The 72,089-nt window shown below is 37.5% G+C and overlaps 3 protein-coding genes across 5 annotated transcripts in view; 1 reads left to right on the plus strand and 2 right to left on the minus strand.

Moving 5' to 3' along the window:
• Positions 1–1,506: 1,506 nt before the first annotated feature.
• On the plus strand, positions 1,507–28,862 carry LOC145785774 (chondroitin sulfate synthase 3-like). 2 transcript variants are annotated; one of them, XM_082597483.1, is made up of 7 exons: positions 1,507–1,875; positions 19,775–20,007; positions 20,682–20,890; positions 21,355–21,564; positions 22,268–22,493; positions 23,798–24,490; positions 25,316–28,862. In XM_082597483.1, exons 1-7 carry the CDS (start codon positions 1,682–1,684, stop codon positions 25,936–25,938), a joined length of 2,388 nt encoding a protein of 795 aa, XP_082453609.1. In that variant the 5' UTR covers positions 1,507–1,681; the 3' UTR covers positions 25,939–28,862. The 2 variants fall into 2 exon arrangements, with proteins under 2 accessions (XP_082453609.1, XP_082453610.1); XM_082597484.1 differs by lacking the exon at positions 1,507–1,875 and adding an exon at positions 17,378–17,553.
• Positions 28,863–43,035: 14,173 nt separating this feature from the next.
• Positions 43,036–49,865, minus strand: LOC145785537 (large ribosomal subunit protein eL33-like). Of its 2 annotated transcripts, none has more exons than XM_082597197.1 (5): positions 49,787–49,865; positions 45,499–45,532; positions 43,980–44,132; positions 43,733–43,877; positions 43,036–43,100 (listed from the first exon to the last, which is right to left on the minus strand). In XM_082597197.1, exons 2-5 carry the CDS (start codon positions 45,507–45,509, stop codon positions 43,077–43,079), a joined length of 333 nt encoding a protein of 110 aa, XP_082453323.1. In that variant the 5' UTR covers positions 45,510–45,532; positions 49,787–49,865; the 3' UTR covers positions 43,036–43,076. The 2 variants fall into 2 exon arrangements, with proteins under 2 accessions (XP_082453323.1, XP_082453322.1); XM_082597196.1 differs by lacking the exon at positions 49,787–49,865 and adding an exon at positions 49,390–49,549.
• Positions 49,866–66,644: 16,779 nt separating this feature from the next.
• The window catches only part of LOC145785861 (uncharacterized), a 12,852-nt gene continuing 7,407 nt past the window's right edge, over positions 66,645–72,089 (minus strand). Inside the window, exon 3 of the mRNA XM_082597570.1 lies at positions 66,645–72,089. This exon is cut by the window's right edge and continues 525 nt beyond it. The gene's annotated coding sequence lies outside the window, so the exon portion shown is untranslated.

Below are 72,089 nucleotides of genomic sequence, written 5' to 3' on the forward strand. Positions count from 1 at the left end.
CAGATTTATATAAATTCATATTTTGTAGTTGCCCAAATCAAGATGATGCATTTATTGATATTATGAAAAAAATTAAAGACTTTGTAAATGTTGATGCCGAGGCAACTGCATCATGCCAATTTGGGCAGTTTTATAAATAGACTATGATCAGATACTGCAATTTCATATTTTTTTGTTGCCCAAATCTAAACAATATAGTTATGTAAATGGGAAAATTAATGAATTTGTTCATTTTGGGGAAACTGCCTCACGCTAATTTGGGCAGTTGCATAAACAGACTAATCAGTTTCATCAAATAATTTTATGTTTTCAGCTGCCCAAATCAACACGATGTATTTGTGAAAATTAATAAAATTAGCTATATAGCAAATTTGCGTTTTGATTTGGGCAGTTTCACAAAAGTATTAGAGACATATTTTGGTGGTTGCCCAAATTGGCATGATGCAGTTGGTTAAATGCATTTCGTACTGCAGTTTGATTACCATGCAATACAATATATCAATATGGGTGTGCCAAATGAAAATTTTGCGGCACATTTTTTGTGCAAATAAGAGGCTGTACTTAGTTTGATAGGTAAAAGATATTAATTTATAGTTTTTCTTAATTTATGCAGTTTTGTAGCGCTTTTTATAGCAATTTTTGCCCTAATAATTTCAAGATTTTGCCTGAATTCGCGATGTTTTGAAACAACAGGGGGGGCGGCTGCCCCCCTGGATCGTATGGCTATGCGTATATGTAACAAATGCACAAACTTTTGTTTTAATAGACATAGTGTGTGTAGGGTAGGTACAAAGCAAAATGCACTATTTAGAGTATTGAAAATGACGTAGCAAAAGACCACAAAGACGTGAAGTTGTTCTTTACTCGCTGCTGTGATTTTCTTATTAAAGCAGTGAAGCAAATTTTAACAAGATGTGCTAGTGTAAACGAGTTTTCTTTTCTTTCATGCTTATTGCTTAATGCTTATCTCCCACTGTTGCATTATCTTCTGTTAAGTATGCAAGGAATTTTATGAAAGTAATCCATCTGAACTAAACATCTTCAGAGGTAACGTTAAAAAACAAATAGAGAACTGGATTAGGGGAACTAAAGTGATCAAAAATGCCAATGCGTCTGATCATGCAGGGACACACGTCCATGCGCTGTACTGCCTGTGTGCTTTTGTTACCAGTACACCATGTTTGTTTTGTATATATATTACTGGTATAGTCTGCTATTTCGTTTGATCAAGATAATTAAGGCATACGATAATTGCCGCCGCAATCCAAGGTTTGATGATTTGGCAACGGCAATGTTTGTTTTTGCCGTTGTAGATGGAAGCTAATTTCGAGGGCTGAATTAATAAATATGCAGCAGGTAGCCTACTATAGTATACATATATATACCGGTATATATTTTTTAATTTCTGTAAGGAATTTTTTGCTGTTGGGAATGGGATTAATGTTAAAGAGATTTTGTGTATCACACTCTACTAACATCTTTTTTTTACAAGGGCATAGTGGCTAACTTTATTAAATAACTGCATTTCACAACTACCGGTACTAGAAAAAATAGAGATCTAGTGGCATCCAGTTCTTTCCACACCAATCACGTGGAGATTTTATAGTGACTTTTTCAAGTCAACACTATTAATGGCATGCCTCTCCCATTTTTTTGTTTATAACTTTTCCCGTTCAAAATCATGTCGCTATTTGCTGTACACATCTCTTGGTTTTATGATGGGAATGTTGTTCCATGCCACCATCATGTTCATGTTTACAACACCTTGCACACATCATACCTCTTTAACAAGCCATTCCTCTTTAAAGAATGGAGTATCTGGCAAAGGACCAAGACATTCCAAGTTATCTCCACCATCTGCAAACATCTATTTGGGTTGGTATATTTATCATTATCTAGAGTCTAGACCTACTTACTTATATTGCTTTGGATATTATTATGTAGCAATTTTTAGACTAGACTTCTGATTGTGTAAAAAGTAATCCACAGTAGTAAAATTATCTAACAGGCAATTGTGTAAAACATTGAAATATGAAAGAAGGACACCGGCTGGCGGCCAATGTGATTACTAAAGACAAGGGTTTTTGTAGCTGATTGATTACTGGTGCAACCTAATTCGTACCCTGCAAAGATCGAGAGAAAAAATAGCACAAAGCCAAAGTCGCTGATCGCAACAAAGCCGAAGTTGCTAATTGGAGTTTCTGCAAAAATTTTAAAGTTAGGGTTAGTGTTAAGCGGAAACTCCGATCCATGTGCTATTTTGGCTTTTTTTGAATTTTCTTTAATTTTTTAGGGTACGAATAGTTCAGGGTACGAATTAGGTTGTATCCATTGATTACCTAAACCAGGAATGTGCAAATCATGTCCAAAGAGATACCGGTATTCTCCTTTTGTTTACCAGTAAATGTCTATTTCATGACTTATTGTCTTTTTTCAGTTGTTTATAAACATAGACAATGATACAATTAAATATATAAATGAAGTATGCAAACGATAAGCAAATGGTGATTACACTTATCCGATATAGCCTATTCCTTTAAGTGGGGTAAAGTGAACCAATAGTTTTACTTGACATTAGATAGGATTTGGTTTGGGATTTCATGTTTTGATACAATAAAGCGATTGATGCGTTTAAGCAGTACATACATGTGCTTACTCGGTTTTGTTTGTATATGATTGTTAAATGATAACAAAGCCAAAAAAATTGATGTGGGAGGTGTTTCAACGGTTTTGGGGTATTTTTGTGGCACTGAATCCGATTATCCGAATATGGCATTAGTTTTTTTGAACTGGCTCTACTTTTTGAGATATCCATGTTTCAATTTCACAAATATTGGTGCCATGTGGTATAACGAATTAACTGCATAGTATATATACATATATATAGCATATGAAGTGGCGTAACTAGGGGGCGCACCGCCCCGGGCGGCACGCCTGGAGGCGGCAATTTCATACAGGACTTTTTTTTTTGATAATGCAAAAGTATACGAAAAATAAAAGCAAACAGAATGGCAACGTTCAAAACATAGAATAATTCCATGTTAAGTCAATTAAGAAAATGAAATTATCTATTGCAAATGTTTTGAAACTACAAGGTTCTTTTATTGCAAACTGGCTAAATAACTTAGTTTCTATAATAGTTTCATGACCCCATTGACGCCATGTCAAGTCTGTGTCACATTCATTGTTTTTCTTCGCCTGTGGAATTTATAAATTTAGCATCATCGAGTGCGTGTTTGTTTTTATTTGCTACCGTCGTTTGTCGCGGGAGCAAGTCTTTTAGGCGCAGACACTACACTTACACTTAGGCGCCGGTCAAATAGGCGCGCACACTGTGGCGTCCAGATATTTAGGTGTGGATCACTGTGGCGCCCGTTCATTTAGGTGCTATTCCTAGTAAAGTCTGCAGATTGTATGTATCAGCTTGGCAGGTAGGGTAATGCTTTTCACACAAAATATTATATTGAACAGAAAAATATGTTGTTTTGTTAATGCGCGTGCTAGGGTGGTCCAAAAAAAACTTTTTTTGTAAATGTTAATGTCTCACCCTAAAATATTGTTACCATTGATGAGAAAATGATATATGTGAATTTTCATAAAGATTGGTTGATATTTAGGGGTTGCTACCGGGGTTCAAAGTTTTGTCGTTTGCCCCCATTTTAACGTTTCGAGAGGATATGATACGGTACAGTAAAAAATACGGTACAGTGCCATTGTATATTGCAATAAAAATACAGTTTAATAATTACTCTATGGTCTGTTTATAAACTCATGTGTCTGTATTACGAATTATACTAACTGGTGTACATGTACGAAATGTGCGACTTTGTATAAGGTAAAGGTGAGTCCCATACTTGAATACAAGCATCGAGGGATGAGGTTCTCATTATACTAAGCCTTCGGCACTAACGAGAGTAGGGTGGCCAGTTCCTTTCTCTCGGCCGCCTTTACTTCAGCAACTACGCCCACCCAATATATTATACCCTGGGTAGAGGTGGGCGTGGGCGGTGTTTGTCAACAACCAGTATAAGCCGGGAGTCAAACCAGGATTGCATAATTGGAAAGCGAGCGCGTCACTGCTGCGACTTTGTATACTTGTGTTTAAAATTCAGAGACTAAATTGGACATTCATTAACAGCTTTAGAATACAACAAATAAACTACATACAGGAATTATTGCGCGAGGGTCTTTCTACTGCAGTCTGGATATCGCTGACGGTGATCGGCGACGACACGCAAAAGATACTGTTTTTGTTCTTCGTCACATGTGTGTAATGTGTTGTATTCCGTGATCAACGCCACTCCACGCTCGGCAATGTCCCAACCGGGGTGCCAATTGCAATGCTCAAGGGTGCCGCCAGATATTTTAACTTTAACCCGTTAAGTGTGGAATTTATTTATTTATTTTAACTCTAATCCACAATAAGCCTTTGTTTTCTCGCCCAGGAATAACAGCGTGAAAGAGATTTTGAATCGTTGCTGTTTTTTCCATAAAAACGTTTGAAACGCATCATTATTGCCAGGTTTCATGATTTTATTTTGCGTTTCACGGCGCACAAAGTCAAATTGCAGTGATGGATTATCGGATTGTGTGACCCAGCACGATTATAAAATTGCACGATTGTTTGCGAACCACTATAAAATAGAAACTTTTGCATGGGGGATACCATACCTGCGCATACAAACATGATAGCCTACATAGCTAATCGAGAAAAGGCTAAGTTATAATTGATTTATTCTTTATACCAGTGCTCCGCAACCTTTATTTACTCACGGCACACTTAAAAACTCTTTAAAATTTTGCGGCACAATTCGGCCGACACATTTTCAAAATGTAAAAAATAACTATCATCTTTTTAATGAGATATTTGCACTTGTTTCTTGCTTTAATAAAGTTAACAATTTGGATACAGTCATTCATTGTTTCTGTCAGCTCCCTTGTAAAATGTTTGATCATCAAGGCTTCCCTGTGTAAGCAGCAATACATAAGTTGAATGGCTGGATTTTGACGTTTTACCCATGCAGCTAAACTTCTTCCTTCGCCCACCATTGCTGAAGCACCATCTGTGCAAACGTTGATGCAGTTATTCCAATGGATACCATGGGTTATGAAAAACTCGTTGGTCACTCTAAAAATTTCCTGGCCAGTCGTTCGTTCCTGGCTGGAAGTTCTTTGCAAAATAATTAGGCTACTCGTTTGTTATGGACTCGCCATTGACAAAACGTTGGCTACTACACTTAATAGCTGTGCTTTCAATATTACGAAATATTTCATTTAAACACTGCTAACTGATAATTCAAAATGACCTAGCCTGACTTCTAAAAACGCACTACCACGTTAACCAGCCTTTTTTAAAACTAGGGCAGCCTTCCCATTGCGAAAACTTCAATGTGAGGCAAAAAAATCATAAATGCACTGTGGGAAGTCTAGCTAGAGTTTGAGTTGTCTTGCAGTGGTAAAGCGAGAATTTTTAAAACATAAAAACTCCTTTCTTTTCAAAAAGTATGTTCTGATGATAGTTATCCCGCGGCACACCGGTTGCGGAGCACTGCTTTATACTTATATGAATATATTTTGTGAATTGCTTTGCGATTACAATTGGGTCTCCAAATTAGTGGATTTTCCGTACAAACGAACATTAAAACTAAAAAAACGAGAACGACTGCTTATAGTCGAGGAAGAAATGTGGGTGGCTTTGTCGAATGTGCCTCGAGATATTAAGGGACTTGTGCAAGAAGTCAAGCCCAAATTTCACACTAAATTTTGAATAAATACATTTATTTATGCGCGCTATACTGTACAACTCATTCTGTGCTATTTCATACAGTTACTTGAAATACAGAAATCTCATAAAATTGACCCAGTTTTGCCAGGATGCCGCAAACTATTTATCTCTTCGATAGGGTGCCGCAAGGTCAAAAAGGTTGGGAACCACTGCTCTAAACCCTTGACAGCCTGTTTTAACCTAAAAGGAGGACTTTCTGATGATTACCCTTTTAGGGTGAAACAGGCTGTCAAGGGTTTAGACAGTGGTTCTCAACCTTTTCTGAGTCATGGCCCCCCAGACTGTGGCTCTAAAAGACCATGGCCCCCTTGAGCAAAATAAAAATGTATTTGTTTAAAGAACAATGAAACGAAATCAATAAAAACAGTTAACGAATGATTTAATGCTTTCTTTTTCGTAATAGACTACGCTAGTAAATCAAGCGTATCCTTAATTGTTACGTTACAATCACAAAAGATGATGCAACATGCAGTGAGATAGAACATATGATGAAAAAACATGCTTTTAGCTAGCTTTACGATACTAACACCTACATGAGTGTTTTTTGTGTCACAATTCTGTTATAATTCATCAATACATGTTATAATTTATTAATGAAGCTTTTTATCGTGGCTCCCCTGAGAACGCTCTGTGGTCCCCTTGGGGGGCCGAAGGCCACGGTTGAGAACCCCTGGTTTAGAGGGTAATAACTATGTATAATATGTACTATGTATATTAGTTTACATCATGTACATTTGTACATGTAGTTTATTTACTGTCTTCTAAAGCTGTTATTGATTGTCAAATTTAGTCTCTGAACTTTAAACACAAGTATACAAAGTCGCACATTTTGTATATATATGTAGACCAGTTAGTATAATTCGTAATACAGACGTACATGAGTTTATAAACAGACTATATAGAGTAATTATTAAACTGTATTTTTCTTGCAATATGCCATGGCACTGTACCATATTTTTTACTGTACCGTATCATATCATATCTGTATCACATCCTCTTAAAACGTTAAAATGGGGGCAAACGACAAAACTTTGAACCCCGGTAGCAACCCCTAAATATCAACCAATCTTTATGAAAATTCACATATATCATTTTCTCATCAATGGTAACAATATTTTAGGGTGAGACATTAACATTTACAAAAAAAGTTTTTTTTGGACCACCCTAGCGCGTGCGTTTATTTGTTGTTAGTCATGGCTTCAGTGAGTGAAGCTGCTTAAACTGGCAATGCCTTTCACACAAAATGTTATATTGAACAGAAAGATATATTGTTTTTTAATCCGCGTGTTCGGCATTTATTTGTTAGTCCAGGTTTGCATCAGCGAAAGTTTTATCAATAAGTTATTCAAGTTACCGAACATTACTGACTTCACTTTTAGTTAAGTCAAATAATAACTAAGTTACACTAAACATCAGTAAAAAAATATACCGTAGCCTATATTCAAGCGGGTGGTAGGCTTGAGTGAAGAGTAACTTAGTTTTCCGTCAATATCCGGACTAGGTTTTGCCAAAGCTGAGTTGATGCAATCTGCAAACTTTACTAAGAATAGCACTTAAATGAACGTGCGCCACAGTGCTCCGCACCTAAATATCTTGACGCCACAGTGTGCGCGCCTATTTGACCGGTGCCTAACTGTCTGCGCCTAAAAGAAGTGGACCCTTTGTCGCGTGCCAAGAATCGCTGAATGAGAGCACAGATGCTCCCTTTGCTGTGCTCAGTGTAGCGGCCAGTCTCATTTGCTTCCTTTTGTATTTTGTTTTGTTGGTGCTCTCTACACTATACAGTATAAACATTTCAGTAAATGATTTTACCGTATAGCGCTGTAAAGCAGTGTCTATGGAGTCTACAGACGCTTCATGTTTGAAATCGATTTCACACGATCCACGCTTAACCCCCCACAAAAACAAGTCAGAAAATCTTTGAAGTCTACTTACGCGAAACTACAATCCTATCGCTGTGTAAGTTAGACTGGTTTTGCAGAGCTCCACAGTGCATTTTTTCAGATTTAGATTTTTATTAATTACTGTAGCAATATACTACCTCAGGCCTCAAAACAACTTTTTTTTTCTGGCGGCCAAACGTGTCCGACTGAAGCAAGTTGTTCGGCGGCCAATCACAAGCACATGGCGGCCATCGGAACATCGACACGCATCAACATACAATCTTCAAAATTAGCACATTTTTACTTCGGCAGAAACGTTGCCGAGGCCAAACGACAAAAGTTGAAATTGCCTCAGCAATTGCTGTGAACGTTTATTACGAAACAATTCCAACAAAACATGTAAAACGAGAAGCGAAAAATATACTAGAGTAATCTATCACGACCGCACTGTTTGATTTATTGTGATGTATATAATAATACCAAAAGTAGCGATAAAGCGAGCAACAAGATATGCACGTCGCACGCTGTTACAGTAATTCGCGTTAAAATAACTCACGGGGGGAAGAGTAAGTTAATTTTGGGTTGATTTAACGTTCGAGTCAGCACAAATCGATTTAATTTTCCCGGCCGGTTATATTGCATAACAACAATGCCCAATAATAAATTTACGTTTGTTTTACATCAATTCAACATCTAGCAACATTGAATTATCATAAAATAACGTTAATTGCTCAACCAGGCACTGGTAACAAATTAATAGCTCCCTGCTAGAAGATTCCCTCGATTTACGTATACTCTAACATAATTTTACTGCGAACAACACAAAGTCTGTGTGATAATGATATAGAACTAGCTGTCAAAATCGGAATCATCAGATGCTATATCGGAGCACGAGGTTGTCGCATCATCACTGGAATCAGACACATCAAGAGCTCATCGCTTGGCTGTAAATCTACACCGTCTTCGCCATTCGCAATAAAGCGTCCACGGCTTTCGGGTTTTGATACCAATCCACACGCCTCTTTCTTTTTCGTAGAGCTCCATCAGGGTGTTGACTAAGGAACAAATCTATGGCTGTGCCATAACGACTGGGAGGAATGTCTAACCCTAACCTTACAAGCACTCGTGTGGCCTTGGCATTTTTATTGCCGACGCTAATGCGCCATTCATGCATCTGCGTTGGCAATTGCCAACGCTAATTTCGAAGATTGAATATATCGCATCAGTAAAATGTATTGTGATGTCACTTGCATTCTGCGGATGTCAGACATCAGCTGCTTGGTCAATCAATAATGTTAACAGTTCAAGCATTATCGGGTACTTTGACTGCTTTCTAATCCTTTGTGATTATAAGTGGCAAAGTACTTTATTCACAAGGCCGCTTGCTTAAAATTTTCTCGGAACTTCATGGCGGACAAATGCGGCCGACGGAAGAGCGAGACCCGGCGGACAAAATGTCGGTTTTTGTAGGTTAATGGCTGCCTTCAGTTTCGAGGCTTGCTACCTAAGCCTACTGTACTATTGTTACTGATGCCATGCCGCACTGGATTTCACTTTTGGCCACATAAACCGGCCTTGTATCCATACAGGGAGAGGGGGATCACAACACTATGTTTATTAACTGTTGTAATAAATAACTTTGCTACTGTCACTAGAATGTGGGTCTGCTACTATTCGGTGAGTCCGATTCGGTGAGTTCTTAACCTCTAACCCTAAAACGGCAATGATAATTAGGCTACGGTACCCGATAATTTAAAAAAAAATTGAAAAAATCCCCCGTTAAGGAGGGATCGGACTCACCGAAACGGGCCATTTCGCTAGAATGTGGCTGTTAGATCGCGAAAAGTGAAAACATTGCGCAGTAACATGGTTACAAATTGATGATTTTAATTCTGCAGCAATTTTGTGCTTTTGCATTCAGTATACGTTCGTCTGACTCTACACCGCAATTGAAAAAAGCACGTTGCGTATTGTAGTGCTGATAAAAAAAACGCATTTCAGTTTCACATGCTTTTTCTTAAAGGGGCGGCAAAATCTGAATCCGCCCTGGGCAGCACATTCCCTAGCTACGCCACCGAGCATAGGCATCTCAAAGAGTCTTGTAAGTTCAGTTAAATTTATATTTATTATGATAAGGGGAGGGGGATACAAAGTATTCCTGAAGGAGGACAAACCTTGTTGTCATAAGGAAACTATAAACTTCGTCTTCACTTTACTCATCAGCTGCCCAAATATTGTAGCGAGTTAAAGAGTTATAATAATAATAACAACAGACACTTTTCTAACTGATAGATCACCCACCATGATAAGCCAAACAAAGTTTAATAAACACCACATGCCATCTTCTACAGTAAACCACAGCCTACAGTTCTCAGAGACAGAGATATTGTAAGTGAGGTGCTTGACAAGAGTTGTGTTAGCCCAGTTATTCATCGAATTTTCATCTGTTCTAGTGTTACATTTTAACAGGGACTTTAATACAGTACAATATTTTTAACAGAGTTAGTATCTTGTTTTGACCACTTTTACTACGTATGTTTCATTCAGTTTCTATTAACATGGTATTTAAAATTACCTATTGCTGCGTTGATGATGTCATGTTAAAACTGAAGATTTCACAGAACATAAATATGTTGAGTGGTGTATTGGTGGTGGCTGAATAACCAAAAACATCGTCTTTAAATGCGCATTAGGGTGGCCAAAAAAAATGGAAATTTTTTATTTTTGTGTGCACACCCTCTCATTTGAGGAGGATTTATGAAAAAATGACACTGTGAAAATTTGAAGTGAATCCGACAAGAGGAAGTGCTCTCCCACCGACCTCAAAGTTTGCTTTCTTTGGCATAATTCGTCAAAATTCCTTGAATATGTGACGTAATTCTTTTTTGACTTATCTACATTGCAGTTGCAGCATTTTTGTGTAAACCATTGTTTTACTCTGAATTTATGATACAATAAGTGTTTCCACATGCAGAAAAACAGAAATAATACACAAAATAGATCACGTTAACAAGCGTTTGGTATGAAATAAAATGCACTGAACTTTAGCTAAAACCGCATAAAAGTATGTTCACCAGTCACGATTGCAACGCTTCAGGTGACAACACATTGCCCAGAAATTGCAAGAGAAATGTTTGTAAAGAGTCAAGCCATTGGTTGACTTTATTGCACTTGTTGGAAGCAGCTTTCTGTGGTGCTCGATCACTTGATAGAGGAGCTGGCGCTGTTGTTCATTTTTTGTATGGACTTCATTGAAGTCAGTAGCTAATTTGACTGCCCGCTCTGCACAATCATTGACGGCTTTGAGATGACGCCAAACTTTGCATGCTTCTTTATTATCATCACGATCACGCCATGTGTCAACAGAAGCAGTGACTCGAAAAGGTTAAGTGAACGCTGTGTTACAAACTGTGCCAAAGAGGGACGTTAAAACTTGACAATTTTGTTTGGGGCAACACAACGAACATCTTCGGGAAATGGGTCTTTCTTAAGAGCATTAACGATTGCCTTCTTTTCATCATCTGTGTTATTATCACTGAATAAAGGCAGTGCAGCAAGATCCTCACTGATGTACCACAAGCGCAACCTCAACTTTTTTCTGCCACTTGAGAAATCGCATTGTCAACCTCTTTATAATCCTCTGTGAGCTGTAACATTGCTAGGTCATTTGTAGGGGCAGATATTGATGGTGCTGCAAACCAAAAAGTGGCATAGATGGTAGTAGTTCATATTACTTCATCTACAACTGTACTGCATGCAAGTGGCAGTGTAATCTTATTGACCTTCATCTCGTAGTAGACGGCGAAGAACCACACCCCATACAGGCAGCTGACATGGCCCTCAAGAGAGTCAACAAATGGACACCCACTCTCTAGTGTTGACTCCCTTGAGGGGCTATGTCAGCTGCCTGTATGGGGTGTGGTTGTACGAGATGAAGATCAATAAGGTTACACTGCCACTTGCTTGCAGTACAGTTCTTGTGAGTGAAAGCTAATATCGCTACCACTGCGAAGACTCACGTTGTTACCAAACTAAAACGCATCCATCAAGAGCATATAGGAGAATCAAAGCACAAAGGGAGGCGAAAATCAGCTTCCCAGCTGACCTCAGAAGCTGACTTCACCCAGAGTTTAAGTGCATTATTTGATATTGCACATGCTAACTGGGAATGCCGCATAACAATACCAAAAGACTGCCAGTTTTTGATAGACCAAGGTGGTGCATGACAGATAGTGATGACAACATAGGACCCAATGCATCGGCAAGCTGCTGCAAAGTATAGAAAGCGCAAAGATGATGAACAGAGACGCAACAGAAATCGCATTGATCCAGTACCATCAAGTGCTGCTGCTTTCTCATCTGAAAATGATTAGCAGATGATGAAGATTCTTCCAGTGACCCACTGTTTGCACCGTAAATCCAAATAACACCAAAACAAAAGAAAACCCAGTAGGAGCAGCCATTACCAAAACGCTGCATTATCGATAATCCACTGTTTAATGCAGCACTGAACAGAACTATAACATCAAGTCGTCAAGCAATGATGATCGTCACTCCTGCTCTTGCTGCAGTTGGAATTGATATAAATGAATTGACAATGTCACATTCCTCTGTCATGAAGCTCGAAACACTTCACGTGAAAGCCTGGCAGCTGCGGTGCTGCAAAAATTTAAACCAACAGTTACAGTTCCACTTGTTCATTTTCATGGTAAACATTTGACTGATGCCAATGGCACAAAGTGCAAATCTTTGGCCATTGTAGTTTCTGGTATGCATGTTGAGATACTGCTTGGCATTCCGAAGCTGCCTGTTGGAACGGGATCACTAATGGGCCAAAAAGTAGTGGAATTCATACACGAGTTGTAGCAGAGCACTTAGCTGCACTTTGTTTTGACACGACATCAAGCAATACGGGAATCCACAGTCCACACTGGAGCTATCACTGTCATGCAGCAGGCATTTAATCGAAGGCTGCTATTTCTTGCATGCCATGATCTCAAAGTCGTCAATGATTGTGCAGAGCTGGCACTGGGCAGTTAAATTAGCTACTGACTTCAATGAAGTCCTTACGGAAAATGAACAACAGCGCCAGCTCCTCTATCAGGTGATCGAGCACCACAGAAAGCTGCTTCCAACAAGTGCAAGTAAAAGCCAACATGCCAACACCTCCATTAAATAAAATCAATGGCTTGACTCTTTACAAACATTTCTTTTGTTTTTTCTGGGCAATGTGTTGTCACCTGAAGCGTTGCGATTGTGACTGGTGAACGTACTTTTATACGGTTTTCGCTAAAGTTCAGTGCATTTAATTTCATGCCAAACGCTTGTTAATGTGATCTATTTTGTGCAATATTTATGTTTTTCTGCATGTGGAAACACTTATTATATCATAAATTCAGAGTAAAACAATGGTTTACACAAAAATGCTGCAACTGCAATGTAGATAAGTCAAAAAAGAATTACGTCACATATTCAAGGAATTTTGATGAATTATGCCAAAGAAAGCAAATTTAGAGGTCGGTGGGAGAGCACTTCCTCTTGTCGGATTCACTTCAAATTTTTACAGTGTCATTTTTTCATGAATCCTCCTCAAATGAGAGGGTGTGCAAACAAAAATAAAAAATTTCCATTTTTTTTGGCCACCCTAATGCGCATACTGATTGACGATAAAAATTTTTGTTTCAGAGTCTTCTACAGAAGAATTGGGATAGTTTTGTTTAGGATTTGAAGCAATGTTGTGTTATGATCCAGAATGTTTTTGGTTTGTCAGTCACCACCATTCAACAATCAACATATTTATGTTTTGTAAAATCTTCAGTTTTATTTTAAGTGCTTTTAGATCATTTCATTCAAATGTGTGCCTAGCATATTTTTTAAAATTTTTGTTGTTTTAAAGTCAAACTCCATTTGACATGTCTTCTGTACTATGCGACTGATGACTTACAGTACTGGCCAAATTATAAGCCATTTTTGTAAAAAGAGCATTTTTTCATTTTTTTTTTTTTAACTAATATCTACACAAATTGATAGTTGTTAAGAACTGATTGCATGTTGTAATCTTTAGTTTAAAAAAATCTAGGCTTGTTAAAAAGCGTAGACTTTAGTTAAAAAATTAATTAAGAAAATTCTCTTGAAATATACAATACATTAGGGTGACCCAAAAAAAACTAAGTTTTGATTTTTAAACTTTTTCTTGTTTAGACCTCTGCATTATAGTCCTAAATGACACCTTGCCAAGTTTTGTTGAGATTGGTCCACATTTGACGCCCTAACAGTGGGCCGGTACCCCCCGCCGGGTCAAAATCGGCCAATCTGGCTGTATCTCAGCAACCAATAGGCCTAGAATGCTCAAACTTAGCTTTGAAGAAGCAGAATGCATGGTTTCCTATCTAACTTCCAGAGGGTTTTGGGGTCTACACCAATTAGTTTATGAAAAAAATGCAAAAAACACATTTTTAACCAAATGTGGACCCCATAAACGTGTAATGTTCAACTTTTAGTTCAATATACAACACTAATTGACTAATGACACAAAATTTAAAATACAAGCAACTTTTGTTTAATCATAGACAAGCTTTATTGCTTTACCACTTAACTTTTAACCACTGACCACTGCAACTACCCATTAAATAATTCAAGACATTTTTTTTTTCATTTTTCGTATTAGTTTACCACTTAACATTTCTTAAAAATGATTTTGTGGTTGTGTCCAGCTTTTTGGTAGACAATGATTTCTCGGCCATATCTCGAAGTTTGGATTGGTAAGCATGAGTGACTTTGATTGCTTTGTCCAACTCTTTCTCACTACTTGGAGCAGAAGCCCTTTCCTCAACATCAGTGACCATGCCCAAAACTCTCTCCACAACATGATTTGTAGCAGGCATGTTCTGTAGCAGAGCTTTGAACGATGAAAACTCCTCCATATGGTGCCAGGATCTGGGACTTTCATGAGTCAAACATTCAAACTTGGAAAAAATTCTGATGAGTTCAAAAGAGTCTGGTCCGATCAAGTCCAGCAAGGGTCATTCCATGTCAGTTGGACCAAAAAAAATGAAAAACCAAACCCACCATCTCAGATTTTGATGAAACTTGGTTATCTGGTAGAACTTTTGGCACTGATCATGAAAAAACATTTTTTTTGAAAATCGGACAAGTATCGACGAAGTTATGACCTTCCAAAGTTGGCCATTTTGGTGATCACTCAAGCAGAAAAAAAACACGTCAAATTGAGGGGGTTATTTCCATGCAGCATAACTCTTGTGTTAAACCCTTTTTTCAAATGAACTACGAACCCCAACCACTTGCTCCACTCAAATCTCTACGAATCTGTGAGCGAGCAATCGAGCATCCTCGGCAACTGAAATCGAGACACCCATTTGTATGTGACGCACAACTCCTGATGAAAACCGCTGAAGACGAATCCATCAGCGCGGCTACCTGGGAGGACAGCAAATGGAGCTCAGAGTGAAAGAAGAACTCCTCGACTCTAAAGTTGTATCTCCGACACCAGCCCCCATCCAACCGGAATGGATAATTTGCCAAGGAAGGCCTGGGTGCGGCTCAACCGCCTGCGTACTGGGCTAGCCTACTGGAGTCAGACTATTCCGCTTCAACATGCACAAATGGGGGATGGCTCCATCCGCAATCTGTGAGTGTGGCAAAGAGGAACAAACCACAGACCACACCATCTGTAACTGCACCAAATGGTGTGCGTGGTCTGCTTGAACTGGATGACGAATCAATGGATCAATGGACGAATCAAAGGATTGCTGCTCAACACCTGCTCAAGCATCTAAACAGCATCGCCACTGCCCAAGAGTGGTAAAAGACAGAGCCCTTGACCCCTGGAGTAACAAAGAAGGTTTAAAGTTTAAACGAAGAAGAATAGACAATATTGTTCTTGTTGGAATTTGGAAACAGTTTCCTGTGTTCAGTAACAACTTGCAAAAGAAACTGAAGTTGGTACTCATCTTCAGTTAAGATTTTGTTAAAATCCTGGATTAGACTTAGAGCAACTCCTCTCTCTGCTCTGTCATTGACTACTGAAAGTCCCTTCGCCATGTGTAAAGCTTGAATAAATGCACCATCTTCAGTCCAATGAGCAGGATCCTTTGAAAGTATAATTATTGCTTCATTTTCACCCAACACCAACAGCTGAAGAAGCCATTTTGAATTAGAGGTGCAATACTGATCTAGACCCTTATTGCTAAGAAACGCATCTACTTTGATGCTTGGTCTCCTTGGTGGACGTTCTCCTGTTTCATCTAACATGGTTGCCACCATTAGCTTTTTACTTTCCACAGACAATCGAGAGTCAAACAAGGCTAGACCAACCATTTCTTCGGACAGATACCATAAATGCAGACCAAGCTTTTTGCATAAATCGCCTTCGCCATCCAACAAGTGCGATGCATAGCACCTGAAGCTTGAAAGCGGATTCCACGCTCAGGAGTTTCTCCAAGGAATATGATAAAAAACGGGCATTTTAGCTATGCATGAATGCATAAAAGTTTAGGAATACTTATTTCGTTTATTGCTTTACCAGTTTTACAGGTTAGTTTATGAACTTTGTTTATTGAATAGCTTGGGCCACAATACTTGTTTAGCACTGTTTTGTGCTAGAATACCGAAAACAGGTTTTTTCTAAATAACTGCTTTTCTACTCAAGATAGACGCAATCACTGTTCAGAAAGCAGATAGGAAATCATGCTTTCTGCATCTTTTGACACAAAAACCGTATCTCTAGCTCAAGCAGTTTTTGAGATATGCAGATTTGGTATTTTGGAGGAGGGCGCAAAACTTTAGGGGGGGAGGGCCACTTCTAAATCAATTTCAAATTCAAAAATTTTTTGCAGGAGTTATTTTTTCTGACAACCTCACCTTTTAAAAGGGTGTCCCACACAAAATTCATATTTTTTTCATTTTTTGCCAAATAAGAGCCACCCTAATGGTCACTGATGTTGAGGAAAGGGTTTCTGCCCCAAGTAGTGAGAAAGAGTTGGACAAAGCAATCAAAGTCACTCATGCTTACCAATCCAAACTTCGAGATATGGCCAAGAAGTCATTGTCTACCAAAAAGCTGGACACAACCACAAAATCATTTTTAAGAAATGTTAAGTGGTAAACTAATATGAAAAATGAAAAAAAAAACTGTCTTGAATTATTTAATGGGTAGTTGCAGTGGTCAGTGGTTGAAAGTTAAGTGGTAAACCGAAGTGCAAAAGCAATAAAGCTTGTCTATGATTAAACAAAAGTTGCTTGTATTTTAAATTTTGTGTCATTAGTCAATTAGTATTGTATACTAAACTAAAAGTTGAACATTACACGTTTATGGGGTGCACATTTGGTCAAAAATGTGTTTTTTGCATTTTTTTCATAAACTAAATGGTTTAGACCCCAAAACCCTCTGGAAGTTAGATAGGAAACCATGCATTCTGCTTCTTCAAAGCCAAGTTTGAGCATTCTAGGCCTACCGGTTGCTGAGATACAGCCAGATTGGCCGATTTTGACCCGGCGGGGGGTACCGGCCCACTGCTAGGGCGTCAAATGTGGACCAATCTCAACAAAACTTGGCAAGGTGTCATTTAGGACTACAATGCAGAGGTCTAAACAAGAAAAAGCTTAAAAATCAAAATTTAGTTTTTTTTGGGTCACCCTAATATACATAACTAATAATTTGGCTGGTTGTGGTACTGTATGTTTTCTTGAAGTTAACTATTGACCCAAAACGACAGGCATGATGTCCGCTGGTAAGTTCATCACCAGTCGTGTTCAGCGTTCGCTAGATACATGGCTGCAGAAAGGAGGTTGGAAAGTAGAAGTGTTTGCTGATGCAGATCCTGCTTTACTTACTGTTCCCAAAGGTTTAGACTTTAAAATTGTCACGTAAGCATAACTGTTAACTTTTCTAAATATATGTAACTTCGTAATCAAATTAGTAACCTTACTTAATGAGCTTATAAGAACAACATTTTTTTTGCTTGTTTGACAACTAAGCTCGCTTTGTATAGTGGTTCCTGTGTGTGTGAAATTGATAGTTCAGTAATCAGTATGTATGTTGTATTGACTATATATATTATATATAATAATATATTGTTTATTTTTTGATAGTTTCAGTAGCCTATATGACAGGGTGTGAGCAATTAATTTGACACAAGGGTTTCTAGAGAAAAGTTTTACTAAGTAATAAGTATTGTAACATGCATAACAATAAGTGATTTGTAAATTCTTTGTTTGTGTGTAACATTTAGGCCTACAAAGATGTGTGTGTAAGAGATGAGGTGATATTCAAGCATGTCTACTGCCTGTGCGTAACTGTGTGTGTTGTGGCTCTTTGCGGATATCGCAATAAAAATGTGACTCTTGGTCTCTGACTGGTTAGCTAATCTTGATCTACACATTTGATTCTGTTTTTGATTTTTTTTTTTTTTTCTATCTACACATTTGATTCTGTTTTTTTTTTTTTTTTTTGATTTTTTTTTTCTTGATCTACACATTTGATTCTGTTCTTTCATTTGCTGTAACATTTTGGTCATTTTTCTGCCATTTAAATATTTTTGAGCTGTTTAGTGTCTGCTAGTCTAAAGAGTCCTGAACTTCTTTGCCCAGACAGCAAAATCTGTCTTTTGTGGTCGATAAATTGTTTAAAAACGTTGAATTAATGTAAAAAAAACGAATTTTGCTAGCTAGTTAATAACCACTGCACACACAAAAGTAAGTTTCCTTCGGAAACGTTTTCTTTTTTGTCCATTGCAAAACTTCGTCAGCAGGGAAAGCAGACATACTTTTGAATCAACATAAACACAAACGGTTTATTATTATTGTAACTGTCTCCGCCGCCAGTGTAGCCAAATCGTTTGGCATCCGCTGGCTTCGATCAGTCTTTCAACAAGGTTGATAGGATCTCCATTCTGTTTTGTCCTTTGCGATGTTTTGTAATCGATGGAGATGTGGTGTGCTGAGCAGGGATCCCAGGCCAGCTTTTCTGATGTCAGATCTCAGCAGTTGTAATAAGTTGGTACGATGACGTCCGGTTCGGCCTTGGTACTTTTTGCTGCCAATTATTGCAAATTCAAGGGCTTTCTGGGGAGGTGAGTCCTGGTGAAGTCTCAGAATGTGTCCAAACAAACGAATGTGTCCAACACAAACGGTTTATTGCACAAAATTTCAGAAAGACAATTTAAAACTAAAATAAAGTACGAAAATGTCCGTTGCCCACTTGAAAAAAACACACGTAAAGTTGAAATTTTCTCTAGCGATGTTTATAGTACACAGTTCTTAAACAATTTCATCTTTCATGCTGTAGCCTGGTCATTTCAAACTATTAAAACAACTTGTAAAATGCTGCAGATTTTAAAAAGTTTGCGTTATGCATTGCAGTTATTAGATAAGGATTATAGTGTAGATGTTGTTGATGAAGCTTTGGCAAGAAGTTGACACGATTGTTTCTCATAAAACACGATTGTTTCTCATACTGTAGAAAGTCATTAAACGTTTTCAGCCCCGGCAGCTTTTTTAAAGTTCTTTCCATGCTAAAAATTTTTCTAAAAAAATTGGTCAATGCCGAAAAAAAACCTAGATTTGATCTTATAAAAAAACAACATGTGAAAAACCACATTTTTCAAATGAAAACATCACACACTTTTTAACAATGGTTAATTGAAATGAAGGATGAATTTGCTATGTGGGATCTTTATGACTGCTCACTGGCTTAAATGTCACTCAGTGAAGATCTATTTTTACTTTTGTTAATTTTTATTTAAAAAAAAGTAAATGTAGGTTCAAAAACGCAATACAATTTTATAGAAAAATTCTTTGAGCAGAGAAATTAATCGGAGAACAGAGGTGGAGAAAATTTCATATTTAAAAAAAATTTTTGCACATGTTTTTTGTGGGACGTTGAAAATTTTTGTAAATTATGTGATTTGCAGGCGTCAATTGCTCAGTGCTCACCCCTGATCTACTGGATTATATAGTAAATACATTTACATGTGCTGCATACTAACATCACAAGTTCAAAGCCATTTTTTATCATTTTCATATAAAGTCATTCAATATTTCCTGCAAATTTGTGAGAGTCTCCATTTATTCAGAGAAATTTTATTAGACTTCCATCAGTTGATGATACTGCCTATCCTCCTCAAAAGAAATGCTTTTTAATGCTTCGACATATGTTTGATGAACACATTGAAAACTATGACTGGTTTATGAGAGCTGACGATGATGTCTACATTGACTATCCTCGTTTGTCACGTTTATTGCGAACAATCAATAGTAGTCTGCCTGTGTTTTTTGGTACACCTGGATTTGGAATGGATCCTGATGATGGAATTGAAGAAGGTGAGTTGTTATGGACAAGTTTTCAAGATAATAAATGTTTGACTTGGTTCCATCAATTTTGTCAAATTACCTTTTTAGTTTTTCTGTTTTTCCTCATGCTTAGATTTAAATTTTAGGTTTACAAGCTTGTTTCAAAGATCATTAGCAGTTTGCCTCGCTTAGACAATGTTGGCCAAATTAAATGAGGTCTTGAATCCCTAATTAGTGAACATAAACAAATTTTAATATTGCAACGCCCTGAAAAATCTGCTCTTCGCAATCATTCCAACGTCAGACCACGAACAAATTTAAGTCAATGTTGCAATTGTCGATATTGAAAGTGATTGGCTCTGAAGCAATCCTGCCACTCTCTTACATGTGCGATATATGTTGACCGATCCTGTGACGCTGTCAACCTTGTTAATAGACATTAAACAACCCCAAAACCTTTTTAGTGTAAGTCTTCATATGCTTTTTGTAGTTGCATTAAAGGTCCTGAAACCAATAAAAATACATGGACATTATCTTCTTTATCATACGTTTTAAACTTAGTAAAGAAATAAAGGTCAGCTATGCCCATTACCCAACACCACCATTGAAACTGATAACAAATTTGTAGCTTGGATTATAGTCGTTCATTATCATAACACACTAACAAAAATGTAAAAATTCTTCATCCTATCTTTGTTACGCAGGTATGTATTACTTAATGGGTGGTCCAGGAATGATCTTCAGTCGTGGCTTGATGCGTCTTCTACGTTCCCATCTCAGCTACTGCATTCGTCACATGTTCTCCCCACATGAAGACATTGAGATCGGTCGATGTGTGTGGAAGAATGTTAAAAATGTTGTGATTCCAATCGCATGGGAGACTATCGACTTCTTTTATCAGCAATACGACAAGGTTACAAAAAACAAAATTTGACTGAATTTTAAATTTTACTTATCAACTGACGCTCAAAAAGTAACTTTTTGATACTCACTAAATGCATCCAGGGCGTTGTGGCCCTGAAAATATGTGTAGCCTTAAAGATTGGCCTCTTTGTTTTACCAGCTACTTAATTTAAGTCTTCAACCGTCTGCATAATGCTGCACTCGATCGAATTGCTATACCTGTGAACAAATTTCATCGTCAATTGCTCTGCTGCAATAGTCATCAAGCATTTTTTTAATGCAAAATATTTATTTTACTGAATCTTCGAGCTGAAGAAGAGAATGGTGTTCATATGAGTATTCTTGTTCAAATAAATCACAATCTGCATTCACGTTTTGCAGTGGTGAAAAGTCATGGAAATATTGCAGACATCACCTTCATGGCTCTGTGTGATTTAGTGCGGTCTTCTAAGATGATTCCCTTTTTTGTTTCAGAACACCGGAGATGTAGTAAATATTGTAATGGAAGATCTCACAAAGCAAAGAACCTCCAAAACACTTGCATATCATTCAGTGAAGTCTGAATTGCTTCTATATCAACTGCACAAGCAAACCTTGCAGCGGAAAATCGAAGCTTTAATCAACAAAACATCGTCACATCAACATGAAATAGACCGAATGAAGGCAATGCTGCGAGTGAAAGAAGTAAGTTTAGTTGTTTGAGTTCAGCTTTTGCTTTTAGTTTTTATTGAATTATTAAAAAGAAGTTGAATATAGTTGTTTGTTTGTTGAATCAGTTGTTTCACTTGAATCACTCAATCGGTTGTTTGTTGAATTCATTCCAATCAGAAAAAGCTGCCTAGCGACGTTGAAACGACGTACTGTTCATGGTAATAAAACTTCTTCGGTGTCGTCTAAAAGTAGACAATAATATGGTTGCCGACGCCGCGGCTTCCCATTTAAGTCATATTCTATTGAACTTTCTAATCTTTAATGGCAAAACCTTCTTAAGGTTTTGAAAGACTTTATGTTTGTTAGGACTTGTTAGATAACTCAAAGTGGCCTCAATACTCAGCAATTTTATGTGTTTATGTACTATGTAGCCTCCACACTAGCCATCAAGACTTTTCCAAAAACATGTGTTTCTCGGCAGTCGAGTGTAGCAAGAATTGACAGCGATAGACACGTGTTTTGCCCGTGAGGCTGGGCTCATCAGTATCGCACCATTAATTCATGCCACATAGTTCTCAACCGCTGCTTTTGTCGGTCAATTGAATCCTTACCTTACTGTTACTCAGTTGGATATAATGTATAGTATAGGCCTACCGTACTCTTGTAATTGTAAACCTTGTGTGGCAACTGGCAATGAACTTGTAATAATTTTTGTTTGCGGTTTCCCTTTCATTAGGCAACAGACCTCTCTCGCAAGCCTCCACTCTCAGACTTGCCTCTGGTATTAGGAAGTGATAATGAACTGGCTAATTATAAGAGGACAAGCGAGCCATACCGCTGGCCAGAAACCTCGCCGTGGGTGGGAAGTTCTCCTTTGCTGCCTCGGTATATTTCTCAAGATATTTGGATAAACTTTGACAAGTACTACCGCCATCAAGCGGACGTGATGGTGCCTATGAGAGGTAAGGATGTGTGAAAAGCAGACAGACTCAGCTTAACTTAGAAAACCATGTCTAAATTTCGCCTCGAACAAAAAAGGTTCATTTTGAGTTTTCAATTGTTGAACCCAATCGTGGAAACAAGAAGTGGTGGAAACAACAAGTGAAGGATGAATTTAAAAAAGTCGGACTGAAGGAGGAAGATGCAAGGGACAGGGTGAAATGGAGAAAAGGGATTAAAACAATTGCTGCGCGAAAACAATCGGCCACCCCCACTAGTGGGGAACAAACCGACGATGGATTATGATGATGATGAATCGATTGTTGCTAGTTATCTCTTTGAACAGTATTTGTGCACCATCTGTAGGTAAAATATGCAGTCTGTTAGTAGGTTATTCGGTTTAACGAAATTGTTATCTCAAGGTAATATTAATTTCAATTCAGTCGCATGTTCTTAGGTTGCAATGTGTTTCGCTGGTTTTATTTATTCCATTATGATTCATAGAATGGTTATATGCTGTTTGGACCGAAAATTGAGGACCTGATCACAAGCATAGGCTTTCACATATAGTCTAATCATGACTGCAAAGTGGGTATGGTCGTACGAGGATGCACGACTTTATGACGCCATCACCAGGCCGCAAGGCATGAATGACGCGAGACTTGGTCGTTTCTCACTAATATTAATTGTTTTTTTGAATACCGTACTAATTACATTTGTCATGGTAGCAATATCAATTTGTACTTTTTACATAAACAAAATGTAAAAATCGTTTTTTACGCAGTTTAACAAAATGAAGATGAAGCTGCCACGAATGTATTTGTTGCTTTTCAGTCTTAATTGGACATGTCTGCAGGGAAATCTTACTAATCAGAAAAGTCTGGCTAAAAACTTCACTCTGCCAATTGGAAACTTCACTCAGCCTATCTTACACTGTACCTGTTCAAAACGACATTTAATTTTAGTAAGAAATAACCAAGACTTATGTTATTCATGCATTGCGGCATGCGGGATTTGCGTCATTCGTGTCTTGCGGCCTAGGGATGGCGTCATTCGTGTTCACGTCATTTGGACCGCGGCATTAAGTCGTGTACCGGTGGTACGACCTGCTAAATCACCATTGTAACGGTATGATGTATTTTTTAAAACTTAGCCGGCACATGTTCTCTTTAGCTGAGTGACCGATAAATCCTTGTTAATGCCAAGACATTTTTTACGTTTAATACGAGATTTGAGAATTCGTCTCTATTAATTGATATATATTCCACCAGATTTAGGAGTAAGAATTGGGCCACCTGTTTCAGTGGTTTACCTATTTGTCTTTCAGGTCACTCGGACAGGGAAAGGACAGCTCTGTTACGTCACATTTCAAAATTGAATGATGAATTTCTCTTCATGTTTTGCTCTGACTTCCCCAAAGAGCACAACTTTCACCACGGCTACTTGAAGACAACCCGATTTCACGGCATCATGCTACTTATTACATTCCGTGCCTATGACAAAAGTGGCGTCCGTTACTGCACGATGCCCGCCCAAGTCTCCTACGGAGTGACTCTCTTCCATGAGCAGATGCATTCAATACTTTTGGATGAAAAACTCAAACCTTTTGTGGAGGATGCAGCTATTGATCAAATCTGCAGACGCACAAGAGGAGGAGGAAGTCCTCACAACAGGCTCAGCTTCCATCCTCTTGCCGAGCCGTGTCCACTGGACCAGCCTCTTGACCGAGTTGTTCTAATTGTACCTATCCAGGGCCGGTACAAGGCGCTCCAGCAATTCATGGAGCGGTACGAAAGGGATTTCCTGCTTCCGATTAGTCAAAAACGCAGTTTGCTCGCCGATGCCACCAAGCCGAATGTTCTGCTGGTGATTGTGCTGTTGGGAGAGAACGACAGCAATGACCGCGGACTTAATGAGGCCACTTCTGTTTTGTTGAAACGTTACTTGCAAACTTATGGAACCGACTTGCTGAGGTACCACATAGCTGACAACCAGAACCGGGACTTTTCTAGAGGAGCAGGTATTAGCTTCATATGTTTGCTTAATAATTGTACCAATAATGTAGTTTTTGTTTAAGATAAATAAATCCACTAACATAAAATCCGAATTCTCTACAACTGGAGCATTTACAAGTAAAAAGCTCCTAATGTAGAATTCAATGTTGCTTGTTAAACCTATCTCGGTTATGTCGAGTGAGCATTATCTCCACAGCAGACAGTTGGTTTATACTGCGGGATGTATTGCAACTCTCTTTTGAATAAACGTAATTTCTTTTTAATTCAAACCAGAGACTCAATATACGTTATGAATCCTAAAGTAATAACATACAGTTGTTATTCCTGAAGAGGACATCTTGACCTTGTAATGTCGAAAGCGTTCGATATTTAATTTGTTGTGTAGTTTTGTGTTTCTGTAAATGAATTAAACTTGAATAATGAATATGTTCAACTTGATCAAGTTGCTCGGCTTCGTATGCCTGTGGTTCAACAAGATAAACTTTCTGCCGAAGCTCTAAGTATAAATACTGTGAAGTATTTTGTAATTGCAATTCAAAGCATTGACTTTATTGTAAATTTAAGTATGAGGTTAATTTGACCAACGTACAACAAATTTCCAGAAGTCTTAGAATGTGCTGTTGTATTCTAAAACCAGGGCTAAAGTTAAAAGCAAAATTACCCCCCCCCCTAATCTAAGGTTCAAAAACATTGCATACTTGCATACACATTATTTTACAATATTGAGACAGATAAATTTGTATTTATACAATCTGTCTAGTGTGGGAATTGTCAGCCGAAGTCACTTCTGACTCTGAATATCGTTAGCAGTTAACGTATTTGCATTGCAGGCATGCAGCTGGGCTCACTTATCGCGAACCGAAACGACATATTGTTCTTCATGGACATCGATATGATTGTGACGTCATCGTTGGTGACGCAATGCAGACGAATAGTTGTTCAACACGAGATGGCGTGGTACCCGATCTCTTTCAGTCAATACGATCCGCACAAACTGTGTCTCGATGGAGGGTTGGCTGAAGATGGGAACGACGAGCTCTCGTTTGACGTCGCGAACCCTGGAGACGAAAGCTACAGCAATCCAAGGGAAGGAATTAAGAAAACGCCGCTGGATTTATCAGAGAACCGCGGTTTTTGGCGGGATTTTGGCTTTGGCATTGCATGTATGTACAAATCCGATTTTGTGCGGGCTGGCGGCTTTGACTTAACAATAGAAGGTTGGGGTGAAGAAGACAACAAAATGTATCTCTCGCTCCTCCAAGTTGACATGAATGTGCTCCGCGCTAAGCAGGCAGACCTGATCCACATCTACCATCCGAAGCACTGTGACGGATCCTTGGTGGGAGAGCAAGCTGAGAGCTGCCTGCGTACTAAGGCGAGCCATTACGCTGACCTCAATTGCTTGGCCAGAACGTATTTTGCTAAATTAAAAAAGGTGAATCAGAAAAAATAGCTTCTACCTATAGCAATAGTATACGTTATATATTGCAAGAATTACCATTACGTTGCATTATCCAAACGTCTGAAAACGTTTGATACTGGCAAGAGAAGTGTCTTATGACGCTGTGTTGTGTTAAATTGACAGCACTGGTCGTCCCTCGCCTACCTGTGTCAACTTAAGACAAACCAATCGGTTTAAGGTAGAAATCGATGTACAACAGTGATCAGTTAAATGTATTTATAGATTTAACATGGAATATTCTGTTTGAAGAAGTTTGAAGATGAATTTGTAAATTGAGATTGATTTCTAGCTGAATATGAAGAAACAAATTATTTTGTTAGTCAACTCTATCGTATGTCCTGTCATTGAAACCTTCCACTGTACTTGAAATTAATAACGGAAATCCACTAAGTCGTGAAACTGCTGAGAGTCTGATATTCAATTGAAGTCAATATTGAACTTCCAGCCTTTCTTCTCTACTTGACTTTCCAGTCCACCCCATAGCTCAGTTGGTTAGCGCGTGACTTCGTGAACGAAGAAGCTTCATGATCAAGCGGCGCTGGTTGGACTCTCAGGGTGTGCGCTTGAGCAACGCACGTTAAGGACTGCTCTCCATTCAATGGCATCTAATGGAGAGAATAATTCCCTGGCAATAACACTTCATCAATCGGAAACTTCACTCTATCAATTTTGGTAAAAGCCTCTACAAGTATGCGAAACTACCATAAATAACCTATCAAGGCTTTATCAGTCCGAGGATCAAGATTCAAAACCAACCAACTACAATGTATTCACGATTTCTCTACCTAGAAAGAACACTGATGGGAAAACTTTTCGTCTCGTTCGTTATGAAAATCCGCTAGTATGACAACTGCGCACTGTACTAGAACGTGTCTGGTGACCTTATCTCACCACCGGTATATCGAATCTAATTAAAAAATGAAAAGAGCCCAAAACGTAGACAATAGGCTCATGTTCAGCAAACGTTTCGAAAACAATAGCACTGAAGATGAAAACAGTTTGGTTTCCGAAACGTTTGCTAAATATGAATTTAGTATCTACATTTTAGGCTCTTTATTTTTTGATTAGATTGATCAGGCGTTCCAACCATTTACTCCTATATCGAATGTTGTCGAAAGTTTTAAGGTTTATGTTTGTTTTGCGTATGTTTCCATCTGTTTTACATGAATGCATATTATGATCCCACTTCAATAGTCCCGTGGCTTCACAACATTTTGTGTTTTGTGCGTTTACTTCTGCAAAGGTGATGGTTGCTTCAGCGTGTGAACTATGTACTGATCTACCTATAGTGTAACTTGAAATTATTCATCGAGTTCTTAAACCCGACAACTTTGTGCATCAAACTATTAACTTTGCGGAGGAATTTTGTTATTTTGCGATTGCAGGAGTTTTGTTGAAGAAACATCTTTTAAATAGATTACCCGGTTTTTCATCGGTCTTTTATGCATTGATTCAACGTCTGTAGAGGTTGAATCAATAAAAAGGCTGGATTTAGGTGGCTGAAGGTGCCTGGTGATTTATCAAAGTATTTTTCTTCACGCAATGCTGTGTCATTTTTAAACTTCAATCAGAGAGCGTTTGGTCTCATGTCCAAAGTTATGAGTGTTGTGTGTGATTGATTGGCATCGTCTTCAGGTCGGATACCGCAGTTAACTTATTGGCATTAGCAAGACGTGTTTGTATCGATTTCATTCCACCATTAACATTTGCGTACTAGTCTTTGCTTGGCCTTGTCGCTTATTTATTGACAACTAAACAATGCGCCGACTTCTTGTACACCTTTAGTGTTGCACGTGTGACTTGAGTTTATAATTTAACTTAATAATAATAATAACAATATTTATATAGAGCCACATCCACAGTCAAACTATGCTCCTGGGCTTTGCAAAACGAAGTTTGCAATAAAGTTTGCAAAACTTTAAGACGAATTACCCGTATTACATCTACACACAAATCATTTCCAAGTGACTTTTTAATTAATAGCAACTTGATAGGATTGAATTACATAATCCAAAAACAATACATAAAATAAAAAGATAACTACAGAAATTCGAATTTCTGTAGTTATCTTTTTATTTTATGTATTGTTTTTGAATTATGCAATTCAATCCTATCAAGTTGCTATCAATTATCTGTCTATGGTATTCAAGAATCTCTCTACCAAAGCTATACTTTTTAATTATGTGCCGAATATATTGCACCTGCCTATGCTGAAGGCCTGTTGTGTGTGCATTAACGCAATCATCTCTTGTTTCATAAATGTCAAAAAACAAATTTCGCATACCCAAGTACCGTACTATATTTATTACGTTGCAGTAACTATTTTTAGATTCGTAGTTTATACTATTAAATGTATGTAAGTATTAAATTAATTTGTAAGCAGTTTTCATGCTCTTTACTCACCAACAAAGACGCTTTACTCTCCCTTCCCAGTAAAGGCAAGGTCTGCAACATCTGTGTCAGGAGTGTGCTGCTGTTTGCGAGCGAATACCTGACTGTAGACCTGTTCAAAAATCAAACATATGTACAATTTTTTTTAGCCTCGCAATGTTTTCCGTGATTTTGACCGTGAGAAATCCGAAAATGACCATTTTGCTCTCAGATGATGGAATACTATGCCTCAAGAGACCTAAATATTTCCATTTTTGTTAAGCCATGATTCTGACGGTGGAAATCTTCTACTGGCATCACTTTCATCCAATGCCTTACTGACAGCTCACAAGTGAAAATCAACATTTGGATATTTGGCATCATTTTGAGAAGTGTTGGTGGAAATAAGAAGGTTAAGAAGCAGCACTTAGCGCCACTAGTGTTAAAATGCTTTTTGCTTATTTCAGGCGAACTATACACATTACACATCTTTCGAAATTTCTCAATGAGTCTATCTGACAGAAAGAGACCTCAGATGTATTTTTGATGAGGGCATGTACATGGCGTCATAAAAGTCATGATGGCGTCATCCTAAAATTTTAAACTTGCTCTATGATTACTTGATTAGGGCTACCACCTACCATACATCCTCTTTTAAGAGGATTTGTTCTCTTTTTTCAAGAAAAATGAATTGGCCTCCGAGGACACTAAAAATGCTCAAATAAGCTTGTAGGCAGTTTGATTTCTAAACAATTTGTATACCAACGGAACATGCTGATTTATAAATTCTACAAGAAATTGGCGCATGTTATGGAGCTGTTGTTGAACGTTCGTTACTTGGTTCACTGTTGAACGTTCGTTGCTTGATATTAAACGACATTTTAAAGGCCATGCTCATTACTTACACTTTTACAAAAAAAAATATTCTATTACCTTCATACGCTTTATGTTTAACTGAGAAGTTCTTTTATTTTGCATCACCAGCATATGCGAAAAACAATACAAGATTACAAAGTCAGCTAGGTTGTTTGCTGATGATGATTGGAGTGGCAGAAGGACCGAACTGGTCATCAAGTCTGCCACACCCGTGTGGTGTTGTTGATAATTTATGTTGATACAACGCTTGTTGATTACCAACTCAGTTTGGTTCGTTTGTTGCTCCAAACAAATATCTAAAAGTGCAATGTGTATAACACCTAACCTACAGCAAAAGAAATCGTGGCATGGATAGGCCTTCAGCTTTGCAAGGAAAGGAACAGCTTTTTAGTTCACGCCGTTTTTCGCATCTTAACGCTAATGTGCAGCTTACTGTTTTAGTCATATTTCTTGTAAATAATTTAACAATTTCTTTTAGGCTGACAATTCCTTGTTGGTAAAAGTTAAGGCTTGGCTACCTGGAGGTCATGCCTGATTTGTCACATTTTGCAGATTTTTGCGATCATGGCTGTCTGACTGAAGCTGTCTAAAAATTAACTTAAGTCTTTTTTTCACTTTTGCTGACTCTTAAAAATATAAAATCATTTGTTGTCTTTAGGAAGCACTAGAAATGAGAAAAAAACAAATTAAACATTCAGTCAATCTGTTTTCTTGTTTTTTTTTTGGTAACTTTTGCTGCGTAGGCCTACTGTAATGATCTAAAAACATGTAAAAGATTCTTCAAGCGTAAAATTCTACTTGTTGGCGAAACGTGTCCTCTTTAGGCGATGAAAATATGGTAGGCTTATCTATGATGACCTGTTAAAGGGCAAGAGATTAGTTCATTATTTTGTAAAACGAAACAGTAAAATTAGTACAGTAGACTACATTGCGTTATTGCTACTTCCTATCTCACTCTGAAGAAACAGTCACTTTGAAAGAAAAACTGTAGCTGCAATATCGAGCTATCGTTTTTCAAAACAGATTAAATTTCCTGCATAAAAATAAAGCTCAGAAAACCAATTACAGCTGAACATTACTAAAATACACATACGATAGCAATGGATAAATATAGCCTACCAAACAATAGGCTACAAAAAATATTCGCTGATGCCGACTTTGTGACACCAATCACGATTCCGGGATGACTTTTTCTGTGTGTTAGTGCCATCCCTTGAAACGTCGGTACGGAAAGAAAAGTCAATTGTGGAGCCCTTTTTTCGACTGAAGCATTTCTTTGTGCTTTCCCAGTGCCGATTTATAACGTTTTATTAATTTCTTCCAGTGCTGCGGTTGAGAGATTTTTCTTCATTAGAAAAGACGCGTTGAAGCCAATGCGGGCAGCACTCAGCGACTCACATTTTCAAATGCTTGTGTTTTTGAAAGATGCGTACCGTAACAATAAATTCCACCAAAAATGTGTTTTCTATATGGACGTTGAAATAGCGGTGTTTCATGGTCATTTGACGTCGCAAAACTGCTTTCTGTATTATTATTATTTATTTGCATCAGACTAACACAACACCATGCAGACTACATCAAATAGCATTAGTTCAAGACAAAAGTAGCGGTATTGCGTGTTGCTTTAGCCTGGGTAGCGCGCTACTTTTATCAATCGGTAGCGATAGCAAACAGATAAAAGCTGCAGACTGACAAAAGAGGTAGGCTACTATAAAAAATCAAATGGGCTAATACTACAAATGATGACAGAAAACGGTGACAGATGACCAACACTAGATCGTGACGAGCGAAGATAAGGATGTGACTTATCAGAGCCCGACATCCGGTAAATGAGGCGTAAAACAGGAAGAAGTTGTGGTTCTGTTCTGTAGGGGAAGCAATCGCCCCTCGAGATATTTTAAATAAAAATTTCACTCTTTGTTAACAGTTTTAGACAAAATTTGAGTCTAATATTGATTTGGGCTGAAAGTAGGTTTTTCTCAGAATCCGCAATTTTAAGGTGTTTTGTTCAAAATATTATGGGAGAGGTCCCTCAGCGTGTGTCCGCCTTCCGTGACTTGTTGCTGGGCTCCCCATAAACATTGGTCGTGAAATTCTGAGGAAACTCGTGTAATACACGTAGCCTAGCCTATATTTCTCGTGTTTTTACGAGCTAATGTTTATGGGGCTTACACGTGCAAAAATAATTTTTTGTCCCGTCTCCCGAAAATTGTGCTGGCTACGCCCCTGCTCCGAAGTATAGCCTAAGTTGTCATGGCAACCCTATAAAGTTATATTGCTTGCGTGAGACTACAGATATATACTACTTCTATAGAGTGGTAGTTTAGATACCCCCTTTAGTTAACTATTTCTGATCTTGATGTAGTGTATTTAAAGCATAAAATGCTTTCTACAAAATTGCATTGTTGGCCTAATACCACAGTTTTCAAGTAGCCTCTTGTTCTCAAAACTCTTACGCTAATCGCTTACTGTAAACAAGCTCCATTAACTTCAAACAAATAACAGGGATTGAACAGAAGATCATACATGCCGTACCGAACTTACAGAATCAACACTCGTGAAGGGTTGAAATTAAGTAGCCTATAGGCTATCGTAGATATCGGACTATATCATAGAGTAGACGAACTAGCCATATCCTGGTTTAGAAGGGACATTCCCAGTTTTAACGCCTTGTCACTGCAACCTGCTCGGTTAGTGATAGATATGTCTCCGATAGGCAGGGCCTCCGAGAGAAGTCAGCACTGGTCGGGAAACAATACGAAAAATGGGCCCCATAATATTTTTTAGAAAATATACAACTAATTTGTATCTTGCGTTGCATGTTCGTGTTAAGCTGAAATTAGCCTACTTTCCTCAGCATGAAATGAACTTCGATCAATGTAAAAATCATCAATAATCACTGGATTACACTTGCAACAAAATGCCATTGAGGCAAACTATTTTGTCTAGAAAGCTTTGTAAACACACAATAGGCTTACAGGCAACGAAAATAGTTCAACCAAGCATTTAATTCAGGAGTGTCCAAACTTTTTCCCACGCGAGCCAAATTTGATAATAAGTGTTCGCGGCCAACAGCCACAATAATTTTTCGGAAAACTGCAAGTTGAACTTATATGATTTTTGTGTGTCTGCAGGCCAAAAATAACGCATTGTACTACAACAGACGCAGGCCATACAAAAACGTCTCGTGGGCCGGAGTTGGCCCGCAGGCCGGACTTTGGACAATCCTGATTTAATTCAACCCTTTCTTGACTTTTTGCAATGCAAAGTTACGGATCACAGCATCAAATGATAAAATTTTGCGACGTCTGAATTGATGCACAACATGTATAGTTAGGCTTTTCAATCGGTTTTGAGTCATAGGCCTACTGGAGCGCAAACAATTCTTTACAAATTTCAGTAATTGCTAAAACCACGTTCTCAAAGCGCAACCGTTGGAGGTAGCTACCGGAACACAAAAAAAATCATAACAAAACTATTAGGAAAAACCTTTCGAAAGTTGCAATCAATGATTCCTTGTGTAGAGATTATGGGGTGGTTCGTTCTGGTTTGCAGCTGAAGTTTGCTGTGTGGCTTTCTGTCAAAAGTACCAACTCATCCAAAATGTCTTGAAAAATGTCATTGTTGTAGCCTATAAATGGTTTAAATTTGTCCACATGCCCGCAACTGCACAACAGACATACGATGAAATTTTCATGGAACTTCAAACTCATCGACGATAAGTTTGAGTTTGTTGATACTTTCATGATTTGTCAATTCCAATAACTATCTAATCCTTTGCAGTGTCCGGGTGCAATGTAGGCTACGGTAGAATACATTTCCTTCGAATGATTCAGCTAGTTAAGTGGAGTTGTAAAAGAGTTCTGTCCTCAGAAAAAGAAAATCGTTTTCTTTTAAATTTATAATTGCCACTGCAACTTAAGCTTGCGAGTAGTAGCCTACTCTTCTCAGCTTTCTCTTACTTAGATTACATCTTCCTTTAATTTCATTAAATTCATCAGTGAATCTTGTTTAGGACCGTAATCCACATAATGCAAAGCGGTCACAAATTTAAAACTGCTAGTTGTAGGCTACTTCAGCATTGACTCAGCTTCCGATCAAGCTCTTGTTGGTTCCAACTTGATGCATTTAAGAAACGTCTTTAGAGCTTCAATTTCAAAAGGGTAATGTAAAGCATTGGGTTTGACCGCACCACGCCTTGATTACCCTCTCGAAGTCAATTTTCTTTGCAAGATGATAGGACAGCTTACTTTAGATTTTTTAGAATTTTTCCTCTGACTAAGCTATAACTTTAAAGATGCCACAAGCTTACAGATAATAATCAATTACTCCAAAAATGATAAGACATTTGAACAACGCTGTCTGTAGGCAACATTGTGAATTCCAACTAGATTTAGCCTAAGCAACAACATCCATAAACAGAAAACTCTAATAAAGAAAAAACTCACTACCTTCCAAAATCACATCATGAGAAGCATGACCAACAAAAGGCTACTTGACCACACGAAAACAGAAGATCTTTTAACTATGACAAAATTACATCCAATTGCAGCAATAATAAAATCAAAAGTTTTAAAACTGTTCGGTCACACTAAAAGATCACAATTCGGAATCAGCAAAGTTTGCACAGGAGGCAAAGTAGAAGGAAAAAGAAAACGTCGCAGACAACCAAAACGATGGCAAGACAACATCCAATCATAGACCGGACTCAACTTGGCGACACTGGGCGAGCTTGCTCAAAATCGCCACTCTTGGAAGCAAATAACTTATGTTGATGCGCAATCTGCTGCAGGCGGAGATGATGACTGATGATGATCCATAAACAAAAAATATACAGGATTTACTTTCTTTAATCGTGCTTGGACTGATACCTTTAACTTTCCCAGATAACTTATGTTGGATACAACATCCTATGCCTGGCCAACGCAGATTTTAAAGTTAAGGTTCAGTTGTCAAGCAAAAATAGTTCCCGTTTAGCTAAAACAGCACCTGTTTTCAAGTTGAAACTATCAATACAATCGAAACCGTTCAGTGAAATCATTTCAGCCTCAGATTTTACGTCTTGAAGCTGTTCAACATCGCCTACCTTAACACGAAAATAATTTGTTCTTGATGAGAAGCATCGAGAGTGACATTTACAAGGATTGAGAAATATTTGGAACTACGCACTTCATTTAAGAATTTGTTGATGATTTAGTTGGTACATTTTTACTTTAGTAACTTACTAAAAATGGGCCCCCCTCAAAAGTGCAAAAAACTACTTGTTTTTCCTTTACAATGTTTTGCTGGGGGGGGAACTGGCCGACTTCCCCCCCCCCTCTCGGAGCCACTGCCGATAGGTGATCAGCATGTTGTATTATGGAGGACGCCTAAACTTGGCCGAACAGCTATTTACCCAGGCTCTTATCACCTTTGATCTGTAATGACTGCTATGAGTGTAAGAAACATTTTCGTCGTGTGATTGAATCATTGAGTGTTAAAAGATTTTCTTATAACAAAGATAAAGAAAACGGCACCCGGCAAGTGCCCTCTTAATTCCCATACCATAGCATCTTTTCACATATAAACTAGGTGGGCAATTGCCCACCTAGTCTCTTTGCTTGCCCCCCTAGCCCTTTCTTTGCCTACCTAGTTTGAAACTAGGTGGGCAATTTTTAAGACTTAACTTTTGTTTAAGTCAGATCCAAGTTAAAGAATGAACAGCTAAATGGAAAGCTTCAGCATACATTTAGAACTTATGAGCCTACCTTTGACCTTACTTATAATATCCTTAATGTTCCATTCAAGCAGATTAATTAGCAACTTGTGTTGTGAGTACGGTACCTCAAATTTTGTGTGAGATTCTAAATTAAGTTTGTTTCCTGGTTTTCATCAAAATAAAATACCAGCTATTTAGAATCATCTAATTCTGCAAAGATTCAGCTCATTATAATATCTTAGCAGACTAGCAGTTGTGCTTCATAGATTATCGTAGTTGCTTCTTTTTACTATAGTACAAGAACAAGAGACCTCTGCAACTAAATGTTACTAGATTAAATTTTATTACAATATTATTTATAAAATATTGTGGGCTGGGAATGTGAATATAGGAATCAATTATGGGTCTCGAAAGTTTAGTCTAGGTAGGCTATAATACAGTGGCGTAGCCAAGGGGGGTGGGGGGTTTTGGGGGTTACAACCCCCCTTTGGCACGCATGTGACGTCACGATATTGAGAATGATGCTTTAAAAAAAATCTAAAAAAAAGTTGCCAACTGATTTGCCAATACCAAACATCTCAGCCAGGAATTAGCAACAAGAAAACATAGAGACTTAGATTTATTTGCAAAAAATGCCGAAGAAAACATGATCCTATCCTTTCGCTATGCCACCGGACAGCACCATTTTACAGGAATATTCATACCCACATTTTTGTTGAAAATGCTCTCAGAATGCACCAAATTCAAAGTAACTTTTCAAAATTTTCTGGGGGAGCCCCCCAGACCCCCCGCTGCTGGGTCGTCAAAACCCCCCCATTGAAAATTCCTGGTTACGCTACTGCTATAATATGCCTTTTTACGGACAATTTGCCTGGGAAATCTACATTTTTAAGCTTTGGCATGTCTTACCCTTGGGAACAAAATGCCCTTTTTTTCATCATTTAGGCTACGCGCGAAAAGTGCCCTTTTTAACATAACTCTCGCGCTAAAAGTGCCCTTTTTTAAAAATTTGCCCACCTAGTCCCAATTTGTGAAAAGATGCTATGTCCCATACACGTAGCCTACCGTATCGAATTTTCACACAGATTGCTGGAAAGCAAGCACCTTATTCCGGTTCTATAATTTGAATCTAGTTCAAATTAGGAACCGGTTCTAATGGACCTGTCATTCTAAAATGTTACCCCACTACACTGTTGTAATTTATATTTCGGTAGGCTACGTCTGAACAGCTCCAGATTTCGCAATCACACCTGAACTAAAACCTGGCTGTGAAATCGGTATTTGAACGAGGGATCAGATAATTGGTAAAATGATTTTGTTGTTTGTACGGTAGGCTACTATAAAAAGGATGTCTGCAGCCCTTTGCCACAAAACTCTACAAATTTTATACAATTTTGTGTAAACAATCAAGTAGGGGAAACTTGGGAGAGTTGAGCCACAGGGAGAGTTGAGCCACCCCGACTTTTTCAAAATATACTTGTTATAGAAATGAATTACCGCCACCTATTGGAAGAACTTGTAGTTAAGTTTCTTCTGACCTAAAATGTTTAGCAGGTTTAGGCTCGTTGTATAACTGTTTTTACGAAAAAGCATTTTTACATCAAAAAAGTAAAAGTTGGACTTGAAGGTAAGAGTTTTTATATTATTGAAGTATGTTCGCCAGTTTGATTTCAATACATTTTGTCATGTAGCCAGTGCGCTACTCTTTCATTATGGTTGCTAAGGAAAACCATGCGGCTAGCTTTACAGCAACAAAGTTGCAAAAAGTTAAGATGGCTGGATATGGGGAGACTTGGGACACCAATGGTTGGGAGAGTTGAGCCGTGTCCCAACTCTCCCTCTATTAAAGCGATGGCAAAATAGCCTAGTTTTGACTTATTTATTGGAGGCCTACTGACTATTGTAACTAATTAAAACACTTTTAGTACAGGTACGGTATTTATAAGTTCTTTGCTTTTGAGTTTATATTAAATGTTTTTTAGGCTAATTACATCAGGCCAGACATAAAAAGGTTAAATTTTACTTCAACTTGCCTTTGTGCTGAATAAATATTGCACATTCATTGGATGTTTTACAGATGCCCCGGAAATACGTCCGAAAGACTAATCGTGGAGCTACAGAGGAAGATTTAAGCAGAGCTAGAGATCGCGTCAGAGAAGGAATTAGTATCCGCAGTGCTGCTGATGAATTTAACATAGCTCGAATGACATTAAAAAGATATATAGAGAAACGTAGTGAACTAAACGATCAGCAAAACAAAACCTTTGGGTACAAAAATTGTATGACAAAAAATATGATATTTTCGTTGGAGATGGAGACAGAACTTTCGACCCACATAAAAATATTAGCAGAGCAGTTTCACGGACTCACGCGAAATAAATGCCGTGAGTTGATAGTGGAATATGCATCAAGAAACCATGTGACTGTTCCTGATTCTTGCCAACAAAATAGAATGACTGGTGAACACTTTTGGATATCTTTTAAAGAAAGAAATCGCCTATCAATTCGAACACCAGAAGCTACATCACTTGCAAGAGCAAGTGCTTTTAATCGCTATACTGCTGGCAAGTTTTTCAACAACTTAAGTAGTGTTATGGACCTGCATAAGTTTGAATGCCAAGACATATATAATGCAGATGAAACGGGTTGCACCACTGTGCAACAACCTGAAAACATCGTTGCCGCACAGGGGGTGGAACAAGTCGGATCAATAACATCTGGGGAGAGAGGTAAGCTTGTCACTGTTGTGTACGCAGTTAATGCAGCAGGAAGTGTTGTTCCGCCACTGCTAATATTTCCAAGAAAAAACTATAAAGATTTTTTTATCAAAGGAGGACCGCCAGGTTGTATTGGAGGAGCCAATCCTAGTGGATGGATTAGCGAAGATCTGTTTGTGACTTATTTGCAACATTTTATAACCTACACCAGGTGCAGCAAAGAGAAGAAAGTGCTGTTAATATTTGACAACCATGAAACGCATATGTCTCTTGCAGCGATCGATTTAGCCAAGGAAAACGGTGTTATACTTTTAACAATACCACCTCATACAAGTCACAAACTGCAACCGCTGGACGTAAGCTGCTACAAGCCATTCAAGACAGCGTATAGTCGAGCGATTGACAACTGGATGCGATCCCACCCTGGAAAGTTTGTCACAATATATGACATTCCGGAATTTGTCTCTCATGCTCAGTTACTTGGTCTTACTGCTCAGAACATTGCGTCTGGGTTTCAACGAACGGGAATTTATCCGTTTAACCAGGATGTGTTCTGTGAAACAGAATTTGCTCCTGCAGCAGTAACAGATCGAGTTCTTCAAGTATCAACTTCAACCGAAACTGGTGCTACAGATGGTGAACCAAAGGAAATTTTTTCCGACATGCAAGAACCACCGAATCCATCAACTTTCGCTGGCGCTGTTGCTCCTGTTGCTGACCTCAGTGGAGTTTCTAACGTTATGCAGGAAGCATCAACTTCCCATGTAAACGCTGCTTCAGATATTGATATGAGCGGAGTTTATACATCCCCTGCAGATATCATTCCATTACCGAAAGCTGGTCAAAGAAAGGTTTCCAAGAGAGGAAGGAAGAGAGGTGATACAAGAATTCTGACAAATACTCCGATTCGAAATACTATTGCGGAAAAAGTTGCTGCCAAAAAGAATAGGCCTAACGACAAAAAAGTGAAACGCAAAGCCAAACAAGCGTTATTTCAAGCTCGAGCAAGAAAAGAAAAAATACCCAGTTCATCAGAGGAAAGTGATATTGCTATGGTATTTGCAGAAAGTGGTGACAGTGATGTCAACGAAGAAGAAGAAGAATTTATAGAAGGTGATTTCGTTGTTGTGAAACTGGTGTCAGCCAAATCGAGGATAGCCCATTACATAGCACGAATTGATGTGGTTGATGAGAACGAGTATGAAGGTGTGTTTCTCAAACGTGAAAACAGTCTTGTTCAAAGCGCATCCCTTTTTGTCATCAATGAAAATGACAAAGCGTCATTTTCTAAACAAGACATTGTTATAAAGCTTCCTGCTCCTTGTCAAGTCGGTGGTACAGCTCGAAGGGCAGAAAAATTTACATTTTCATGTGATTTTTCAAGATGGAATTTTTTCTCATCATTTTATTAAGCATCCGGATTTGAAACTTTTTGATGACAATGACAATTTTTTTGGCTCTTTGCAGCCCTCGCATCGAACTTACAAATTTGAGTTTGCCAGTCCAAAGTGCTAACGACCACGCCACATTTCGACTTCCTAGTGTGATTTTCTCCTGAATGATATGGGTATGTCAGTAAGAAACCCGGTAGTTTTTAGTCATCTTCGTGTATGATCTGTAGCCTCTGTAGGCCAATAGCTTTGATATTAACATTTTTTTTTCATGTTTCAGCGAATCAGTTCTCTTCATTCTTTCGTATTTCGAGTTTGCGTATTTTGCTGAGATACAGATTGGCGCAAAATATAACGTTTTTCGTGAACATGTATGTGTTTCATCTATAGAAAATTTCACTGTCCCAAGTCTCCCCTACATGTCCCAACTCACCCAATAGCATGGCTCAACTCTCCCCACTACGTGGGAGAGTTGGGTCAAATCATTGCCTTTAGAAAATGTATTCTTGTTGTTTTAATTTACATTGTCTTGTAACAATATCCCTGCTATATAAGCGCTATAGGTCTGTGTATATTACAAGCTAGGAAAAATTTCTCTCTTGTGAACATAGATTTTGTTACATGTTCAAATGCAAAAAATGACCCAACTCTCCCAAGCCTCCCCTAGCCTAACAACAAGAAGTAACTCTCCATATATTCCTATATATTGTAGAATTGACACCTGCAAACAATCAATACGGTACAGGGGGCCAACAGTTTGGAACAAGCTTCCAACTACTATAAGAAATGAATGTAAAACTGTAAAAGGCTTTTAAGGGATAGCCTACTAAAGGAAAAATCTGACTTGGCGGTTTTCCACGTTCTTTGTGTTTAACTTGCTACCATAAAACGATTTTCAATAAAATTTTGCCCCATTGCGGTCTGATCAGCATTCCGCGCGTACTTTTGTCAGAGCCTTTAAAACCAAAATGGGCCTGAGCAGCGAAGCGTGCGACTGTACAGTCTACGTCAGGGGCGGGCAACTTCTCCAGTCGCCGGGCCTGATATAGAAAAATGAAGTACTTGGCGGGCCGGATTCATTAATCGCGTATTTATCTACCTACTGTAGACATTAGACAAGGAATAAATCGTATTTAATGTAATGTAAACTTTAAGTTTAAAGCATAGAGACTAAAAACAGGATTTCATGAATTTATTAACAATTAACTTAATGTACTTCAATAGCTGTTGAAGTCAATGAGACATCTGTGGTCGATCAAAGTTGTCAACAAGTTCTTTGAACTCTGGCTGCATGTCGGACGTAGAAACCCTCAGGAAAGACTGCTCGAGAACATCAGTGAGATTGGATCGCAGCTTTGTCTTGTTGATATTGACGGTTGAAAATGTTATGTAGACCAGAACAGAACAAGTAGGCCTAGTTTCATGGCCATTTTTCTCAGGTTGGAAAACTTGGACTCATTCAGTGACGCATAAAATTTGTCAATGTTTTTGGATTGGAATATCTCTTTCTGGGTAGACACTTTAACAATCGGAAAACTTAACTCTGCCAATCTCGGTAACCGACCGTGCGTCAAAAGTCTACAAGTGGGCCTATGTAAAACTACTAGGGTAACCAATCAAGGCTTTGTCAGTCCGAGGATAAAGATACAAAAACCAACCAAATCAATCAATTCCAGTTGTAGAGCTTGAGACTGAAGGAGATTCTTACAAGAGATAAAAAAAAATGATGGAAAGGCACGTTTATGACGGAACATAACATACTTGTCCCTTGACTAAAAGCCAAAAACAAAGAACTATAAAAAATAACTAACAGTCACTATTATTTGACGTAGTAAGCAAGTAGTGGGGGATTGCGGCAAAGTGTGGTCGCGGGCCATATTACCATGCAAAGACCGGAATCTGTTTGCGGGCCGCTCAAAATCTCGTCGCGGGCCGGGTCCGGCCCGCGGGCCGTATGTTGCCCGCCCCTGGTCTACGTCACAAAAGGCGAGCAATCAGCTGATCACGCAACAGTTGTTACTGCCGGCGATTTAACTGTAGGCTATGTATGTATGTAGCCTACATCAAAACATCAGATTTCAACATCAAACAGTTTGCTCAAAACCTCAGATCTGATGTTAAAACATCAGATGTAGTAACGTGGCTTTTATTGTTGCTGTCTTTTGTGACGTATTCTCGAGCAGTGTTTGCACTTTTTGGTCATTTTGAGAAAAAATGAAACATTGGACTTTGGGCCTTGCCAGCGCCATTGAAAACAAATTTTTTTCGGTAATTTTTTTTTGAAATGTATTCTTGAATGTTCAGTTTACGCATTTTAATGCTTAATTCCCGTTTGAAAATTTTATTTAGTATGCCTTTAAATCTTAAATGAACAAGCAGTGGCCGAGTGGTTAGCGCGTTGGGCTCGCAGTCGAGAGCCTGCATGTTCGACTCCAGCCACTCGCACTTGCTGTTGTTTCTCTGGGCAAGAAACTTTACGATAATTGCCTCTCGCAGTGATCGATTTCGAGTAATGGGTAGTACCAAATTTAAGTCATAAGTAGAGTAGACAACCGGAAACAGACATTGCAGTCGGCTGCAGCGTGGGTCAGGTGTACGTCGGAAGGCGTACACCGATGCATAGCGCTCAAGTCCACTTTCCCGCAATGCAGGATAAAGATAATAAAAACAAGCAAAGCTAAATCTTCCTTGAAATAATCCTATCTAAGTATTAGCCTACATACAAATATTTCTTTGCACAGCAATGAAAGGCCAATGTGTGTAGATTTATTAGCAAAATAGTAAGGTTGTAGGTACGATACTCCTACTGGCTTTCTTGTCCACAGAAGTTCTACAGAGTCTGCAGAAGTGTTTCCATCCTCTTCGACCTATCGCCATCTTTCGGTGAAGCGGTGGCCATGTGCTCCAACCGGTTGTTTTTATCAATGTCTTGGACTGGATGGTCATGCTATTGTCTGTTTGTTTGTCTGCAATTTTTTCAACGTAATATGCCGAATTGGATTTTTTAACTTTTATTTTGGTTTAACTTGTAAAACATACGGTAACCCAAATTTCTCATATTACTGTGACATGCCACTACTACATCCCAGCTAGCGATGCCTGTCATTTTTGCATTAATTCAACGTTTGCTAACGTTGGATCGGTGACGAGTTTAGCTGACTGGGGTCTAAAATTATCGCTTTATCAACGCAACTTTATAACAAAGCACGCTTGATATCTTCAAGACATAACTTTCCTGGGTATAATTGGATTTCCGCAAGATGATGATGTTGTTTTTTTCATTGTTTTCATGTAGTCAAGTTATGGCCTATCTATTTTGTGATTCGTGCAAGGCATGGTGCGTTGCGCTTGAAATGGCTTTTTTTTTTTGCTGCTATGAGCTAAACGCATCAAAGACGTGTTCCCCTCACGACCATCAGCACTCTTGATGAGGCACCATGGCCCGATCTTCATAGCAACTGTCCATACAAATCTTAAATATATCAGCTAAAGCTATGTGGGCTAATAAAGCTATAGCCTAAATATATGTTGTTTTTTTTTAATTTTTTTGTATTACTGTATTTTCTTTTCCCTTTACATCTTAAATTTTTCTGAAGGTGTTGCGATTCGTGCCAAATTTTTTTCAACTCGATAACTTACTTCGGTCACAAGCACGTTTTAACGTTTGCGTTTTGTCGCTTCTACTTTTGCTATGTTGACGTGTATTGTTTTTGATATGGTGGTCACAAATAAAAACAACCGAACTAAACTGAATTTTCAAACCACCTTCCCCTTGACTGCGGACGTCTTTTAGACAACCTCAAATTAGCGCAACACAATCAACCAGAAATCCAGGTCATACTCGTTATTACTCGCTCTCTCCCTCCATGCGGTGATTAATGACAGCCTCCTACCAAAGAACCGATCGCGCCAGTCTGAGTCACAATTTCTTTCCGCAAAACTGAAATACATAGTGACAAACCCTGTTTGGAACTAAAAGCAAGTGACGCAGAAGTTCTCTATCTTCAACTTGTTGACTCAAAGAAACACACGAATCAAGAATTTGTCTTTTTATTATTCACAAGCTATTGAGAAACCTCATACTCTGGATGGATAGAGCATCTGCAAAGAAAGGTTTCAAATTTAATGCGAGTTTTAACTGGCCGGCGTAGTTCCTAGCCAGTACTTTTTAGCATTTACAGACGAAACCAATGTTAACAAGGACTGATTATGACATGCCTTTTCCAGAGTGTCCTACAAGTTAGCAGTTGTGACCTGAGCAAATGACAGATCAGCAAGTGACAACTGAGCTAGCAATATTTCAGCAAGTGGCTGAAGTTGGTAAATGATGAAGCTGAAAAAGTAACAATTGAGCATGCGGCAACTTGACATGTCACAAGTCAGCAAATTAAGTTTAGCATGTGATGACCAAGCAAATCCGATGTGAGGTTAACATCTTGTTTGCTGACTTGGACAGTAGCTGAAATGTAAATGCTGAGTTGAAGCACTTGCCACATGCCAAGTGGTCTTACGACCTATTTTCCATCTAAATCAAATTTCCACCAGCAAACAAAATCTTAGACAGGATTAAAATGAATCGTTGTCGACATGTGAAAACGGTCAATTTAACCAGCATCCAATTTAGCACAAAGTGAACACGATACTATTATTGAAAAATACTGTACTTTTTCAGAAAGGTACGACTGTTAAAACGACTCTTAAACGGGCAAGTGAATAACAACGTTTCAACGTACCACTCGGATTCTGTGTCCCATCGCTTTTGCTGGCAAGTTTCTCCTGAACTTGGCTCTTACACCCCCACTGTTACCATGGGAACGGGTAATTTTGCCCCAGATGATTCGAGTTGTGTTTAAATTTCCATGTGGGGTTCTTGTTCGGCTGCAATGTTTCAATGTACAATGTGAAAGCATAATGCATAGCAGCACAAGGCACACTAGAATTTATAAACTTCAACGACAGTTGTTGGCTTGTTGCTCTTACTTTCTGGCTTTGTAGATGTACGCACATCTCTTTCCCATATAGAATGGTGTGTGTTTCTTATCAGTGACTCCTTCTATGCGAAGAAGCGCAGTGTGCTCATACTGGTTTCGCAACCCTCGCTTGTAACCAGTGAACACGGCCTTGCACCACAAACTAAACAAATAACTCATGTCAACAACACTACAATAACTTTCCAAGCTACACAGAATTGCCATAGTTTTACCATCGAATAGAATACTTTGTATTCTAAGTAATTTTTATAAAAAGCAAAAGCTCACCAAAATGTTGTAAATTGTTTGATAATGCTAATTCCACTATTCAGTATTCATGCATTACTTTCAAGCCTTCTACGCAGCAAATTTACCTGGTATGTCTGCAATTTCATTTTGATATTGCATTGAGAAAAATGAAACCATAACACTATAAAATTTCTACTGTTTTAACATAATACAAGTGGAAAGTAAGGGCATCACAAATGAAGTCTCATTGACAAGACACAAAGAGTGGTGTTAACGCAAAAAATAAAAATCCTATAAGTTAATCACCATCTGAACTACCCAACCAATAAAAAATAAGTCTGTCAGACCTTGACCGTGAGTAAGCTACAGACATAAAACAAATTTAACGAGATGAAAATAAGTTAACAGTGATCATTTATGTAGTCATATTAATTCAACCACGCTACTATCTTGCCACTTTCCAAAGCCATTGTGCTCTGAGGTAACCATTTTTTGTTTCAATGTTCTCTATTTCACAATACTACATTAAAGCTCTTTGATATAGATGGAACGTAAAATAGAAAGCCCATATCCTATGGCATAAATGTTTTTCAAGGCTACCCTAACAGAATAAATGAACTTCATCATTAACATTGTACAATAGCAGCATATGGTGATGTGAAATCATCAATGAAAATCTAAATTGAAATGTTTGGTAACTTACAAACTTATACCAATAAGAAAATTACTCTGTGCATGTTTGCAACAATGCTAACATAATAAGGAACACCCTCAAAAAAGAAATAGGTTGTTTAAAATACAGTTTCTAAAATCAAATACTTTTATGTTTACAAGTGAAATATTGAGATTTGTTGTTTTGCAAGTTTGTTAACTTTTGTAGATCACCATGACAATTACAAATAACTATACAAGTTACTGTAAACCAGGGATGTCCAACCTGCAGCCCATTTGAGATTGTTGTGCGGCTTGCTGGTCATTTTCACTCCGAGTAGTATTTTTTAGCAATATTGAAAATTACTAACATTTAAAAAATTTCACATCAAATTTTATAGAAGTAAATATCGGTTTCTTTCTATACGTGTGTGTTATTTGTTCCTATTTTCAAAGATGAAATTAATGATTTTTAAATGCTTTTGTTTATGTATCCATTTTTTTTTCAAATTTAATAGGCTCTGCACTCTGCAGCCCATTGATTTTTTAAGTGACAATGCAGCCCACTAGAATAAAAGGTTGGACATCCCTGGCGTAAACAAACATTTGCACTTTGGATACATACGTACCGATCTCCCATGTTGTTGCTCAAAGGAATAGAAACTGCAAAGAACAAAATTTAATTAATTAGGTAGAAGCATTTTGTCAAGAATCATTAAAAAGTGACAACATTATAATAATTTTACCGCTTAGTGTCTTGCTAAATAAGGCATTTTGGTTTGAATGATGAGTTTGCTAAATCAAACACTTCATAAAAATAACTTCTGTCAAACTCGCTTGAACATGCTATGAAAGAAATCAAATGTGTATGTATAAAAACAGATTCATAAGAGAAAAGTAATGGTATTGTCAGATTGGTTACAAGAAAAAGTTGGAGTGCAGTAGAGATTGGTACGGTACTAAGCTATTTGCAATCGCTGTGGACACATTGACAGAGAATGTGGAAAAGACCATGGAAGAATGTCTGTATTCCAGAGGTTCTCAAACTGTATGTCATGTCAATTTGTGGAGTTGTTGGAATTTTTTTTCAATTTTTGTTACACAATGATTACATTTGGAATATAAACTCATTTGCAGTAATAAAATGCTTCCGATATTGATACAACTTACAATTACATACGACCTTATAACAAAACTGTAGCTTAGTAATCTGGGTTTTTTTTTCGGTCATTGACCAATTTTTTAGCAAAATGTCCGAAAAAGATTAGTCAATTTGGTCAAAATGTCTGAAAAAATATATAGTCAATTTGGTCAAAATGACGACAACGCTGTTTCAAAGTTTCACTGAGAAACAAGACAACGTTTCTCAGTGAAACTTAATGTTGTACCCAGACAGTAAAATCCGTTATTTTTACATTGATTCAACGTCTGCAGATGTTGAACTAATGTAAAAATGACAAATTTTGTTGTCTGGGTAGCTAGTCAGGAAGAGCAAATTTTGGTTTGTATCAGCTACTTGAAAGGAAATATTTTCATCAGGAAAAAATGACTGAATTTTTTCAAGTTATTTCAGACAAATGACCGAAGTCTCAGCGAAAAAAAACTTCCAGCTAGAAATTGATTGATTTAACCATTAAATTGCACAATTTTAGTTTACTTTGCTGAGAAAAAAACGACTTGAGACACAAACAATTCAATAAAAATTACCGAAACTCCTAGATGTGTCACAAGTCCAAAAAACTTATAAAAAGGCATTGCAACAAAGAAAATTTGAGAACCACTGCTGCATGATGGGTTTGGTCATTATAGAAAATATATATATAATTGGAAAGAGATCGTTCAAATGAAATATATCACATGCAAGAAAGAAGTGGAAAGCTTTTTGTTTTGTATTTCTCTATTTAGCCTAAATTAAAAGTGAACCCTTACAAAAGAAAAATAAATTGGCTATTTTTCCACACTTAATTTCATGGTTACAATCAGGTGTTGCCAGAGTTAGGAAGGGATAGAGTTAGGAATAAGATTAGGGTTTTGATCTTGGCCTAAGACTAAAAAATTTTTCCAAAATACTAATTTTTGTTTGGCAGTGGCTATTTGACCGGCGCCGGTCTTTGACTCTGAAACCCTATTTGACCGGTCATGACGTCACTATACACCATACAGTCACTTTTTTCTTTTTCTCTTTTAAAGCAAAAGACGAGAAGCGCATATATAAGTTCTAGATTAGACAAATTTATTTAACTCGATTCGTGGCGCATGCGATACTTTGCCGGCTTCTATTCTAGAGGGTATGAGTTCGATACTACCCGGAGTCGTTCTTTTTTTTAACTAAATTTTGACCCGAAGTGCATTTTTGTAGTCAATTTTTAATCTGAGTTGCATTACATTTACATACCATTACCATTTTTTTAAAAAGAAGCATTGTATATAAAGCTTTGTTCGGCAAACACGGTCACATCAATCAATCAATCATTTTATTTTTCGTCATTAACGCGTCCAGGACGAAAAAGATACTAACTAGAAAAATCGATACAGACCTACCAGCACGTTAATGAACGGGAAAAGGTGGAAAAACCTTGAAAGGTTTAAAATGTGTCTGAATGAAAAATTATGTAGTAGGCTATATATCAGTAGTTAGCACGGCCACAAACGGAAAATTAACCAGAGAAATTCTCAAATTCCAGCAAATTAAACAAACTCTAACTTTATTACTCACATTTGAAAAGACATAAAAAATTGGGCTGTAGGCAACTCAAATTAAAAATTGACTACAAAAATGCACTTCGGGTCAAAATTTAATTTAAAAAAAAGAGGAAAAGAACACTTCCGGGTAGTATCGAACTCATTCCCTCTAGAATAGAAGCCAACGAAGCATCGCACGCGTTACGGACCGAGTTGAATAAAACTGTCGAATTTAGAACTTATATACGCGCTTGTTGTCTTTTGCTTTGAAAGAGAAAAAAGTGCCTGTATAGTGACGTCATGAACGATCAAATAGTGTTTCAGATTCAAAGACCGGCGCCGGTCAAACAGCCACTGCCTTTTTGTTTACAACAGCTTTAAACTTTTTGCAAATTAGGGCAGAATTCCTTATCTGGCAACACTATTGAGGCTATTATTACACCATATAGTGTAAATATAGCCACAGCCAAAGAAAAACAATAAAGACTGAAACAAAGTTATGGAAAGAATTGGTCAATGACCCACAGCCTAGTCAATATGTGCAAGAAGAGTGATGAGAAACTGAATTAATTTACAAAGTGCAAGTGTTGGGCATAGGTATTAGAACATTACTGGAAGACTGAAGAACGAAATGAAGTTTGAATGTGGGAGATGTAAGAATGATATACTTGGATGAAGCAGATAAGAACTCTGGGAGTTGGTGTACCAGTCTCCGCCCTGGTCAAAAATGCCATGACATTATAGATTGGAATCGACCGAAAATATAGGGAGAAGTATGGGGATGCAACCTAATTTGCACCCTAAACTATTTATAACCTCAGTTCGTACCCTAAAAAATTGCAAAAAAAAAAATGAAAAAAAGCCAAAATAGCAGACAAATGCAACCTAGTTCGTACTCTGAACAGTTCATACCCTGAAAAGATCGAGAGAAAAAATTAAAAAAAGCCGAAGTCGCTGATCGCAGTTTCCGCAAACATACAAAAACTCTCAGGATCATTACCGGAAATTTTAAAATGTTTGCGAAAACTCTGATCAACCCTAACCTTTTTAAAATGTTTGCGGAAACTGCGATCAGCCACTTCGGCAAACTTTTAGGATCATTACCAGAAATTTTAAAATGTTCGGGGAAAAAAAGAAACTGCTATCAGCGACTTTGGCTTTGTTCAATTTTTTTTCTCTTGATCTTTTCAGTTTGTTTGTTTGCGGAAACTCTGATCAGCGACTTAGGCCATTTTTAATGTTTTCTTTGCGATCTTTTTCTAACCCTAAACCTTTTAAAATGTTTGCTGAAACTGCAATCAGCGACTTTGGCAAACTCTTAGGATCATTACAGGAAATTTTAAAATGTTTGCGGAAAAACGGAAACTCCGATCAGCAACTTCGACTTTGTTCTATTTTTTTCTCTCGAGTTTGTTGGTTTGCGGAAACTGCGTTTTTCTCTCGATCTTTTTAGGGAAAAATTTTTAAAATGTTTGCGGAAACTGCGATTAGTGACTTCGGCTTTTTTAATTTGTTCTCTTGATCTTTTCAGGGTATGAACTGTTCAGAGTACGAATTAGGTTGCACCCATAGCAGACGGATCGGAGGTTATGCTTAACCGTAACTTTAAAATGTTTGCGGAAACTATTGATTAGCGACTTCGGCTTTGTGCTATTTTTTCAGGGTATCAACTGAGGGTATGGATTGTTCAGGGTACGAATTAGGTTGCACCTAAAGTACGGTACCATAGCTGTTTTGTATCTTAAGTTGCTTTACTTTTGCATTACTACTTTTCAGTTCCAACCAAACCCTCACCTAATTTGGAAGGGTTAAAAAATATTGAAGCAAAGCAAATGTACCGGTATTTATAAGCAGCTTTCGCTTGATTGAATGCTGTGACGTGTTAATGTTGGTGCACAAACTTCACCCTATATGTCCTGGTCGATTCCAATCTTTGACATAGGTTCACGTTATAGCATTTATGACCACAGCAGAGACTTGCACACCAGCTCTGAAATCTGTCACACAAAGAAACTGAGAAAAGAGTCGGTTACAGCAAAATGTGACAATTTAATGTTAACATATGTGACCTCATGCTACATTGTAACCATAACCATGATTACCTTCTTAGTAATTAGGCCTATACTCAGAGTTACATTAGGTAGGGCTGCATATATCTGAATTTCTGTGGCGAATGTCACATTTGACTTTATACAAAGTACAATTTTTGAAAGCAAATGAAATATTTTCGTTTACATTTAGTCTTTTCACAGCAACTTGTTGAATTTTTGATAATATTGACGCAAAAAAAGATAAAAGCTAATTACAAACAATCAAACATTTCTCTGACAACTCACCGCTTAGCTGAAAAGAAAACCTGAGTGCCTCGACGTGCCGATGAGCATATTTTCACTGCAACTCATGCGTATATTTCTAAATAATGATAAGAAGTAGAGAGCCATATTTCAATCGCTGAGTCTTTGCAGTAAAAACAATCAAGCACCTTCGATAACTCAAATAATTTATTTATTACAAATTATTTATCTCCCGATGCTGGAGTCAAGTATGGGACTGACCTATGTTGACAACACCAAAAAGTTTTGATATTTAAATAATCATAGCCGCGTTGTAGTGTTCAAAAGCTTATTGACATTCAAAAGAAAAGAGCCCAAATATACTAAACTAATATTTGGATAGATAGATCGCCTACTTATCATACTTAGGTTACTAAACTATTGAACATCACTGAAGATAAAAGCAGTAAAGTTTTCGAAGCGTTTGTTGAACATGCGTTTAATGTCCACATTTTGGGCTCTTTATTTTTTGATCAGATTGACGAAGCATTCCAACCCTTTTTCTCCAATTGACTTTACTTTTATTTATCTTTTTTTAAATCTTGTTCACCATTTTTCTTCTTGATATCGGTTTGTCATTACCCTATAGGCTAAGCATGGTTGGTTGGTTTTGAATCCTTATCCTCGGACCAGGGGCTCCGAGCAGGGCCTCCGAGAGAATTTAGCACTGGTCGGGAAACAACACGAAAAATGGGCCCCATAATATTTTTTAGCAAATATTGCATTGCATGTTCGTGTTAAGCTGAAATTAACCTACTTTCCTCAGCATAAAAAGAACTTCGTTCAATGTAAAAATCATCAATATACAGGATAATCACTGATGGATTACACTTGCAGCAAAAATGCCATTGAGGCAAACTATTTTGTCTAGAAAGCTTTGTAAACACACAATAGGCCGACAGGCAACGAAAATAGTTCAACCAAGCATTTAATTCAGGAGTGTCCAAACTTTTTCCCCCGCGAGCCAGATTTGATAATAAGTGTTCGCGGGCCAACAGCCACAATAATTTTTCTGAAAACTGCAAGTTGAATTCATATAATTTTTGTGTGTCTGCAGGCCAAAAATAACACATTGTACAACAACAGGCGCAGGCCATACAAAAACGTCTCGTGGGCCGGAGTTGGCCCGCGGGCCGGACTTTGGACATCCCTGATTTAATTCAACCCTTTTTTGACTTTTTGCAATGCAAAGTTACGGATCACAGCATCAAATGATAAAATTTTGCGACGTCTGAATTGATGCACAACATGTACAAGTATAGTTAGGCTTTTATAGTTGGGCTCGTATAGTTGGGCTTTTCAATCGGTTTTAAGTCATAGGCCTACTGGAGCGCAAACAATTCTTTATAAATTTCAGTAATTGCTAAAACCACGTTCTCAAAGCACAACCGTTGGAGGTAGCTACCGGAACACAAAAAAAAATCATAACAAAACTATTTGGCAAAACCTTTCGAAAGTTGCAATCAATGATTCCTTGTGTAGAGATTTTGGGGTGGTTCGTTCTAGTTTGCAGCTGAAGTTTGCTGTGTGGCTTTCTGTCAAAAGTACCAACTCATCCAAAATGTCTTGAAAAATGTCATTGTTGTAGCGTACAAATGGTTTAAATTTGTCCCACATGCCGCAACTGCACAACAGACATACGATGAAATTTTCATGGAACTTCAAACTCATCGACAATATGTTTAAGTTTGTTGATACATTTGTCAATTTCAACAACTATCGAATCCTTTGCAATGTAGCCTACGGTAGAAAACATTTCCTTCGAATGATTCAGCTAGTTAAGTGGAGTTATAAAAGCGTTTTGTTCTCAGGAAAACAAAGTCATTTTCTTGTTTATAATTGCCACTGCAACTTTAGCTTGCGATTAGTAGCCTACTCTTCTCAGCTTTCTCTTACTTAGATTACATCTTCCTTTAATTTCATTAAATTCATCAGTGAATCTTGTTTAGGACCGTAACTCACATAATGCAAAGCAGTCACAAATTTAAAACTGCTAGTTGTAGGCTACTTTAGCATTGACTCAGCTTCCGATCAAGCTCTTGTTGGTTCCAACTTGATGCATTTAAGAAACGTCTTTAGAGCTCCGATTGCAAAAGGGTAATGTAAAGCATTGGGTTTGACTGCACCACGCTTGATTACCCTCTCGAAGTCAATTTTCTTTGCAAGATGATAGGACAGCTTTCTTTAGATTTTTCAGAAATTTTCCTCTGACTGGGCTATAACTTTAAAGATGCCACAAGCTTAGGGGAAGGTGGGGCAGGACGGGACACTTAACTTTAATCGATGTTTTGCAGAATTCCTTTTTATCAATATCGGTAACTTTGGTATCATGTTATTTCTATTGCACACCACTACCAACCAGCAAGATACAAAGACTCAGTTAGTATCGCATGACCTTATAATTAACAAAAAAAATTAATTTGTCCCATCTTGCCCCACACCTGGGGCAGGACGGGACGCGTATTGTTCATATGAGGAATCACCTGTAAAACCACAAATCTCCTAATAATATCTTGTAATTTCAAAAATGACTTGCATTTACAGCACACGTAATTGCATCAGGGCTAAATGACAGACTACTTTTTTCCATAAAAATCACATACAAAATTGCCACGCCCATTATAAGCAGAACAGATGTCCCATCCTGCCCCAAGCAGCTCTGTCCCGTTTTGCCCCAATGACTGACATTTTGAAATTTTCTGTTTGTTTATTATATATGCAACTCACATCTAAAAAGTCAGATACCCCAAAAAGCACTTTTATTACTGTATCTCCAGATCACGTATCATCTTCCAGATTTTTCTGAAATCATGCTAAAATGTGAAAAGTTTTGATAAGATTTCTTATAGCAACTAGCCTCTAATCAGTTATCTTGTTGCCACGACCACGTTTTTTCTCTGAACATCTCTTTTTTTTTGCAAGTCATCGAGAATCATGGTGTCCTTTAACATCTAAATGGGTAGAGGACGCTAAAGCTAATACTTTTAAAAATATCCACGGTGTCCCGTTCTGCCCCACGTCCCATCTTGCCCCACCTTCCCCTACAGATCAATCAATTACTCCAAAAATGATAAGACATTTGAACAAGGCAACATTATGAATTCCAACTAGATTTAAGCAACAACATCCATAAACAAAAAGCTCAAATAAAGAAAAAACTCACTATCTTCCAAAATCACATCATGAGAAGCATGACCAACAAAAGGCTACTTGACCACACGAAAACAGAAGATCTTTTAATTATGACAAAATTACATCCAATTGCAGTAATAATAAAATCAAAAGTTTTAAAACTGTTCGGCCACACTAAAAGATCACAATTCGGAATCAGCAAAGTTGGCACAGAAGGAACAGTAGAAGGAAAAAGAAAACGTCGCACACAACCAAAACGATGGCAAGACAACATCCAATCATTGACCGGACTCAACTTGGCGACACTGGGCGAGCTGGCTCAAAATCGCCACTCTTGGAAGCAAATAACTCATGTTGATGCGCAATCTGCTGCAGGTGGAGATAATGACTGATGATGATCCATAAACAAAAAAATATGCAGGATCTACTTTCTTTAGTCGTACTTGGACTGATACCTTTAACTTTCCCAGATCTTATGTTGGATACAACATCCTATGCCTGGCCAACGCAGATTTTGAAGTTAAGGTTCAGTTGTCAAGCAAAAATAGTTCCCGCTTAGCTAAAACAGCGCCAGTTTTCAAGTTGAAACTATCAATACAATCGAAACCGTTCAGTGATACAGAAATCATTTCAGCTTCAGATTTTACGTCTTGAAGCTGTTCAACATCGCCTACCTTAACACGAAAATGATTTGTTCTTCATGAAAAGCATCGAGAGTGACATTTACAATGATTGAGAAATACTTGGAACTACGCACTTCATTTAAGAATTTGTTGATTATTTAGTTGGTAGGCTACGTTTTTTCTTTAGTAGCCTACTAAAAATGGGCCCTCGTCAAAAGTGCAAAAACAAAAAACTACTCGTTTTTCCTTTACAATGTTTTGCTAGGGGGGAAACTGGCCCGACTTCCCCCCCCTCTCGGAGCCACTGGCTCCGAGAGGGGGGAGAGGAAGACGGGCAACTTTCCCCCCTAGCATAACATTGCAAAGGGAAAACGAGAAGTTTTTCGTTTATTTACTTTTGAGGGGGGCCCATTCTTGCAATTAAAATATAAATGTACCAACTTAAAAATGAACAAATTTTTGAGTGAAATGAGTAGGCTAATTTACGATACGGTAACCTAAGTTAGCCTATAGTTTCAAGTATATTTGCATCATTGTAGGCTACTTTAAATGCTACTTCATTTGTTTCTCATCAAGAATAAATCGTTGTCGTTTTAAGGTTGGGTATGATCAACTGCTTCAATACTTAAAATCTGCTTGCTATTTTAAGCCTATCGGTAGCCTACTGATTTCTGTATAGCCTAATTATAATTGAACGGTTTCTGTTGTTTTAACTCCAAAATTGGTGTTACTTTGACTGAGAGTGATAACTTACTAATTACTATTCTTGCTTGACCAACTTGACCAACTGAACCTTGACTTCAAACACTGCGTTGGTCAGGCAAGTGTTTGAAGTTGAAATTAGTTTCCATAACAATTGAAATTTGTTATGGAAACTATGAAATAAAAAGGAAAAAGATTTTCTGGAGATGGAACGCTCCTACAAAACCGCTTCACCGGTTCAATCACACAAACGAAATTTATTCTATCGCAGGCTATGTTGGAAAAGATTCGCTAGTTATTGATACCGTAGTCTAATAGTAACAAGGGTAGACTACGGTATTAAGAAACTCAAGCACATCATCGCTTAGTTTGAAATTCTATGAAAATGTCATGGTATAGCCTATGTCTGATGTGCAGTTGCAAGCATGTAGAAAAAATTTAAACAAGTTGTAGGCCTAGCCTATAACCTAATAATGACATTTTGGATGAGTTGGTGATTCCTGCAAAGAAACGACTGTTGAAATAGTAGAAGAATTTACAGAAGATCTTCCAGAACATATAGGCTAGGGCTAGGCTGTCAACTCCTTTTTTCGAGAGGTTAATCGGGGCGGTCTATGGCGACCAACTGAAGAAATATACAACATATTGGCGTCCTTTGCTGGAAATGTTTTGCTGAGATTTCACAGTCTGAAATGAAGAACTTGTTTCTGCGGTTTAAACCAACGAGAAATATTTAAAAAGCATGTTTTATTAAGTTTTTATGAAAGAACTCTTGTGCCACTTTTTTCGGTTCCAGCTATGTGCAACAGTAGCCTAATCATAACATCATTGAAGGAATCGCCGCACGCTTTTATAATTGCATGTGCAAAAATTTATGTCAAAAAATCACTGAAAAAGATGCCAATACTTCTAAAAGAAAATTAAAAAAGCTTTCGGCTAAGTAAAAATGACAATCCGTATCAAAAAGTGTTATTTTGCAAAAGACTTGAAAGTTTTTTTTATCAATATGTTGTGTAAAATTCGTTCCGCACTTGCATGCCAACGTTTGTTTTCATGCATCTTGTCTTCGAATCGAACCCAGTGCTACTGCTTATGTAAAAATTCTCTTCCTCTAAAGTCTTAAACTATAATGCAAACATCTATATGCCAAATTTATTGAATTTTAAAATTAACTTAACATTGTAGCCTAGCCTACTATTTGACTTGCCAGGGAATCGAACCTAATTCACTAAATTTGAAACCAGCAGCACGATAATCCACAGAACTCCATCTTATTTTTCTTATATTAATTCATTTCTATCGTATATGAATATTTGACTCTGCATTTCAACTTAGTGTGCGATGAGCCTTTAACCTCTGCTCGGTCACATCAGAAATTCAGTTTCCAGTCCAGATCCTACTATCAAGAAGTCCATGCTACAGTGCTCAGGAGCATAATTACACTGTGGATGTGGGGCTATATAAAGACAAAGGCTGTTACTTTTTAATATTATCAATACGAGAAAAATGAATGACCTTTATACTTGTCACCCCAAATAAGTCCGAGTAATGATTGATTGAGAAGATTTTTGTTAATTTTAACAAGCCAACTAAATATTTTTTAAGCGCACTTGCAGACTGAAACAGTGGCTCCGAGAGGAGGGGGGGAAGTCGGGCCAGTTTTCCCCCTAGCAAAACATTGTAAAGGAAAAACGAGTAGTTTTTTGTTTTTGCATTTTTGAGGGGGGCCCATTTTTAGTAGCCTACTAAAGTAAAAATGTAGCCTACCAACTAAATAATCAACAAATTCTTAAATGAAGTGTGTAGTTCCAAGTATTTCTCAATCATTGTAAATGTCACTCTCGATGCTTCCAGGGGCGCCTTAAGCGGGGGGGCAGGGGGGCGAATGCCCCCCCTGCCCTCAAATTTTCTGCAGATGGAAGGGCAGGGAGGGCAATGGTGCCCTTTTAAAGTCATGTAAGCTACTGCACATTTTGCAATATAACAATTTCTGCTATTCGCTTTTAGCCTAATTATAATCTTTCATTTTTGCCTCAAAATAATATTTACGGCACAAAATTTTGCAACACAGTATACAGGCCTTAAAACTCGTTTTTTTTCGGCAGCCATCGTAGCCTACCGGGAGCTCCTTCTCGGCGGCCAAATCTGCGTGCTTGGAGGCCAAAATACAAAATAAAAATAACGATAGCACAAGTAAATAAAGTTAAACTTGCAACAATGCTAAAATGATCACTTAGCGTTGTGAAGTCTGGGCCTGGGCGACGTCCTACAATAGAATCGTTGCACCACGCAATAACTGCTTTATCGGGATTGTAATCCAGTAGCCTTCTATTCAAAGTTTGAATATTCAATATTCAAAATTTGAATTTCAAACGACACTCGCACGAGTGTATCCAATGTGGCTGATTTTATAGAAGTTCGCCACTCTCCTAGAATTCTTTTTAACAACGAAAAACAACGTTCGACATGTGTTGACGATGACGGCAAGGTAATACAATAAGTATTTTAATAATTAAAACATTACTTGTAGGCTTTAACTGCCCTTTATCAAAACTGACGATGCACTAGCAAGTGCGAAATATTTTTTCTGTTACATCTACTGACATCTGATCCCTGTTGCCTTAGCAATTGAGGTTTTAGCTATTTCAATGATGTACATTACTAAAAGACATTACTAAAAGAAGCATAATTTTTGCAAAATATGATAAAAAAATGTTTTCCCCATTGATGTCAACTAACTTAGTTCTCCTTTTTAACAACGGTTCAATGTCCGACAACATCGAATCGACATAAAAACGACAAAATTGCCAGCCGATGTAAATTAGCACTTCGCAAGACTTTGTTAAAATATACGTCGGGAATTACAAACAAGACTTACAGCGCTGGCGATCGCAGCAGATGGATATATTCCATCAATAACAAATATGCCCCGCACAATGTAACAGTGGCGATTATTACGCGCTGACCTGATTTTGCGTCACTCTTTGATACTACATATTTTCGACAGTTAATCCACGATCATTCTATTGAGAAATTAAATAATTGGCTAGGAGAGTCCGGCGGCCAAATTTGGCCGATTGAGGAGGTAGCACCGGCGGTTCATTCAAACACTACTTTAAGGCTTGACAGTAGGTTACATCATTATAACATAGCATGGTGCCCTTCTTTGTATACCGGATTATCATTATCGCTATATTTTATCTTAAAACTTGAAAAAAAATTGGCCTTTTAGTAAACAAAAGTGCCTTTTTTTCGTGATCTTGCCCCCCCAGTCAAAAATCGTTCCGGCGCCCCTGGATGCTTCTCATCAAGAACAAATTATTTTCGTGTTAAGGTAGGCGATGTTGAACAGCTTCAAGACGTAAAATCTGAAGCTGAAATGATTTTACTGAACGGTTTCGATTGTATTGATAGTTTCAACTTGAAAACAGGTGCTGTTTTAGCTAAGCCGGAGCTATTTTTGCTTGACAACTGAACCTTAACTTCAAAATCTGCGTTGGCCATGCATAGGATGTTGTATCCAACATAAGTTATCTGGGAAAGTTAAAGGTATCAGTCCAAGCACGATTAAAGAAAGTAAATCCTGTATATTTTTTGTTTATGGATCATCATCATCATCAGTCATCATCTCCGCCTGCAGCAGACTGCGTATCAACATGAGTTATTTGCTTCCAAGAGTGGCGATTTTGAGCCAGCTCACCCATTGTCGCCAAGTTGAGTCCGGTCCATGATTGGATGTTGTCTTGCCATCGTTTTGGTTGTCTGCCACGTTTTCTTTTTTCTTCTACTTTTTCTTCTGTGCAAACTTTGCTGATTCCGAATCGTGATCTTTTAGTGTGACCGAACAGTTTTAAAACTTTTGATTTTATTATTGCTGCAGTTGGATGTAATTTTTTCATAGTAAAAGATCTTCTGTTTTCGTGTGGTCAAGTAGCCTTTTGGTGGTCATGCTTTTCATGATGTGATTTTGGAAGGTAGTGAGTTTTTTCTTTATTTGAGTTTTTTGTTTATGGATGTTATTGCATAGGCTAAATCTAGTTGGAATTCACAATGTTGCCTACAGACAGCGTTGTTCAAATGTCTTATCATTTTTGGAGTAATTGATTATCTGTAAGCTTGTGGCATCTTTAAAGTTATAGCCCAGTCACAAGAAAAATCTAAAGAAAGTTGTCCTATCATCTTGCAAAGAAAAAATTGACTTCGAGAGGGTAATCAAGGTGTGGTGCAGTCAAACCCAACGCTTTACATTACCCTTTTGCAATAGAGGGATTCCACGTTACGCTTCATGCGCACTGAGAGGTTGAAGCGTTGCATGAAAACTAGGTACTGCATTGCGAAACCCTCTGTTACCAGCCAAGTTATTTGTTTCGATGTTAAATATCTACGATGGAAGTAAATAACTGGTTATAATCTTTACTATATTTACCATCGTTTGATATAAGATCAATATCAGACTGGATTGGACCATCTGCAAGACCTCTCAAAGGAGGTTATCAGTTTTTCATTGAAGATTATTTGCGTGAAAATTTAATTAAACGTGGAGATTCTCAAAGTTTCATCTGTGTCACAATCAAGGTGCGAGGTCTTTCGACGGGCTGCTTATATCTCGATCAAGCGTGCTGTTTTGATTGTAAAATTCTTATGCTATAGGTTATCATCAGTCATTATCCTGAAGTAACCTCTGATTATGAAATCTGTATTATGTAACGTGTATTCTAGGTCATTCGATTGCAGTTCTAGTGCAGTTCTAGAGTCTTCTTTAAACTTGCTTGTTTATGCCGCTCAATGCAACGTGACCGAACGATGAGTTCGTGTGATGCAACATTACGTAACCTTCTCGAAGTTACTAGACCGAAACAACCTTCTATATAGTGGTGTAATTTGTGTAATCATTTTATTATTATGGGAGTTGTATTATGATGAGTTGATTATTATGATGAGTTGGTTATGAGAGATCATTGCTGTAATAGTAGCAGTTGGTAATAGAAGCAAAGATTATTGTTGATCAAAAGTTGAAGTATTGCATACGAGTAAAGCAAAGTTGAAGCTAATATAATTTCTGATTGAAATTAGAATCGTATGAGAAGCTGCGAGTGAATTACGTTAAACTTGATCAATAGTCGCAAGCATTGGAATCTATTGCCGTTTACTGTTACTTTGATTTGTTGGAAGTGGTGAACCATTCGTTGGAGTCCTTCAAGCGTTTTTATATATCATCTCACCAATAGAACTATCCTTGAATTTAATTGACTGCTTTTCGGTTATAACCCATTAAACTACGTCATTGAATCTTTCCAAGTCTTTTTCCTGGTAAGATATAGAAAGAAATCGTGACAATCTGCAAGGCAAAATGTTGGCCAAGTCAGAGAAAAACTGATAAACCGCATGAACTTACACTTTAGATGAAGCAATCGACTCCAGTAATACAGAAAGGAAAGTGCTCTTGTAAGGCAGGGTAGGTAAATGATTGTAGGCAATCTAAAATGCTAAATATTCCTTTCTATGTCATGTGAAAGTTTGATGGGTGATAGTAAATTGTAATGTAGTTGCAAACTAGTCTTTTTACACTTTTGAGGATTATTGTTTTATTAACTATATTATTGCTACTGCTGCTTGTAGCATAAGGCAGGTTACTATGTTTTATTTCTCTATGCTGTATAGTGCTGTACAAAATATTGCGATAAACACACAAATAAAAAAGAAACAATACACACACAGTTATAATACCACTTGGAATAAATAATCTGCAGCATTATACACTACAGTAGGCTGTGCGCATATGTAACAGCCGCAGCACCAATATGCAAATATAATAGCCTACTGGCATCAACAATGCACAGCTAATTACCACAAAGTTTCAATACCAGGAGTACCGGTACTGGTATATACACATATTTAACAGTTAGCAAAGTTATCCGAGAGTAACAGCCTGCCGTATTATGTGTATACGCATACACAACAGCTGCACCACCAATATACAAATATAATAGGTCTACTGGAATCAAACAACAACGAGGTTCCTTCAGCTGTCACTATATAGGTGACTGTTACTGTATTATACTTGACATTTTTTCCTAAAAAAGTTAATAATACGATCATTGAAAGCAATAAATTCTTGGCAAATTAAGGTGAAATCAACCTGATCGATGAAGTTTTTGTGAATGTGTTCAACTGTTCATCCTATGGTTCAAGTGCTTTTGGATTAATTTGCTTTTTAAGTAATTTTTCACCAGTCTGTGGCACGAAAAAGACTTTTTTGCTGTAGCATTAAACATAGAGATTTTCAGATAAAACTGTAGGTATCAGTTTTGATAGATTTATGTAAATGTTTTATCTATTTTAACAGCTTGAGTTTGTTTTCGAGAGAATTAACATCAATATCCCATCTAGCCTGGTTTAAGTGCCTTCTTTTAGAGACAAAGTTGCTGCATCCTCTACCCTTGCTACAGCTATAATTACTTTATCTATACCACAAAAACTGCAGGTTATCTTGGCCAAATCTTTTGCTACCTTTTCAAAAATATTTGGCTTTCAAAAGTGGGTAGGCCAGGCCCATTCAGAAAATAAAGTAGGTGGGCCCAGGCCACCAGGCCCACGTGGTTCCTCCATCCCTGGCATAAGCCATTTGATATTACAGCTAAGCCTATATGCGGTTTATGTAGCCTACCTACTGTAGTAATATGAAGCAGTTTATGCTACTAACATGGATAACTAAAACTAGGTCTACCACGTTTGGCTACATAGTAAGTTATATACCGTAGGCCTATACTTTGTTCTGTTACCGTGCATAAACTTTTGTTTGTTATTAATTTGCATTTCTTTGTGTTGCAGACTTGGTGGTAGATGCAGTCACATTACTGCATTGCTATAGCCTACAATATGCATCATTTTCACATTCGTGATGTAAAAATGATCCCAGGAGCTTTGTCCTGCACCAGCACAGAGCAACAGTGGCACAAACCAAGAGGCGACGCCATTTTTGCAGAACCAGTCACAAATTGCATCTTTACAAGAGCGGAGACCGCCCGGACTAAAACAGAGGGTGAAAAGCACCATCACTTCACGCAGATTCGATGCCAGATGCAATGACCTTAAATATAATGTTCTTCGATATAATGTTCTGAACTGCAAAAACGGTACCTTCCCTTGCAAACTTTTATTTTTGTTTTGCGTTACCATATTTGGCTGAATAAATGTTTTTATGGTGATAATGTGATTATGTAACCTATTCTGTGTTCATGACTTAAAAATAAATCCGAAAGATGGTGTTAAACTGGTTTTAATATGAACGGAACAATCTGTGCAGTGTGCAGTACTTTAGTTTGTCTAGACCAGGGGTCACCAACTGGCGGCCCGCCACGCTGTTATGTGCGGCCCGCGGAAGGTATCAGTGTACAAGTATAACCAAAAATACTTTTCTTGAGGATTTAAGGAGCATGAAGGCAAAAAATACTTTGCGGGAAGCTTATTTTCGCTTTGCATACGATTCCACCGACCGACCAATCAGATTGTAGTTCTAGGTGGGGGTCACTTAAAGTTATTCCAATGCGATGTCCAGCCACACTGCCCCAGTGGTCGATTAAAACATCTGTTTTCGAATTTCAAAATTGTCTGTGAGCATAGGGTTGCTTATTTTAAGTTTGTAAATTTCATGTACACTAACACACTATAGTGTGGTGAGTGTGCGTTTCACCGTTATTGTGTTTCATAAGCAGTGTTCCCTTTATGCAAGTTTTTGTTGGCAAAGTAAGTCGGTGTGCCAACTCAATTTATAATAAATTGGCAAAATATTATAGGCCTACATAAATTTAAAGACTTTCTGGTTGCAATACGAAAATGTTTAGCTTATTAGCCTACTGCAGAATGTTGTTAATCAACAATTCTTGCCATGCTTATAAGCACCGCAAGTGACAGTTGTCTATAATAAAAGAAAGACGGTTTTAAAGACTCACAAAAAGGATGAAAAACCAATAATTTGCTTTTTTAGAAGGAACACGTACGTGGCCTGCTGTTCATGAGTTACGATAGAAATGTTTTTTGGTGGTTTCCACAAGCGTTTGTTTCATGGTGTCTGGTTTCTTTCTCCGTTATTGGAGCCTATTTTTCACTGATATGTTTGCAGGTCACTATTGTTGCCTGTATTGCAATGTGTCAAACATTTCCTTGTTTACTGAAACTGTTAATTGCAAGATATGTTTTGTGAAGCGAAGTGACAACACCATGAATATTCTCATGAAACCGCTCGCCTCGCTACAAGTGATCGACCTCGTTTATTAGACATTGTTAAAGAAGTCAAAAGTGTTGTTAAAAGCGCTAGGCCTGGCAGCAGCGCTGTTCGACTGATTTTGTTGCTGCCATATTCTGAAATGAATATTAACAACATGCAACGCTGGATACTGGGTACGAAATTCGTTCTTTACTAGCATAAGAGTCAACCTACCTAAAATTTTGTTAGTGCGGCCCGCCACAGCTCTCCTTAGTGCTAAAGTGGCCCGCATGCAAAAAAGGTTGGTGACCCCTGGTCTAGACTTTCAGCGCAAGCTTTAACCCGTCACGGTCTGTTGGTTCACCGTGTAATCCTTCTATTGAAGCTCTAAAGACGTTTTTCAAATGCGTCAAGTTGGAACCAACAAGAACTTGATCGGAAGCTTAGTCAATGCTGAAGTAGCCTACAACTAGCAGATTTAAATTTTTGATTGCTGTGCCTTATATGGATTACGGTCTGTCACGATTTCTTTCTATCTCTTACCAGGAAAAAGACTTGGAAAGGTTCAATGACCTAGTTTAATGGGTATAACCGAAAAGCAGTCAATTAAATGCCGAATAGTTCTACTAGTGAATTGATAATCTAACTTTTTGAAGGGCTTTAACGAACGGCTTCTCAAATAACTCTAATTTCGAACACAATTTATATCAGCACCAATTTTCATCTACTTGTATTCAATTACTTCAACTCTCAATCCACGATAATATCTGCACCAACTACCAATCCACAACTCATAACATAACTCTCACAATCATCTCATAATAATAATGATTACGCAAATTACACCACTATTTATAGAAGGTTGTTCGGTCTAGTAACTTCGAGAAGGTTACGTAATGTTATATCATAGGACTGATTGTTCTGTCAAGTTGCATTAAATCGTAGACAACAGAAGTTTCTAGATTGTCACATAGAGTAAACGATTCTAGAAAATACATTGCATAATAATAATTTCGCAATCAGAGATCCATCGGTAAACCATCCTTGTGACATCATGACAAACGATATTTGGTGATTGAGAAAAACAACAGAATGTTCGAGATTCGCATCTTACAGAATGATCTAGAATTACGTTACATAACAACGATTTCACAATCAAAGGTTACTACTGGTCATTGACCGATAGGCGATAATAACATACCGCTCAAGAATTCCATAATTAAAACAGCGCGTTCGGTGAAGATACAAAGCAGCCCGTCGCGAGACCTCGCACATTGATTGTGACACGGTCCTAAACAAGATTTACTGATGAATTTAATGAAATTAAAGGAACATGTAATCTAAGTAAGAGAAAGCTGAGAAGAGTAGGCTCCTACTCGCAAGCTAAAGTTGCAGTGGCAATTATAAATTTAAAAGAAAATTATTTTCTTTTCCTGAGGACAGAACTCTTTTATAAGTTAACTCCACTTAACAAGCTGAATCATTCGAAAGAAATGTATTCTACCGTACATTGCAAAGGATTCGATGGTTGTTGGAATTGACAAATGTATCCACAAACTCAAACATATCGTCGATGAGTTTGAAGTTTCATGAAAATTTCATCGTATGTCTGTTGTGCAGTTGCGGGCATGTGAGACAAATTTAAACTATTTATAGGCTACAACAATGACATTTTTCAAGACATTTTGGATGAGTTGGTACTTTTGACAGAAAGCCACACAGCAAACTTCAGCTGCAAACCAGAACGAACCACCCCATAATCTCTACACAAGGAATCATTGATTGCAACTTTCGAAAGGTTTTTCCAAATAGTTTTGTTATGATTTTTTTTCTGTTCCGGTAGCTACCTCCAACGGTTGCGCTTTGAGAACGTGGTTTTAGCAATTACTGAAATTTGTAAAGAATTGTTTGCGCTCCAGTATGGCCTATGACTCAAAACCGATTGAAAAGCCTAACTATACATGTTGTGCATCAATTCAGACGTCGCAAAATGTTATCATTTGATGCTGTGATCCGTAACTTTGCATTGCAAAAAGTCCAGAAAGGGTTGAATTATATCAGGGATGTCCAAAGTCCGGCCTGCGGGCCAACTCCGACCCACGAGACGTTTTTGTATGGCCTGCGCCTGTTGTTATACAATGTGTTATTTTTGGCCTGCAGACACACAAAAATCATGTAAATTCAGCTTGCAGTTTTCCGAAAAATTATTGTGGTTGTTGGCCCGCAAACACTTATTATCAAATCTGGCTCGCGTGGGAAAAAGTTTAGTTGAACTATTTTCGTTGCTTGTATTGTGTGTTTACGAAGCTTTCTAGACAAAATAGTTTGCCTCAATGGCATTGTTGCTGCAAGTGTAATCCAGTGATTATTGATAAATTTTACATTGAACGAAGTTCTTTTCATGCTGAGGAAAGTAGGCTAATTTCAGCTTAACACGAACATGCAACGCAAGATACAAATTAGTTGTATATTGGCTAAAAAATATTATGGGGCCCATTTTTCGTATTGTTTCCCGACCAGTGCTGACTTCTCTCGCAGGCCCTGGACTGAAATCCCAAAATTCACTAGCGTAGCTTACTTATCGCTAATCTTAAAGTGATCTTGAAGTGCGTAGCCTAAGTAAAAATGAAAACATGTTAAATATCTTTGATCACAAAAGCTCAAAATGCTGGCATTTTCTAAACAATCGAACATATTTATATAATATTAAACAAATTCTATTACAAAACTCAATTTTCCACTTGATGGGGAACAAGAGCCTTTTCTCGTGCAAATTGCAACAGTGGCGTAAACACCTGAATGCTGAAAAGCTTGGGTGTTCATCAGGACAATTATCGTTTCCAGCACTAGTTGCTACGTTCGTATGATGAAAGTGAAAGTAAAAGCAACAACAAACAGGTTGATTTATTGCTTTACTGATATTTCGCGCACCTTGACAATGCGCATCCTCATGGACAATTCCATACATTTCGGCTACTACCCCAAGTTGTCGATGTTTTTCCAGACTGGGTCAAAATGCTTTTTCGTAGCCAAACTTTGGCTTCAACATCCAGGTCACGCAGACCTTCCGCGGTATTTGGTAGAGGAAGGATCATGCAGTTGTTGATCACTAGACCTAATGTTATGTACGGTACTGTCATTCATGGTGTGGTCTGTGATCTTCTTCAACATCATAATTGCTGGAAGAGCAAGGTAAGCTAACAATGAATGTCGATCAGGCATCATAGCAACACCTGTCCAAAATAATGACTTCCGATGGTTAGATGTCGGGAATAGTAAAGGGCCGGAACCAAAGGCGGATCCAGCGGGGGTGGAGGGAATCGCGATGATGATTGGAAAATTAACTTTATTCACGGTGTATTTGCGTGGTAGAATTAATGTAGACCTACACATCATTGTGTTTTGTTGAAATCATTCCTCTCCTTCTGAGGCTACTCGCTGTATCTGCTCTTGGCCGGAACCTGGTTTTGTTTCGTCTTTGTTTGCTGTCAAGCTCAAATAAATTAACGTAATATACAATTGTTAGAGTTTCGCTTTTAGCAGCATGGTCGTTGTTTACAAGATTTTAACGACCTATTTTAGCCAAAACAGGTCATTAAAATCTACATTGTGAAGTAGGTAACGTAGCCTACTGCAGTCTGCAATATAGTTTAACAGTGTTATTGTCATGCAAAGATAGTAGGCTACTTACAAATTTCCTGTCCATGGAACATCCTTCAAGTGTTTTTATTTTATTTGCTCACATTGAGTTTGATATCTATATGAAACGACTTAATATTTCTTTTTCATAAAGTTACGCTGAATGCTAAACAGATATTGGTTCAAATTAACAATGTTAAATAAATGTAAAAAGCGAGTTTCCATAGTTTTGCACTCTGTTATTTATACGCATGGTATTTATACGCCTTCCAATGATCTAACTCCTACCTATAAATACTCTAACCAAGTGAACCAATCTTACTTCAAATTACTATAGATGTCTCGAAAGCATTTTGTTTGCAAAATGCATAGTTAGGAGTATTGAAACTTCTTTGCATTCACAAACTAACATACTTTTCAAAAACGCAATAAATGAATTATAAGCATCAGGCTACAGATTCTCAAATTCGCATTTATTATGGCCAATAAACAACACAAACACAAAACAACAAACACTAAACGGGGAAACAATAAATAAGAAACAAAAAGCTCAACACATGGCGGCTTCGCTAAAGCGAAGAAGGGAATTTTGCAGTTCAAGACAAGAAAATGTGGTATCGACATAGACAACATAAACATTTTCGGAAAGATTTTACGAAAGTATGAATTAGTCTTAGAATTAGCAACAGTGCAAAATTGCTGATTGGCTTCCTTCATCAAGCTATTGGTAAATATTAAGAAGAGTTGCAAATAGTCCTATTTTGGAAAAAAAAAAATTGAAATAATTGGATTAAAAAATAGGCCATTTTTAGGCTATTATAACTATCAATAAATTTACTGCAGTTGTAATAATTCAGACCCAAAAACAACGAGATTAAAAGAGTGAAGAAACTTAGATTTAGACAGGGTTGCACTTGAGGGACGAATTAAAATGACACTATCAGGAAAAGATAACTTCCAACAACTTAAACAAACATCAAATGGGTCATGGTAAGACACTCAACACAAATGCAAAATAATGGAAGAGCTGGAAGAGTTTGTGACCGTTAAAAACTAAATAAAATGATATGGTTTCATAAAAACAAATGCGGCATTCTTCTTTGTCTTCAGATTCATGTAAAATAAACAGCTCACATGGAACTAGTTAAAAAGCAGTGCCAATAAAGCTATGATAACACAAAATATGTAAATTTTTAAAGATTTTCTTACTCTGTTGTGTTATAATCCCCAATCAGCGGTTTGACCTCGCCTGAACGAAACAAGTGTCTTAACACATTACACATTTCATAGTCTTTGGATTTGCTAAGACCAACTCTAGTTTAAAATGTCAAGAGATGTGGTTACCTTCAGAATGCTGTACAACTTCGTTGAAAAAAGCAAAACAGAAAAGTTATCACAAACGCATTACAAGACTGAGTTGTTGTAAAACAACGATATGTTGGTGCATAAAAATGGCAAGGTTAATTAAGGCCACGAGAAGGGATTTTATCGCGAATTGGCTTGTACCAAATGGTGTAACATGTTGGGCAATCCAATACAGCTAGCATCAAAGTGCTGAGCTTCAACAAGATTGGTGCGTCCCGGTGGCAATAACTACCACGATAATAAGTTTGCTTAGTGTGCGAGCGTATAACAAAAACAAACGATGTTCATAAACTACCCAGGCTTTGCGTCGTCAAAATTGCACTGACCTTCATTGTCACGTGATCCCTGAACCCAGCCAATACGACAAGAGACATGTTTTAAGTTTAAATCGCTCTAAATACGCTCAAAATTTCAAGTAACTTTTACTTTCACAAATGCATCATGAAATACTCCTGTGAAAGAGTTATCATACATTGAATTAGCTTTTAACTACTGTAAGTTGAAGCATGGCTACCTAGAGATACAGCCTGGTTTATGACATTCTGCAGAATTTATCAGATTTTATCAGCATTTGGTAAACTATCTGAATGAAGTTTTCTAAAAATTATATTTTCACATCTTCTTTACTGCCTTCCTCAGGTGACAAAATAGGTTTTAACATTATCAGGCGTTGAAAAACAACAAAAATTTCTTTCATAAATTTTCAGTCAGACTGTTGACCACTCATTAACTATCTCATTTGACGTTTTTTAATTTTCCTGTTTTTCTACTGCTTCCCAAAGGCAACAAAATCTTTTATATCAGTCGTCCCGTTAGCTCAGTGGTTAAGCGCCAGACTCAAGATCACGCGACGCTGGTTCGGCTCTCGGGGTGTGCACTTGAGCAACGCATTTCAAGGACAGGCTCTTCATTCGACAGCATCTAGTAAGTGGAATAATTCTCCGGAAAAAACATTTTCAACAATCAGAAACTTCACTTTTTAAATCTCGGTAACCGGCCCTGTGTCAAGAGCCTCTACAAGTATGCGAAACTACCAAAAATCCCCTATCAAGGGCTTTGTCAGTCCGTGGATAACGATTCAAAACCAACAAACTATTACGAGTCATCAAAAAGGAAAAAAAACTTATAAAAGTTCAGCCAGACAGTAGCAGTATTCGAAATGTGATCAATCAGGGCGCATTTCCAGGTAGCCATGGTGGAAGCAACGTTGAACCATGGCCACCTGAAGATGCGGCCTGATTTGTCACATTTTGCAGATTTTGAGTACAGCTACTGCAAGTGTTTAACTAACATTTTCTGAGATTTTTTTACTTTTTGCTGTCTCCTAATGATATAAAAGTTTTTTTTGCCTTTTGGAAGCAATAGCAAATGAGAAAAAGTAAGTTGAAAAACGCTGAATCAGACTGTTATTGAAAAATTAACAAAAATCTTCTAAAATCTTCGAAATCAAATTTTCTTTGTTTTTCAACATGTGAGGATGTTAAAACCTATTGGGGTATCTGGGGAAAACAGTAAAGAAAGCGTAAAAATATAATTTTCAGAAAAATTTATTCAAATATTCACCCAAAGTTGGCAAAATGTGACAAATCAGGCCGTATCTTTAGGTAGCCATGGTTGAACCAGTAAAACATCGCTGCGAATAAATATTAAGCACATTTTTCGGTTTCTGTACTGTTTATCATGTTTACCTATTTAATACTAGTTACAATTGGCCTTTGCTTTTCTAAAAAAGATTGTGCTTCTTTGGTATGGCAAGAAAATAATAATATTCATATCATAACAAAATATTGTTGCATTTAACGCTTCTGCATATTTAACAGTGGTTTTCTAAATTTGGCTTTTAGAGTACGAGCTTTGGCTTCAGCGTGAGCCTTCTTTTAAATTGTTTTTGCATTGAAAGAACGTGCGTAAACGTTCAAATAATGTAAGAACAAAAAAATCAGCAAGCACGATTGCCGCAAAAACACAATGACAAACGTAATTCACAGCGACTAAAGTGCGACAAATCAAGCTCATAGTAAGGAAAGTCGTAGCCGCTCCTAAAACAAATAGAATCAAAATGCAAATTTATCTTTGGCGTTTCAGAAGCTTATAACAACTTCAATAATGGAACAACTTTCAAAATATCATCGTACAAATTAACAACAAATCATTTTCTTAAACGTAAACCAGGTGGTTCAGTTATTTCTGTTTTCACCAGAAAGATGGTGATTCAGAAGAACTTGCAGCAATTAAACTGAAAGAAACATAAGGTGTCGATTTAGATCTCAGTTACTTCTTAAACTTCTTTACAAAACAAAGTAACTTTAGCGGGTTTAACATGTTTTATTAGAAAAAAATATAACATAATTAAAAAATCAACTCAAACGTTTTTCGACACGTACGTGTGTTCTCATCAGGAATTATTTAAATCTGCAATATACATAAGATGAAAATTATAAGATAAATCTGACTATGCAGTATAACTGTAACGACATTCCGGACTGAAAAGCATAAACTGAACAAGTGATTCAAGAAAAAAAAAATTATGATACATTTCTCCTGTATATAAAACATTCAAAGTGCACCAATAATTTTGCGCTTTCTTGGAATGTTGTGTATAAATTTAGTTGTTTGCGTGACGCAAACCAGACATACATTGGTATGTCAATCAGACATTTGTTGACAAGGGTCGGGGAGCACTTAAACCCAAATTTAACAACCAAAAGTGCAATTAAAGAGCACACCGCCTCTTGTGAAACGTGCACTGACAATGTCTCGATCGACCGATTTAAAATCATCTCTCGAGGCAGATCTGAATTTCAGACTAAGATCATGGAAGCATTAAGAATCAAACGTAATAATCGGTCTCTTTGACAGGCGGTTATTCGCCTGTGGCTCATCGTTCCTTTTTTGTGTGTTTTAATTGTTTGTCACATGCCTGTACTTTACACCTCATTGTGATCTGTTTCCCACAGCATAATTTACTCGTAATCATTCTTGTATCACTTGTTCAGTTTGTGCTTTTCAGTTCGCAGTGTCGTTTCAGTTATAGTGCATAGTCAGATTTATCTTATTTTATGCATATTGCAGATTTAAGTAATTCCTGATGAGGACACACGTAGCCTACGTGTCGAAAACGTTTGAGTTGACTTTTTAATGATGTTATATCTATTTGTAATTACACATCTTAAACCCCTTAAAATTAATCTGTTTTGTCAGTCTATGGTTCTTTTAATATACCATAACCATATATCCAAAATGCAGCAATGTTCTACATTGCAAGTGGATTACCCAATTGTACAAAAATGTCATTCTAAAATTCCGAATATATCTTGGAACATGCTTTGCATAAAATAAATTGGATCAGGTCAAAGTTTAGCAGAGCCTCTTTTTGCATGTGGAAATCGTAAAATTACTTGTATTGCATCGTTTGATTAGTGAACAAAATCTTTGTGAAAAGTGGAGCATCTAACAAAAATAATACTGGGTGTAGCAATTTTGCTTCACTGTACAAGTAGTTACACTTCGAAAGACTAAACTGTTGCAAATTATTTGGAAAAATATACTGTTGGTAAAGTAATAAGCGTGTCTACATAAACGTAAGCCTTACATGTTATGGTTTCCAGGTAATAATTGCATTTCCATGCAACATTTAACTTATTTCAGTTGTACAAAATAAAGCATTTAAAGACTTATAGGGCAACACTGATTAATAAAAAGTGGAACAATAAACACTGATGAATTATGTTCATTAATTATGCAGCATTTAGAGCTTTCTTGATATTGTAACTCTAAGTGTGTTGGCTTTAGGGTGATATAATTAAAACTTAGCAAGTTGTACTTTGCATAACATTTTAAGTAAATTAATTTGCACAGTGCGAAAAATTACATGATTTAATGTTCTTTTGTGACCTAAATACTGTGAAGCAGCTTAGAATGGGAACGGTGCAGAACTGTAAAGTATTTTTTTAACGATAATGATAGTATTGATTTTCAAATAGGCTACAATACTGCAAAGTCATTTTTTCCATATAATTTGTTTAAAAAGCAATAAATAAGTCAGCCTAATCAAATGCTGCACACATGTAAGTAGTGGAGGAGTAGGGCCTAAGTCAAATTCGCAAGCTGCAATTGCCAAATTCTATACTCTGTTCAAATAAATACTAATTGTCTTGTTTTGCAGCATATCTTGGCTTTAAGTCAAACAAAGTAAAATATAATGAAAGAGTACGATCGTCTCAGATTCTCGACTTGAAATAGAACTTTCAAGCCCAAACTTGTGGATCTGTTAAAGTGGTTTGAAAAGGAAAAACTAGCTAGCAGGCTGAACAAACGTGATAGGGTTGGTATGTGTGGAAGTTAAGCCAGCTGCCACGGTATTCTAGTTAGTGTAATATGGGAAGCTTGCTCCTGAAGTGTAAGAATCAGCATAAAAATATAAAGACTTTCCGAGATATCTGTCTTGAGATGCAATTCAAAAGTTTGTCCAAGCAAAAAAAAATCAACACAATATTCACAAAACGCAGTGGAAGCATATTTGAACGCTGTTAACACTT

Source organism: Aplidium turbinatum, chromosome 16 (assembly GCF_918807975.1).
Source record: "Aplidium turbinatum chromosome 16, kaAplTurb1.1, whole genome shotgun sequence".
In the NCBI taxonomy this organism is placed as follows: domain Eukaryota; kingdom Metazoa; phylum Chordata; class Ascidiacea; order Aplousobranchia; family Polyclinidae; genus Aplidium; species Aplidium turbinatum.

Bases quoted from the DNA above. Each gene is read 5' to 3' on its own strand.
- LOC145785537 (XM_082597197.1), bottom strand. The intron at 43,878-43,979 runs GTAAGAGCAACA...GAAACATTGCAG, and splicing joins TACATCTACAAAGCCAGAAA to CCGAACAAGAACCCCACATG. The intron at 43,101-43,732 runs GTACGTTGAAAC...CTTTCTTTGCAG, and splicing joins TGGGACACAGAATCCGAGTG to ATGCTCTATCCATCCAGAGT.
- LOC145785774 (XM_082597483.1), top strand. From the start codon at position 1,682: ATGTCGCTATTTGCTGTACACATCTCTTGGTTTTATGATGGGAATGTT. The intron at 1,876-19,774 runs GTTGGTATATTT...AAATTTTATTAG, and splicing joins ATCTGCAAACATCTATTTGG to ACTTCCATCAGTTGATGATA. The intron at 20,891-21,354 runs GTTACAAAAAAC...TTTTTGTTTCAG, and splicing joins TTTATCAGCAATACGACAAG to AACACCGGAGATGTAGTAAA.